The 72,089-nt window shown below is 38.4% G+C and overlaps 3 protein-coding genes across 4 annotated transcripts; 1 reads left to right on the plus strand and 2 right to left on the minus strand.

Moving 5' to 3' along the window:
* Window positions 1–17,665: 17,665 nt before the first annotated feature.
* LOC308691546 (uncharacterized protein) lies at window positions 17,666–27,093 on the minus strand. Of its 2 annotated transcripts, XM_081366896.1 has the most exons (10): window positions 26,531–26,858; window positions 26,153–26,204; window positions 25,874–26,058; window positions 25,602–25,699; window positions 24,924–25,257; window positions 24,656–24,766; window positions 24,382–24,491; window positions 21,114–21,324; window positions 18,591–18,716; window positions 17,666–17,741 (listed from the first exon to the last, which is right to left on the minus strand). In XM_081366896.1, exons 3-10 carry the CDS (start codon window positions 26,055–26,057, stop codon window positions 17,722–17,724), a joined length of 1,194 nt encoding a protein of 397 aa, XP_081223022.1. In that variant the 5' UTR covers window position 26,058; window positions 26,153–26,204; window positions 26,531–26,858; the 3' UTR covers window positions 17,666–17,721. The 2 variants fall into 2 exon arrangements, with proteins under 2 accessions (XP_081223022.1, XP_081223021.1); XM_081366895.1 differs by having other exon boundaries at window positions 26,153–27,093.
* A 984-nt stretch (window positions 27,094–28,077) lies between these two features.
* On the plus strand, window positions 28,078–31,766 carry LOC308699756 (uncharacterized protein). The gene is made up of 3 exons (XM_081380708.1): window positions 28,078–28,274; window positions 28,591–28,683; window positions 28,887–31,766. Exons 1-3 carry the CDS (start codon window positions 28,209–28,211, stop codon window positions 31,191–31,193), a joined length of 2,466 nt encoding a protein of 821 aa, XP_081236834.1. The 5' UTR covers window positions 28,078–28,208; the 3' UTR covers window positions 31,194–31,766.
* Window positions 31,767–39,113: 7,347 nt separating this feature from the next.
* LOC308694755 (uncharacterized protein) lies at window positions 39,114–42,525 on the minus strand. Its single transcript, XM_081372456.1, has 5 exons — window positions 42,351–42,525; window positions 42,031–42,179; window positions 41,622–41,666; window positions 41,146–41,178; window positions 39,114–40,631 (listed from the first exon to the last, which is right to left on the minus strand). The coding sequence occupies exons 1-5, from the start codon at window positions 42,492–42,494 to the stop codon at window positions 40,073–40,075; spliced, it is 930 nt and encodes a 309-aa protein (XP_081228582.1). The 5' UTR covers window positions 42,495–42,525; the 3' UTR covers window positions 39,114–40,072.
* Window positions 42,526–72,089: the final 29,564 nt, after the last annotated feature.

Consider the following 72,089-nt stretch of genomic DNA (forward strand, 5'->3'; position numbering starts at 1 on the left):
AGTGCAGCTCAACCAGGAGAGCTAAATTAAGTGAAAGTAGACTGAACAATCTGGGCAGAACATACACACGACTTAGACTGACAAAAGTCTAGCCTGCAAGGCAGGAACTTCCAGGTTATAAAACCTAACAAATGTAAAGGGGGAGGCCCAACCTGCGGCCATACAAATGTCATGAATAGAAATCCCGCTGGACCAAGCCCACGACTAGGCCATGTCTCTGGTGGAATGAGCCCTGATGCCCAAAGGGCACTGCAGGTCTTTAGACTCCTAAGCTGCCGCAACAGCGTCCACTATCCATCTGGATAGACTGTGTTTCGAGGCGGCGAGACCCTTGGTGCGTCCACCAAAGGAAACAAAGAGCTGCTCCGAGCGCCTGAAGGCGGCGGAGCGCGTGATATAAATTCTCAGCGCTCTGACAAGCCGAGAGAGAAATGACCTGCGCTGTGAAAGGAGAGTCGATCACCTTGGGGACATAACCATGTCTCGGTTTGAGAATGACTTTAGAGTCATTGGGTCAGAACTCAAGACATGCTGCGTTAACGGACAACATGTGTAAGTCACCCACGGGTTTGACTGATGCTAGGGCTATCAGAAAAACGGTTTTGAGCGGGAGGTATTTCAGATCCACAGTCTCTAAAGGTTCAAAGGGTTGAGCTTTCAGGGCCTCCAAGACCAAATAAAGATCCCAAATAGGAACCGATGGGGGCAGAAGGGTATTCATCCTCCTGGCTCCTTTGAGGAAGCGGATGATGAGGTTCCTTCCCATTGCCTGGCCGTGCATCGGCTCAGCAAACGCTGCAATAGCCGCAACATACAATTTGAGCGTGGAGGGGGACCTGCCCATGTCCAGCAGCTCTTGAAGGAAACAAAGCACCCACGAAACCCCACAAGTTTGTGGGTCTTAATTTTTGTCGGTGGACCATTTATTAAACACAGACCATTTAGACGCATAGAGCCGTCTCGTAGAGGGAGCTCTAGACTGTGTGATCGTGTCCTTCTGGCCAGGCAACGGGTATCCATTGATTGTCCATGCATGCAATGACTAGCACTCTGGATGAAGATGCCAAATCGAACCGCCGGCTTAAGAGAAGAGATCTCTTCTCACAGGGATCGGCCATGGGGCTGAGTCTGTCAGCCGCATCAGTTCTGGGAACCACGTTTGGTTCTCCCATCGTGGGAGGAGCACCGAGTGGCTCGCTTCCCTGATTCTCCCGATGACCTGTGGTAACAGTGATATCGGAGGGAAAGCGGACAGCTGGGCCAAGCTTGGGCCAGCGCGTCCTCGTTCTTTGAAAAGAACCTTGGGCAATGAGAGTATTCCTTTGATTCAAAGAGGTCGACTTTTGCTTTGCCGAAAAGGCGCCACAGTAATGTCCGAGGATGCAGGGACCATTCCACCGCGGGAACGTTGTCCCTGGACAGTCTGCCTGGGTCATCGTTCAGGTGGCCCGGCATGTGCAAGGCTCTGAGCGAGCGCAGTGAGTGCTGAGCCCAAACGAGGAGGCGTTCCGCCAGAACACAGAGATTTTCGGATCTGACATTGCCATGGCGGTTCACGTAGAACACCACAGACATGTTGTCCGTGCGGACTAGTACGTGGTGGCCTCGCAGGTAAGAGAGGAAGTGTCTCAGCGCAGTCTCAACCGCTATCATCTCTAGAAAGTTTATGTGAAGGCGTTTCTCCCGGTCTGACCAGAGGCCATAGACCGGTCTGCCCTCGAAAACAGCACCCCAACTTAGGTTGGAGGCATCTGTCGAGATCATCTTCCGGTACGAGACGATTCCCATTGTCCGTAAACTGTAAACTTAAGTTCAGTGCCGTAAAGATGAAAATATTTCTACCATATTTTTTACAGTAAAGTACTGGCAACCACAGCTGCCAGTTTTTTACCGTAATATTTAGATCCCTACCGTAAAACCTAAAATATTACTACCATGTTTTTTACGTAAATCGCTTTCAACCAGCTGCCAGTTTTTTACCATAAACTTAAGTTCAATGCCGTAAAACATGCATATTTTTACGGGGTTTTTTTTACGGTAAACGACTGTCAACCACAGCTAGCAGTTTTTTACCATAAATTTTAGTTCAATGATATAAAACATAAAAATTGCTACCGTTTTTTTACGGTAAGTTATGGTAAATGCAACGGTAAGGTTTTTTTTTAACAGTGTATTTCCAAAATCCATACATTTAACAGTATTTTACTGTAAAACTACATGAAATGTCCCGTGAGAATTATTACAGTTTTTCACGGTATATAATAAGGGTACATACTGTTAAGCAATTAACATTTCATTTCTGTTGCTTTTTTTACAGTATTTTACCGTTCAAATTATGATTTTTTTTACAGTGTACACTTTCACAAATCTTACCCTGCTCATGCGATTCTCTATGGCATCAAATTGCCTTCATACTCTCAGTTCAGTACTTTGAAAATCAACAATTATTAAACATATTTAAAGGTGAATACAGTCATAAGTGAAAGGGAAGCTGATGTGCATTCTAAAAAAGCAAAATAATTGGTTAATAATGTTTCTATAACAGTGCCAGCTCTCCCTATTAGCGAACTAAGCGGCTGCTTGGGGCCCCCGGGGGCCACCCGTGGCTTTCCTGTAGCTCAAACAGTGGAGCATTGGCGCTTGCAATGCCAAGGCCATGGGTTTGATTCCCAGGGAAAGCAAGAACTGATAATAATGTAAATGTGTACCTTGAAATGTAATGTAAGTCGCTTTGGATAAAAGCGTCTGCCAAAGTATTACTGTGAACTTATTTCATTTGAGACCACTAAAAAAAGTATCGTACATAAAAAGATTTCCACTGGACCAGCAACTACACAGTCACCGCCTGTTAGTAATAAAGCAACATGCAGCATTTCATCAATGTTTTTAAATCTTCTCCGGGACTGAAGCACAGGCTCTACTCTTCAGCACAATGGTGACCAAAAAAACTAACTTTTACAGTAAACTACTGGCAACAGTGTTGCCAGTATATACCTGTTTTATAACTTACAGTTTATTACTGTTAAAATACATTTCATGGGTGTGTCTTTTTATTTTACACTGTTAACCCTTTCATCCCCACAGGAAAATCCACACTACAGAGAGTAAAAAGTAACATTGACGCAGTTGTGCAGTGAGATAATTAAGAGAATATGTAAGTGATTGTTGAGCAGGAGTATAAAATGTTTTAATGCACTATAAGATTTCAATATCCTTTCATATTACTGATTACAGAAACATTGTTTTTCATGTTGTTAACTAACAGATATATGATAAATTGTAAAATTCCCATAAATTCAATGTTTATATACAGGATATGATCGGAGAGTCAGGTATGGCCAGGATGATAATGGCATCACCACAACAGCCAAATTCACCTGATCAAATTTTTCCTGACTTTTTCATGCCATAGCAAATGTGTTTTAAAAACACACAGCTAAAGTCCCTGTAAAGTCAAAATTAAGTATGTGTTCTGGGTTTGTCACACCACAGAAAAATGTGTTATTAGCCACCCAGCCAAATTTGAATGATAAAAAAAGCCGGCAAGTACATAAAATAAGCGATCAAAATCTTGAAAAAATGAGCAGTAGTCTCTGCTCTCAAACGCTGGGGGCGTGTCCGCTGGCTGCGCTGAAACCACGCCCACTCGCGGGAACGCTCGCAAGGATGCTCCTAGCAGCTTATTTGTTTTGCAAAGCCATACATGTTCGAGCCTGGACTACCTACTTTAATTATAACATAAGCACACAAGGCAACTTACACTCATTGGTGGGCACGCACTGCCGACGATGGCACCAGTTGTCGGCGCGACGGGAGGATGAAGGCCGAGGCGGGAGATAGTCGGTTCGGCCACATTCACCAGAAACAGCTGATTATCAGTGAATGAATCCCAGTTGTCTCCGACGAAAGTTTATAAAACTATCCCGTGTAAAATGATCACTACAGAGGCGGGTTTTGGCGGTGATCCTTAGCTCTCCATCAAGGTGGCTCTTCACAAAATTAATCCACCTCTTGTTGATATGATAGTTTTTCGGAAATTTAAATAAGGACACCGATCTGTTTTGTACATGATCGCATCCAGGTAATACGCATTTCCGTGACGAAGGCATAGCTAGCTAGCAAACTGTAGGATGTAGTAGTAACTAACTAATAGTACTGACAGTAACTCGCGATTGAGTTGCAAACTGATGCGAATGGGCTCCAGTGCGTCATCAAGTAGGGGCGTGTCCAAGAGATCAGGGGCTCCAGTGCGTCATCAAGTAGGGGCGTGTCCAGGAGCTCAGGGGCTCCAGTGCGTCATCGAGCCCCCGTTTTAGCCCTGCCCAAAAAATCCGGAACACAGCAACGGTGAAAAACTGTTTAACGGCCTAACTCCACAATTCAGTACTTCACAGTTCACAGTCTTTGTAATATGATTTAGCAATACATTTCTAACATTTATAATGTGTTTAGAATTTTTTTTTAGAATTGCCTTTACAGGGACTTTAAAGCAGCCAGAAAAAAACAAACATTATAAAGTCCAGGGTCAAGAGCCCAACTAAAGCAACAGGGATCTCCATCATGGTGACTACAAACTTTATTATTTTCAATAAAACATCAACAACTAAATATCTCTTAATTCTCAACAATAACTTTTGTACGAAAGAAATAATGTTAAACTGGTTTGTAAACTGGTTTCACACTCAGTGTGGCTGGAAGTCAGTTGTAGTTCTTGTGTTTGTCTTTTTTCAGGTCTTGTTTCTCTGTCCTTCAATGATTCTGCTTATCATGTGTTCATCAGTGTCTCAATTCACTCAATTATTTTTATTCACTCTGCCAATTGGACTATATTAGTGAACTAATGTAGGGAATAGTGAATGAGTGTATAGGTGTGATTGGGAAAACAGCCGCTGAGTGTCGATTTTGAGCACTGTTAATTTACAGTATATTCCTGTAGGCTAGTTTTGTTTTCTACAGTATATTACAGTTTTAATGGAAAATGTTATGATATTGTCAGAATTTGGCCTTTTTCTACAGCAAGGGTTAACAGTGCATGTCATGCGGGAGATGCTGTAAAAGAAGCGAACGCAACAGTTATACACGTCCTTCTAGCGCATTTACATAGAAAAACAATGGAAATGTAGGCACTTTATTTCCACTTTTCAAATATTGTAATTTTACAGTTAAATACAGTAATTCTACAGCAGCTTACTGCTAAATCACAGTATAAAAATTGTGAAGTCACAGTAAACAGCTGTCATTTCACAATTATTTACTGTAAAAATGATACGGTAACTTACTGTGAAAGTCATGCAACTGGTAACCTACAATTTATTGTAAATTTACAGTGAAATAATTAACAGTGTACTATTTCTGTTCTGAGTGTTCTTGAGTTTTGAACAATAAATCTTGTTCTTGTTCAAAGTGATCTTGTATTTTTTCTTTATTTCTAGAGCAATATAAGATATATTCTATCAAAAAGTAAAAACTTTGGAGGATAATACGAGTAATAAATCAATGCTTTGACTTGGACATTTTTGTCCTTTATGGACCTGAGTGGTAGTTTTTTTTTTTAAATCTGATACTGCATAAAAATATGAAAGCATAAAAATGAATGTTGTTGTTAACCATTGACATATCCAAGGATGTAAGGGACTGTTCGTTTTTTATTTAAGGGGCCACCGGAGGAGTTTTGAGATCTGTAGTCAAAAAGTACATGACCCTCCCTTCGCCAGCAATACATTTTTCTATGACCCTCCAAAATGATTGTGAAAAAAGGCATGACCCTCCCCGATAATTTATTGATTAGCCTACTTCTGTACTGGTTTGCGCTTGGCAAAGATGTTAGCCATTGTTTGTTTTTTTTCAACCATAAACTCTTGCTTTCTCGTCTTACTAGGGCTGTAATGATAGACCAAACCTACGATTCGGTTCGTATCACGATTTTTGACTTGATTTGAAAAAATCATGTTGTCGGTGCTGATGCGGTGTGACTCGTTCAACATGTGGGTGGCGCTGCCAATAAAGCATCTAAAAGCTGTCAAAAAGAACTGGCAAAAGTAATTATTATGAATATGTCAAATACAGCAAGGAGACATTTTAATTGTTTATTACAGTTTTTCTCGATTGGTTTGGCTCATTTCTTGAAACCGAGATGACATTCTCAAAATAACATGGACAAATCTCCAAACCAACTTGCAATTGTTCACAACAGAATGTCATTTTTCATTGGTTTTATCAAATTGCAAATGCTTTAGTACATGTCTCAAGTGAGTCTGTGCTTTTTTTCAAATGATTATGTACAAGTAGCTACAGTTAGCACAATGAGCCCACATTTAGCACATTTTCCAAATAAATAGATCTTGCTGATCTAAACTGATTAGTTGATTTTTCAGTGAAATGGTTACTCTCTCCAAAACATATCAGCATGGTTTCATTGTGTAAGTCATCATATGCACAATTGTCTGTTCAACTGTCAAAATTAGTCAAAGATATAATACCATGAAAGAATTTCTTGGAACATTTGATAAATTTATGACAGTACTTGACAATCAATCAGGTGAAATTAGAACTAACGAAGGAGCAGTTTCCCACATCTCAGATGACCAATCAAACAGTTTGTTTAGTTACCTGACAGGTGTTGTCTATGACAAGGACTGCTGCCAAAAGTATATAGACAGAGCTTGGCCCGGGGCCAGTTTCATTTGCAGTGTGAACATGGAAGCACCTCGCCAAGTACAACAGCAACTTCCTGCTCGAGGAAGAGGAGGAAGAAGAAGAGGAAGAGGAGGAGTGAGAATGCGTGGAGGAATAGGGGGAAGAGGCCGAGGAGCACGGAGGCACCATGATGTCCCAGATGAAATCCGGGCCACCCTTATTGACCACGTTATAAACCATCGCCTCACAATGGCAGAGGCAGGTCGCCGAGTGCAGCCTAATGTGCCTCGGTCTACAGTCTCCTCCATCATCAAAACCTTTCGCAGGGAAAACAGGTACAGAACTATTCTATTGAACTATTCAGTGTTGGTGTGTGTGTAGGCCTAGAGTACTGTAATATCTTCATGTGATGTTATATGATACTATAAAAATGACAAAGAAAAAAAATGGAGAAAATACTGTGAATAGTATTCCAGTCACTGTGCAGTGCATCACACTTTTAGTACCATAAAACAGCAGTACAATTACATTGGTAACTCATTTTGTAACAAATTTACAGTGTTGACCTTTGACTTGTATGTCTAGGATTGGACGACAGCCTCAAGTGGGTGGCAGAAGAAAACTTCTAAATGAACAACAAGAACGAGAAATATGCAACATGGTCATTGCAAATAATGCCATCACACTGAGACAGATTCGTAATGCAATCCTAGACAATGTAATGTTCCAAAATATAAACTCTATCAGCATCTCCACAATAGACCGGGTATTGAAGAAACATCAGATGACCATGAAACAGATTTACAGGGTACCATTTGAGAGTAACTCTGACAGAGTGAAAGAGCTGCGGTACCAGTATGTGCATGTAAGTCAACTATGGGTTGTCTATCATTGTAACACTTTTACAGTAAGACATGGTTACCACTTTTTTTTGTTTTGCTTTATCCTTTTTACCTTCAGAATCAACAATAAAAATATAACAATGTGTGCCACTATATCAGAAAGAGGTGTGGCCACACACATTCCCAGTTTAGGGCCCTACAATACACAAAAGCTCCTCAATTTTTTGGACCACCTTTATACTGATCTGATCCCGGAAAATGAGAGAGGTGAAGAAGGACCTCAGCTACCACATTATGTCATTGTGTGGGATAATGTGAACTTCCACCATGGCCCACGCATCAGAACCTGGTTCACCACCCATCCCCGGATGCTAATGGAGTTTCTTCCACCTTACTCTCCTTTCCTAAATCCAATTGAGGAGTTTTTTTCAGCTTGGAGGTGGAGGGTGTATGAGCATCAGGCTCAAGACCAGAGGGCCCTGCTGCATGCAATGGATGCTGCATGTGAGGACATCACAGGGGATCAATGTAGGGGATGGTTGAGACATTCACGCCGTTTCTTCCCTCGCTGCATCGCAAGAGAAAATATCCGTTGCGATGTGGATGAGAATTTATGGCCTAACAGAGCAGCGCGTCGATGGCCAGGAGGATGAGGATGGTGGCCAGGAAAGAGAGGGTGACAATGGTGACCACTGAAAATATTACTGTACTATAGTTCTGAAACTTTATTTACAGTATGGTAGGCTGGAGTTTTTTTTGTTTTTTGTTTGTGTTTATAACTGTTCACATTTACAGAATCCTGTATATGTTTTCTTTTCACAGTATGTTCTCTAATGTTAACATTTCTTTGTACGAATAAAAATGTTTACAGTTTCCTTGAGTATGAGTGGTTTATTGGAGGCTGATTTTACTGTAAAATCTTTTAGTTTTATTCATAGTGGTATTCTGTTGCTAGACCTGTTCCTCAGTGACAAAACGTCTAAGCATTTTGACTTGCAGTGCTTAAACAATGCCAAAGGTATAATGCATTTTGGGGGCATTGACTATTTATATGAGAAGGATATCTAGTTTTGACACATGGATAAACTGTTTTGGGAGAGATATAAGCTTTTGCAGGGGATCCATGGTGTTGTGCTAAACCATCCAGGTTATTTTGACAAAAGCACTAAATGAATGCACATGTGCCAAGGCAATTGAGAAGGATCTGTGCTATTTTGACTGTACTGACCTTTTATATGGGAAAGGAATCTGCTTTTGAAGCATGGACGAAGAGTTTGGGGAAAGATATTTGATTTTGCTAGTGAGCTATAATGTTGAGCAGAACTGTAAGACTGTTTGGCCAAATGACCTTATGGTTTTGAGAATGTCATCTCGGTTTCAAGAAATGAGCCAAACCAATCGAGAAAAACTGTAATAAACAAGTGTTTTCTGTGTCGACTGCAAAGATGAAGTTGACGATGCGTCGCGATCTTCGCAGAACGCGCCAGAGATAAATGCACATTTCATATGGATTACATAAGCAGAGAGCAGTCTGTTTTCCTTCGTTTTGAATTGTTCTGTTTAAAAGTAGACATTTCAAGCTTTCTATATATTTCTCAGGTCTAAGGCAAGTAGCCTACCTTGCGCTGATTTTCAGTTCATTTATGAGACGAGAGTCCAGTTCACTCGCCGGCACCTCCCTGAATATCTATTTTCTACTATATTCTTACTCATTAAATACAGGCAATTAGTTGATGAAATGTGGATTAAAATTAAGATACAATTAATAAAAAACGAAATTCACTTTAAAGAAAGGCTTTGTGCTTTCTGTTTGAGGTCTCTGTTAAATTTAAAGTCGCTTTCAGAGCAGTCATGTCTGTAATGGAGAACTGTCATGCCCATAACATTGTTTTTTTTTTTTTTTTTTCACATAAATGCGAACACGAAAAATAAAATAAAAAGAATATTTTATGTTCTGTGGAGGCGGATCCTTCTTCATCCAGTGGGTATATCTTTTGGTTTTGCGCAGTGTAATTCATAGAATTACTAAAAAATCTTTTGCCTTAATTTTTTGTTTTGTAAAAAATCTTTTGTTAAAGATTTTTTGTGTCACGTCACATGTGTATTTCCCTCATAGTAAATATAAAACGCGTGTTGACTGATATTTTTCTAATGTCTTGACTCCTTTGTAAAGGGAGTATGGATAGTATGGAACTAGTTTTTTGGTGTAGGTCTACATATTTTATGTTAACTTAAATAATACTAATTGTAATTTAAAGATGTGGTAGCCCTACATCTTACACATCACACTCCACTGTTATGGCGGCAATTTCAGTAGATTTACTCACTAACATTATTGTGGAAACAAAATAAGAATGGAAACTAAAATATGGTCGTATCGCGCTACAGCACACATTCTATCAGCTGCAGTTCTGGCGACATACATTCTGTCTGGCGACAAAACTCGACATACATTCACATCACATGTTAATACAGTTACACTCACAGGACACTGTGCACTTATTCGCAATCACAAAAGTTCATTATTTGCTCGTGCTTTAAAGCTTTGCCGGGTAAACATTTCATTGGCATTCTGTTCTGACATGATGATGCACCTTTTCTGAGCGCGTACTGAAGTGTGCGCGTGCACTGTCAAACAGCGCCAAACTGGATTTTTGTTGGGTCAGACCCATCTGATTTCGATAGGGGGCCGATACCGCAAGAGCAACATAGAGCTACATGGAAAAAATATGCACCCAACAAGCCACTTTGAAATTTTGCTGTTTTTATGAATATAAAAGTTGGGTGACACTCCCCCTAGACTAAAAAAAGTTGGATGACCCTCCCCTCAACAAAGAATAAAAAGACATGACCCTCCCCTATTTCCTCCGCTGGTCCTTTCCATAAATACCGAACGGTCCCTAATATTTAAAGAAAGAAAAATCTGCTTAGCATTTAGTGTATGGAAATGTTTTATTATTATTATAATTTTTATCAAAATCAACAGTGACATTATGTAAAGAAACTGGTGTTTAAGGTGTTAAAACTCTGAAAATTAATTAATGTTTGGTAATTATGATTAGAACTGATGCTGGAAAAAAAATTAAGTCAGTGAAAGTGGAAAAAAATATTAATCTATAATATTTTTATAACACTTTTTTGACAAGGACATTTTTGTCCTTTATGGACCTGAGTGGTAGCTTTTTTTTTATCTGATACTGCATTAAATATATTAATGCATCAAAATTAATGTTGTTGTTAATCATTGACATATCCAAGGCTGTAATAATCAAAGAAAAAATTATTACATAATCTTGTAATTATGTACAAATTACATATATTTAGTTATATTTAGTTTGATCTGATGTTGACAATCAATATGAACATTTCGTAAACCTCCCTCCACTGACCATTTGTTGAAAGCCAAAAATGAAACTTTTGCAGCCATTTCATAGTTGAACTGTTTATCTAAATATGATGAAGTGCTTGAATGTTTCTAACATGAATGTTCTTCAGCATCATGAATGAATGAAGAATAAACACCAACCTCTTTGTTCTTCAGGATCTTCAGTGTGTTTCATTCTGCAGGGTTCTGGATCACTCATGTTCTCACTGTCCTCTTTAATAAACTCAGTCTTTGCAGATTTCAGCTCTTCCTGAAGCTCTGATGCTCGTCTTCACTTGCAGCATTTATTGGGGAATGTTTGTGGGAGGGGCTTCAATGACCATGTGACTGATGTGGGAGGAGCTTCACTGATTATGTGATTGACATGCCCAAAGCTGATCTGCCCAAAATAAAAAAAATATATATATCAGTTGCTGAGTTTGTTTCCAATCCACTGAATGAGTGACATTTGCTTGTTGTAACTCTTCCAAATTAAACTTTATTTTTTTATCTTTTTTTCAACATTGAATCTAATACTACACATACTTAACTATTAAAAATGTGTATTGGTCAATCTCAGGCAACTTTATTTTTTTTTTTTACAAGGTTTCTAAGCAGAAGATGGACGCATGTTTTCTCAGTCCTATAACCAAAACTCATGTGCCATTTAAAAAAGCATTTCAATTAATTCCTTTGTTTTTCCCACAAGAGTTAATTTTAAATAAATTGCTGGTTACATGTTTAAATAATTGATATTTGTGAAAAAAATCACTATATATAAAGGGAAGTTAAGACAAAAAAGGGAGAAAAGAGAGGTTTGCAAATGCGTTTCGCTTCTTCCCCTGCAGGATGCCATGGATGGGTGTTTCTGGCACCGGCATAGTATATGAGTTCTCTCCATCTTATACAAAACAGAAGAAAGACAAAAGATTTAAGTCACTTTGTGGTGGACTGGCTCCCTGGAAGTATGGTGTTCACATTGTAAACTAATGCTAATGTCTACAAAATAAGTAACTGCAACCTTAAATGTTAAAGGTACAATATGATACTATGAGTACTAATATTTACAGTATTAAATCAACAAAACAAAGGACTCTACTCCTGTTACTTTAACTCACCCCTGTTCTTTTTCATATAATTCACAGGAGTTTTTAATCAAAAAGTTATCAAATACATGGCATATGGCCACATAGCATGCATGCTAATTGCATATGGACACGGAGGAAATTCTAGTGACTTACTAAAAGTTAAGAAATAGTTAAAGGGGGGGTAAAATGCTCATTTTCACTAAATCTCCTGTTAATCTTGAGTACCTATAGAGTAATATTGCATCCTTCATATCTCCAAAAAGTCTTTTGTTTTATTATATTTTTAATTGAAAGATTGGCTGTACCGAGTCTTTCCGGAAAAAAACGAGCGGCTGGGGGCGGGCCGTGTGGGCGAAGCTTAGCTGTGCTAACGCGCCGAGCTAACAACACACAGAGACATTTGTTCAACAGTTTTACTCACCGTTCCAACGCACGACCGCGAACCTTTATCATTGTGACTGCTCGATCCTTAAGCATTAGACGATCTGCAAATCCGTAGATCTGGGCTTTGTTTATAAAACAATCATCGTCGAAATGCAGGGAACAACAGTCTTACACAACTCCATTTATGCTCAGGAAAACAAACTCCATCCACTGGTGCCTTAACGCTGGGTTCTTTGGGAATCTGTGCAGGGTTGTCTTGCCCTGGCAACCAAAAACACACTTCTTTGGTGACATTGACTTCCCTAAAGCCGAGCATAGCGCTTTGATGGGCGTACTGCAGACAGTTTCTGGTCTCATTGACTTCCATAGTAGGAAAAAAATATATACTATGGAAGTCAATGAGACCAGAAACTGTGGTTACTGATATTCTTCTAAATATCTTCCTTTCTGTTCAGCAGAAGAAAGAAATTCATACAGGTTTGAAACTACATGAGGGTGAGTATATGATGACAGAATTTTCAATTTAAAAGTGAACTATTCCTTTAACCATTACCCACACCCCACCACACACACTTATTATTTTTATTTATATAAATGCATGTACTTGTATACATTTAAACAAACACATCCAGTATAATTTAATGTATTTATAAACCATTTCCAGGGATGTAAACAATAGCAACAGGCTGACATTTCCTGTTTTACTATTTTAATTTCTCCATTAAAATTATAAAAAGTTCCACATTTGGATAATAGCATTATGACAGTCGTGTTAATGTTGGTTAGAACTGAAGTGTCTTCAACTTTGTTTGAAAAAAAAAAAACAGGAAATGTTCATGGGTTAGTAGTGAAGTCAGAATTGTATTACTAGCCTACGTTATTACTCTGAAAAACACTGGTATTTGGCAAGTCCTGAAATGTTTCAAGAATCCACCCCTTCAGTGCTAATACTGACTTTTACTAACAATGTTTTTTGCTGTTTTTTTGCAGGTGGATCTGTCTTCAGAAAGCCCATATATCCAAGACACCCACTGCACTTGCAAAGCAGGATTGGGGCACTGCAACCACTTACTGGGGCTACTGTACACACTGGCTCACTACCTAAAAATGGGGCACAAATCTGTACCGCCCAGAGCAAGTAAAACCTCTTTGCCTCAAACATGGCATGTGCCATCAAGAACATTAGGACTGAAGCCAAAGTCAATCAGCAGAGTATCAATTTCTAAAATAAAACCACCAAATGCAAATCCCAAAAGAGTTAACCGAACGAGTGCTGGAATTCTCCCAAATGTTTATTGCCCAGTTCCACTTCCATTGCCCTGTGGTGAATTTGAAGATAAATTGAGGGTAAACCTAAAAACATTAGGAAGCAGAAGCCACATGTTAAAATTATTAACAGCTGGAAAGCAACAGAAAGAACTGGTCTCCACAGAGTTTGGTGAGCTACCTTTCGGGTCTGTTTTAACCTACCAGTTACCCCAGCAGACAGTGTCCTTTGAAGAGCACCCTACACTGCCTCTGCCTCCACAACCATGCTCCTACACAACTGTTTTAAACCAGAGAGAACATGATTTCTATGGAGGTTTGATCATTACACCAGAGGAATCACTACACCTGGAAAGTGGAACGAGGGACCAAAGCAGCACCACTTGGCATCGACTACGTGCAGAGAGGATTACATCAACATCTTTCAAGCAAGTCTGTTGTAGAGTTAAAGACTTTGAAAAGCTAGCTGCTAACATGCTTGCTAAAAAAACAGTTCAAACAAATGCAATGAAAAGAGGCATACAACTTGAACCTGTTGCTGCTGCAGATTATGAAGCACACACTGGAAACAAAGTGTTCCCTTGTGGCTTAATAATTAATTATCATGCCCCACATCTAGGAGCCTCTCCTGACAGGAAAGTAGTTGACGTGGCAGCGGATCCAGTCCACGGACTTCTTGAAATAAAATGCCCAAACAAAGACAGTTTCAAAGACTGCTCATATTTGAGAAGTGCAGCAGGGAACTACACTTTAAAAAAGACCCACGAGTACTACTATCAAGTTGTTGGACAAATGGGGATAAGTGGGTTTACATGGTGTGATTTTTTTGTAAAATGTAAAAATGATAACCACATTGAACGCATCTATTTCAACAGAGATGAATGGGAGGAGATGAAGGGTAAGCTTGATTTTTTCTTTTTCAGCTGTTTCTTACCTGCTTTGTGCAACAAGAGAGTGTAAACAGAATCAAAACCAAAACGACCTTGTGCTATGAACTGTAATGCAGGAATATTCTTAAAGAGATAATCCTCTTTTTTAAAATAAAAATCCTATCATCATTTACTCACCCTCATGTTGTTTCAAACCTGTATGAGTTTCTGTCTTCTGCATAACACAAAAGAAGGTATTTTGAAGAATATGGGTAAACAAACAGTTGATGGCCATTGACTTACATTGTACCCATATTCTTCAAAATATCTTCTTTTGTGTTATGCAGAAGACAGAAACTCATACAGGTTTGGAACAACATGAGGGTGAGTAAATGACTGGATTTTCATTTTTGGGTGAACTATCCCTTTAAATGTAAATATATATACATATATTTTTTTTTTTTATGTACATAATTTTTAATCTTTTACTTATCCGCTTTACAGTGTAAATGTGATCAAACAGTCAAGTAAAATGCAGAAATGTTCTTTGTTTTAAAATATATATTGTTGTACTTGTCAAATACTCACCTTGTCATTAACTTCTGTCTGAAACAATATTTTTAAATGTTCACGATTTTTAATTTTACTTATCCACTTTACAGTGTAAATGTGATCAAACAAATCAAACAGTCAAGTTTAATGCAGAAATGTTCTTTGTTTTAAAATATATATTGTTGTATTCTTTGTCAAATACTCACCTTATGTCATTAACTTCTGTCTGTGAAACTATTTTTAAATGTACATGATTTTTCATCTTTTACTTATCCACTTTACAGTGTAAATGTGATCAAACAAATCAAACAGTCAAGTTTAATGCAGAAATGTTCTTTATTGTTTTTAAATATTTATATTTTCAATTGTAATATTCTCTCATATGTTTTTATATAATTATTTTAAATGCAAAATGTAAAAATGTTAATAGACAAATGTCTTTACAAAGAAAGATAAATTAAAAGGTAAACATACTCAGTAAAAATGTGTATTCTTATGTCCACTTATAGGGATAGTTACAGGAAATTCACCTAAATCCATGTGTACTATGTCTGTGTGACCTTTAAATGTTCACTCAAAAAACTTTGTTCACTCAAAACAGTGGACCATGGAAATTTGTGAGTATAGCACACACTGTCCAGAGCTGATTTACAGAACCAGCCAATGACAGAGGAATCACACGATCGAAAATGTGAAATTCCTTAATTAGTCGAATGGCCCGTTCAATGTGGATTCTCAAACGAGCTATGTTTTGTGTGCGTGCAATTTCCTCATTGTTGAACTGCCCACTTGGGCCAAGAAACGGTGGGACAACTAGTGTGGCATGAATTTCATCCAGTAGGTCTTTAATTAAAAACCCTTTGTCCACCATCACTGCATCGCCCTCTTGAAGAAGATCTAGAATGCCAGATGATTTGGTTATCTCTTTATCAGAAATGCATCCTGTGTAAAGACTGCTTACAAAAGTCATGCTTCCATCAGGTGAAATTCCAACCAGAGACTTGAGTGTTGTTGTATGGGGCGCCGTTTGTAAAGAGGCTCACGCTGAAAATAACAGCAACATTTTGTCACATTTAGCTTCAAACAATGTTTAAAAAACTGGTATGAATTTTTGACGGTCACTTTTTACCACATTTACAATAATATTTGTCAACTTAGAGATATTTTAAATAGTTAAATCTAAATATTAAATGTTACACCTAAATGTTAAATGTTAAATCTAAATGCTAAATCTAAATCTAAATGTTAAATCTAAATCTAAATGTTAAATATAAATCTAAATCTAAATGTTAAATCTAAATGTTAAATGTTAAATCTAAATCTAAATGTTAAATCTAAATATTAAATCTAAATCTAAATGTTAAATCTAAATGTTAAATCTAAATCTAAATGTTAAATCTAAATGTTAAATCTAAATGTTAAATCTAAATCTAAATGTTGAATCTAAATATAAATGTTAAATCTAAATGTTAAATCTAAATCTAAATGTTGAATCTAAATCTAAATGTTAAATCTAAATCTAAATGTTGAATCTAAATGTTTGGGTTGAAACTAAATATTTAACTAATATGCAAATTCAAAATGTCGGTAACAGGAAGTGCCAAAATAAAAGCTCGAGGTGGTCAGTGTGTGTTTATAGCATGGTTTATAGTGTCAAATAACGAATAAAAACCATCTCATCCGAGGAAATGGACTCTTGGACATAGATTATCGTGATAATAACTACCTAAAATAATAAACACGTTTGGAGAAACTGTATTTGAAGAGTTGGCTAGTGTCACTTTTATGAAAAGTGCGGGACTTATGACCTGTAGCCATAATAGCCAGCCACTAGGGGGCTCACTTTGACTGAATGTCATGTCATTACCCTGCTGAAAAAAACAATAGAAACCATTACAGAATTGCTAATGGTTTCCACTACAAAACCATTACAAACCATCAGCCGTTAACCATTAAAACCATTACCAAGTGGAGTCCATTACGTAGTGTGTTTTGGGCCATATTCCATTAGGATTTATTGGTTTTAAGGGTTTCCATTACAAATTTGTATTGGTCATGATTTGTATTTTAATGGTTTCCATTACAGTTTTTGTATTGGTTCTGATGGTTTCATTACAAATTTGTATTGGTCTTGAATTGCACATATTTAATGGTTTCCATTACAGTTTTTGTATTGGTTCTGATGGTTTCATTACAAATTTGTATTGGTCTTGAATTGCACATATTTAATGGTTTCCATTACAGTTTTTGTATTGGTTCTGATGGTTTCATTAAAAATTTGTATTGGTCTTGAATTGCACATATTTAATGGTTTCCATTACAGTTTTTGTATTGGTTCTGATGGTTTCATTACAAATTTGTATTGGTCTTGAATTGCACATATTTAATGGTTTCCATTACAGTTGTGTATTGGTTAAGATTTGTAGGTTTGATGCTTTTAGCTGTTAATAATTAGGACATTAACTATAGTTTTTAATAAATTAATTTGAATTATAACTACTATTATACACAATTGATATAAACTTCACACCAACTTTTCAATAGCTTACAGCTCAGGTTTTGTTTTGCAAAAAGAACATGCACCCGAAATACAAACTATATACAGTATTAAGACCTGCTTTTTTACTCAACCCAGCTGGAAATAAACATCTGACACAAAATATTAATATTACATTTTTATTACTTAATTCAGTTTTTTTACATTAACACATTGTGTGTCTTCACTTGGGCTGACTGAGACCTGCAACAAGAAGGAGAATTCATTAGGACAATGTACCTCTTAAACCACATTACCAGTACATAAGATTATTCATACATTATATATTTATATATATTCATCCAACATCTTTGGGCGTACTTTGAGCAGATTCAAGATCTTTGTAAACTTTACAGCATTACAGTCATCTTTTATTTAATCTTCTCCAGGTGTAGGTTTTAAATTATAAAACAGATAGTTCAACTAGGATGCACCGAAATCATTTAAGTGATAAATAAATAAATACATAGGTAAATTGGCTATTTGGCTAAACTGATTTACCAGTATTTTTTAAAAAGTCCTGTTCACACACGATCTCTTAACAGTAATTCACCAGTGAGGACTATGTGTGAAAGGGGCTAATGATGTAATGAGGTCCCAGGTGTTTGTTATGTTTTAGAGTTTTACAGTGGCTTATAAAGCAATTCAGCCAATCATGAGGACCGGAACCATCCATTTTACAACACTACTCGAGCACTCAAGAAGTGTAGGAACTGATGTGTCAAAGAAAGTGGTCAAGCTTTCAACAAAAAAAGCTGCTCAACAGTTACCCAATGAAATGATGAACATATAAATCTACAAAGATATTATTTCAACCCTTTATTCAAAAACAGAACTGACAGTGTTTTTTTTTTCAAAGATGTTATAATCTTTAACAAAATGTTTGACATTGTTTGACAAGCACATGCACACAAAAGTCTCGCGCAGTTGGATAATAGGTAATAATTGCAATACAACCCCTTCAGGCTGATTCAAGACGGGGTTGTATTTGCTATAACAATCGCCTCGCTATACATTATCCCTTACTTAAGAAATGGGTATTTAAATACTTACCAGTGATAGTTTTTGTCCTGTTTATATCACTGATCTTCTCAGCCAGGTATTTCCGTACACTTAGGAGGCGCTTATTTATTTCCTCTGAGGTGTGACCCCTTTCCTCCAGCCTCTGAGACAGACACTCTGTTTAGAACACACACACACACACACACACACACACACACACACACACACAAATAAATAAATACATTTTTTACTTCAAGTACTGATCATGACTAATGATTTACCAAATAATTTGTAAATACAAAGTGTTTTGTGTACAATGTGATAATGGAATGACAATAATTCGAGGATGTACTGGAAAAAAAGTAGCACCAGGATGCTTTTCAGAGTAATTAAAACATTTTAAATCTGACCACACAGGAAATTAAGTAGAATATGATGCTTGACAACTGAAATCTGAAGTTATACAGTGACAATTTAAGGAGGTAGAGCACACAGAACCACAAAGCTCCAGGTGCTGGTTGCTCCAGCTGGACATACACCCGGTTGTGTTTTTTAATTCAAGTACTGATCATGACTAATGATTTACCGATTATTTTTTCAGGAGCAGCTTCTTAGCAAAACCAGCTATATACTGACCCTCGTTTATAAAGCAGTCTGGTGAGAAATGATTCGCGAAACATGAAAGCATTGACGTTGATCGTGGGGAATATTCCCTTTGAAAACAAAACTCTGCCACTGCGTCTTCAGCGGTTTGGATTTAGGAACATCAAAATGACTGCTGTGTTCCTTATTTAGTTTATTAGTTTATAATAACGTGGACAGTGTCTTTTGATAAAAGAGCAGCTTTAGCCTCTACGGCTAATTTCCAGCTGTAGTCCCCGGCCAGTTGTTAATAGGCATACATTTACATTTAGTCTTTTTTTAGCGTTCTGGGGTAGCGTTCTGAATCATCTGTAGTGGTTTAATTGCACATGATGGAAGTCCAGCCAGAAGAGCATTGCAGTAAGCCTAGATATGACCAGAGTCTGGACGAGAAGTTGTGTTGCATGCTCAGTTAGGTAAGGCCTGATCTTCCTGATGTTGTGCAGTGCAAACCGGCATGATCAAGCTGTCTTTAACTAAAAATCGACTAAAAATGACGTTAGAAAAATCAAGAGCCTACCAATTAATCGACTAGTCAACTGGGAGATTACAGCCTAGGGTTGTAACGGTATACCGGTATGACGATTTATCACGATATTGGCATGTACGATTATCATATCGTAAATATTTGCCAATCCACGGTTTTGAAAAAAAAAAAATTAAACCAGATCTCATCTGCGCATATGCAACTTCTTTTCACTTGACTGCTTAGACTCCACCCATACATGTGCGCTCGTTTTCCCCTATGGTTTTCCCCCGCCGAAAACAAGTAACGTTATACTTTTGTTATCTGAAAAACGAACGCGGGATTTTCCTCGAAGATGGGTTTAGAGTGCGGATCGGGCCGAATTTTTCTGTCCGAGCCCGGCACGCGTCCGAAAGAGCAGTAACCGAACCCGACCCGAGTCCGACAGGCATAAAGATATGTCCGAGCCCTCACATATACTAATGTGCCACAAACAGGACTTTAATATCACCAACCATTCCCATGTTATTACGGTGTATCCATATACATGGCCCACCCTGTATATTCTGCTTGTTCTGTGTGAATGAGCAGCGCCATTTCGCCTAGTACATACTCAAATATGTGTGACGACGCTCATGGTGTTTAAAGCGTCTGCCGTCTCACTCATATGAGGACGTGAACACATGAACATATCCAGAGCTGCTCTGCTTTTATTTAAAAGAATCATCATCAAATACACTCTGACTGAAACTCATAGGTGTTTAGTACAACCTGTCAAAATAAAAGTTCGATTTAGCTTAAAGAAATGTTACTATTGTACAATAGAATATAGCTTAGTTATAACAACAACAATAATAAAGTTTATTTAAACATTAAGAAATATAGTTTTGTGTCTGTTTTAATTTAGTAACCCTATCCAGACAAACAAAAGTTGTTACATTTCATCTGATTGCATTTTCAATAATATATTTGTATTAAATCATAGAATCCAGACAAATTATATCAGACAAGTTACCCAGAATTTCTGAGGAAATAAAATACATTTCATAAGACTCTACTATCTTATAATTAACTTAAATAATAATTAATAAATTAAGAATAAAAATAATTTAAGGTTTTATGAATTCAATTGATTAGACATGTTTGTTCAAATGGGAATTTATTTTTTCTTTCTTATTTTTTCCAAAAGATAGACTCACACAAAAAAGTTTTTTTTTTTCATTAAAAAAGTTTGTTTTAATAAACCATATGTTCAACCAAAAAACCCTATCTGTTTTCATTAATTTAAGGGGCATTGTAGCAGATGATTAAAATAATAATAAGGATTGTTTAATACCGTATATCATGAAACCGTGATATTTTCTGAGACGATTATCATACCGTGAAAATCTCATACCGTTACAACCCTATTACAGCCCTAGTGTCTTGTGTTGAGATTTAATTATAGCTAAATTTGACAGTTTTACCTTTGATAGCGGAGATCTTTTCTGGACTCAGAGGTGGTTTTGCCTCAGCCTCAGGTTTTGCGTTACATTTCATCCCCGTAACACTCCTCTGTTTGAGGACTGTGGTACCCCATATGACTACAGCTAAGCTCTTGCAGAATTTTGAGTCCCCCTCTAATCTCCTCACGATGTCCCACTTTCCTGTGGGTATCAGGACTCCATGTCCTAGATCCTGAAAGAAAAAAAAAAAAAAAAAAACATTAATATGCATAAGACCATTTTACCTCATTTAAAAGTAGAGGTCGACCATTATATTGGTTTTACTGATTACTTGGCACCAATAGGTAGCAGGTAACTAAGGGGGCCATGGCGATGCAGGTAGTTTGAGGAGTCATGTAGGACTGGCCTCCGTGGCTCTTGACTTGACTCTTGGCCACGATGGCTGGAGAAGTATGTACTTTTTTGCGTATTTTGTGGTTGGGTATTATTTAAATGAGGAACATTATGACTTCATGAGATCCAGAAAAATTGTATTATGAATTTATAATGCATGACTACCGTGCTGTTTCAGGGCTCGCAAAATTTCAAAATCGCTGGTAGCCCTTCGGGCAGGCTCTCTTCGTATTTTGGTAGCCCCGAAATGAATTTTACTAGCCCAGATAAAAAGACAATTTTTAATGTAGAAAATTTGTTAGGAGTCAAAACAATGAATCAAAAACCTTTTCAAAACACAAAATATCAACAAATATGCATCTGGTTCTAACTGAACTGAAATGTGTGTGACCAGTATGGAACATGAATCAGTGTGTCTGTGGCTCAGCCCCCAATGAGGGTATGAAAAAACAAACAAAAAAAACACGTAACACTTTAGTTTAGGGTCTAATGCTCACTATTAAGTTTCATTAACATGCAGATGGCAGGGTTTTATCATCACTGAGGTCCCGAATGTGAGGCAGGCTAGTCAGGGGGGTTCGGGGGCACCCCGAGAAAATGTTGATTTCTCTGATCTACATATGTGCATTTTAAGATGTTTTAAAGGCCAAAAAAATGGATAACAATAGCTTTAAAACCATGTAAGTGGGCAGCTGATTATTTTTCTCTCCTCATCAGCACACTCCTATTGATACTTTGCAGTCACGTGACTACCATGGATACCTGGCGGGCAACAAACGGGTATTTCCAACGTAGAGTCCTGTAGTTCCAGGTCTTTCTAGTAGCTATCAAGTCTGTTAGCGAGCTAGCTGCATATGGACTAGGATTAACTCCAAGATAATAACTCCTAAATTGTGTAAAGCAGACAAGTTTTTTAAAGATAATAGAGCAGTAATAATTCCTCCGTAAATAATCTAACGTTAGCTCTACTGTTGGGTCATCTCTGGTTCTCATTGAAAATCATAGATATCGCAAACCTCAAAACAACCTATCACACACTTCTGTTATTGTTAGCAAAAGACGACAGCTGTTACTGTACGTTCACACCGCCACCGGCGAGAGCGTCAAAGTGCCCGGAAATCATTCATTTTCAATGAATTTTGCTGCTCTCGCCAGCGGCGGTGTGAACATAACGTTACAGTTAGTCTAGCTTAGATTCATAACACAAACAGCTGACTCGCCGAACCAGCTGGTAAATATTGGTGGTGTTGATTGACAAAACTACAGTAACTTAAAGACACGATTAATTACATGATCATACACCCATTGTGTTCAAACAAATGTTGAAATTACCTTTGATGGTAATAGGCACAGACGTGTGTATACTGTGAAGGTTGCTTATCTCATCAACTATCTGGCATGTCGTTTACACCTCAAAACACCAACTTTTGTATAGTAAAACTGGCGACCCTTGATTAGTTTACTGGGTTTCGTTGCTGGAGAACGACGTTCTTGCCCGCCAGACAGTACTTGTGACGTCAAGTGCAAAGTATCAATTCTCTTTCTTTTTCTCTTGCTCTGTCTCTTCCCCTCCTAAAGCTGAGCTTTGACTGATATAGGCTTTTCATTTTTGTCTGTCAGTGAAGTAAACATAGGGTCAACTGATAGGTTGATTTATGAATCATTTTCTCAGACACATTCCTTTACTGAAAGCTACTAAGAAAGCTAGGTAGCCTAACTAAGTTTATTAAATTCATTCACAATATGTACACATTCATTATTGATCTTCTTCCTAATATAGGGCCGTAGACAGGGCTTTATAAATCAAAGAGGTCCTACATTTAAGGTTATTAGGGAGTTCAAATTTTTTATTTCTCTGATATGTCCATTTCAAGACGTTTGAAGGCCAAAAAAGGATAAGAAATAGCTTTAAAACAATGTCAGCGGGCAGTAGATTATGTGTCAATACTTGCTCTCACTTCTTATACATTACTCTTTCTTCTTCTCTCAGTCTCCTCATCTTGCCCTGTCTCTTCCCCTCCTAAAGCTGAACTTTTTTTAATTTACTGAAGGCTACAAATTGTATATTAATTCTCAATATGTACACATTCATTATTAATCTTGTGCCTAACATGAAAACGGATTTGTTAATGCTCTGTTAAATGTCCCCTCACAATGACAGTAAACTAATTATTAGTCACGTTACATAGGCCTATTTTCAGTTCAAAATGGCGAAATTCGACAAAAGTATATTCGTTTGTCTGATTATTTTTGTCATTCGTTTCACATTTATGACCTAAAAAAACTGTCAAATATGAAATGTTTAGTTTAGCTACTAACATCTTATCTCGCACTTGACCGTAAACTGAGTCGCTCTGCTCAAATTCGCTCTCAGCAGCTTCTGTGAATATAAACCCTGCCTACTTTGATTTGATTGGTCATCTCAAATATTCTGACATTGACAGACCAATGAGACTCAGGTGAACACACACACACACACACACACACACACACACACACACACACACACACACACACACACCCTGTTTCTGATATGTGCTCTGCTCTGCGCTGCTGCGGATTGAAGATGAAGACGCGTTGAATCTGATTATAACAAGACTGAAGCGAACACTATTTCAGATAGCCCGTCGGGCAGGCCGGTTATGCATTTTGGTAGCCCGACTTGAAAACACAATAGCCCCGGGACGTCGGGCAGCCGATTTTGCGAGCACTGTGTTTCATTGTGATTAATCGTGCAGCCCTAGTTTAAAATAAGAATACTAATACCACAGCTGAATAAAAAAATTTGTAAGGGTATACAGGGATAAACTAGATAACCTGGCTTCTCAAGACTCCCCTGCTTTGCATTAAAATGATAGGAATATGTAGAGTTTGTGTTTTACAGTCTACGAAATACCTTGTCATCCCTGTGTCTTATGCTCTGCTCCTCTGCTTCTGGACCTTGAACTGGCTGCTGTGGGAGTGGAGTCTGGCCTGCAGAAGAGGACTGTGGCTCCTTTTGTGTTACTGTAATATCAGAGTAAAGGCCCATTCACACCAAGAATGATAACTATATTCGTTTTTTTTATCAATCACTGCCTATAACTTACATTTGAATGTGTCCAATTCTTTCTAAGAACTTTAAAAACATGCATGTAAAATTAATAGTCAAACAGTTTGAAAATGCTCACGTTTGAGTATTATAGCCGTTTGCTCCTCTGCTGGTTCTTCTGGACCGTGAACTGGCTGCTGTGGGAGTGAAGTGTGGCCTGCAGAAGAGGTCTGTGGCTCCTTTTGTGTTACTGTAATATCAGATTAAGCAACACTTTTAATAGTTTTGTTGCAATAAAAAATAAAAAATCACAGGCTATAACTTACATTTGAATATGTCCAATTCTTTCTAAGAACTTTAAAAACATGCATGTAAAATGAATAGCCAACCAGTTTGAAAATGCTCACTTTTTTTGTTTTGGAAGAGCTCCTCTTGGAGATGAAGGTTTAACCGCCTTAGCTGCTGCAGTTCAGCTTTCGTGTCCCTATTCTCTTCTTTTAAACATTTAATTTTCTTCTCTTTTTCTTCATTACTCATCTCCTCCTCTCGCATCCTTTTTTTGATGTTGTAGTACTTGTCTTGCAGTTCCTTGTGCACATCCAAGGGGACATACTCATTGTGTGTTTCGTAACTGCTCTGGACAACTTTTTTCTTTTCTTTTAGGATTTCCATTAAAGTTTTCCGTTTCTGTATGCTTTGGACTGCTGGCTTTTTTTTTTTCTGGTCATTTGTCTTGTCACACTATAAAATAAACCAAAAATATTTTTTTAACAGCAGAATTTACAGACATATGTCATAGTGACCGACTGATAGGGAACTACATTTCCCATGATGCTATTTAGATAATTTCACTGAAATTACAGATTCAGAGAACTGAAACAAGCAAAATGCAAAGTGTGTAATGTTGTGATTAACCTCATAGCTTTGATTGGTTTGGTTCATGACTTACAACACTTTAATGGAGACTATTTTTTAAATCCCTATGGTATAAATTTATGAAAAAACTACCTCCAATGCTGAAAAATGTGCAGCAATAATGCACTCAATTGTATTACTTAAGAGATGCATTAGCCTACATAGCTTACAGATGGATTCTTGGAGCTTTTGGTAGATGACCAGTCTTCCTCATCACTGTTGAGTGGGGGTATTGAGATTCGCTCGCGCTTTAATTCCTCTTCAGATTCTGAAGAATAGAAGAAAAAATAACTACAGTTCTTTGTCACCACCAGTAAATATGTTAAGTGGTTGTTTGAGAATCTTTTGTAACAGTAACTGTAATACCCACATCTATGATTCCAGCAGTGCAACAAATAGTTTGACTGATATACTTATATATAGTGTAGCTTTAAATACCTACCAGCCAGTTTTAATATCTGTGCTTTGTAGTATTGCCCCTGGTCCTCTGGCGATTTCTTCCACAAAATGTTATATTTTTTCTTTGTTTCAAAATCTTTCACATCTTTTGGACAGAAGCCTTTTATGTGGTCCAAGGGCACTATCTGTCGGATGTTGTCGTCGATATAACGGACGTAGGCAAACATGCTAACATACAAGACAAACGACAGTTAATAAAAACACATTTTATATAAATTACTTTGTATTGGCAATACAAAATGTTTTATTTGTGAATAATTACCTTGCAGCCACTCTCTGTTGCAAGCCAACGTTAAGTTACTTGCTCTGTTTCACTAGAATGCAAATAACCAAATTACAAGAAACATGACATAAAGGTCAAATAAAACGAATGAAATGGCATGTTTATTAGGCTGCTGTCGACCTAAAGCACGAATAACGTAACATATCGGATTGTTTAACTGTTTACGTTCACTTAAGACATATTCTCAACCAACTGTATACTACTGGGCAAGACATTGACTGTGAAATTAATTCGGTAACGTTAGCTGCTTATTTGCTACTTGCACTCTGTCTGTGTCAGCCTTTAATTACTTTTTTTTATACTATCAACAGACTTAACCTTACGTGGCAACGTATGTTAATAAGCAGTCTTACTTACTGTAGCAATGTTGATTTTACATTTAAGTATAAATACATACACAGCCCGTTATCAGCTAACAATGGCTGGCGGTCCACCAGCATTGGGCGGCAAAAGTCAGCGGCTTGACACGGTCGGACAAAATATTATAATATAACAAAATATAACACCATCGGCAACACGACCAATCTGGACCAACAGTCTAAACCGTGGTATGCCAGAAAACACTTATTATGAACCAGCGGCTCGGTAGCGGACCGGGAAGGTGGTCCGCTGGAATAACGATGAGCAAAACGCCAGTGGGCCGCCAACTTTGCCACTGGTGGGCCGCCATCGGCCCGCTGGGCCTATGTTATAGTCTACCTCAATAGCGGACAGGGCAGAAAAGTAAATATTGCATCGAAAATAACAGGAATGAAAAGTATTAATGACACTTACCTGACAGAAAAAGTAAAAAAGGGTGGTTCGTGAACGAGCAGATCAGTTTAAATTATTATACCGTTATTTCAGTTGGAACTGTCACGCGCAAGCTAAGCTCCGCCCCCTTTTTGCGTGATCAACATCTCGTCTCAAGCACTTTTTTCATCATTATTTATTTTTCGGGACAAATATGCGTAGAAATAGGCAAAAATATAAGCTATACCTGGAACCTCAAAGTAAGACAAAGATACCTCGCCAGACAGTGTGTAGATATGACAGGCCAGGTGTTGATGTTGACGAGGAAGAGAGCCAAACAGCCAATGAAACAGGTACCGTAGACGTAGACTATCACGCTTATTATCCAGTAGGATTGTCCCGATTATTTGAATACATTTTATTGTTAAAAAATGTAAATAAAAACGTTAGTACATAGGACGGAGGTGATCCAGCAAAGTCTGACATACTTACTGAAGAATAACTTTTGATTTTTAATTGACAAATAAATAGGCTAAATAAAAACCCAGAGAAATATCCGATTCTCATCGGATATCAAAATAAAAGTCCTCACACATATACCTGTTAAATAAAAGTAACAGTGAAACAGAGATAATGGTCATAAGTTTCATACATCTTTGTCAATTACATTTTTTTGTAGAACCTATTTTTAAAAGGTTATTTAAATATTATAAAATACATTATTTGTGATATATTAACATGTTTTAATGTTTTAATTATTATTTATTTTTATTATTTTAATTTCTTCTATGTAAAGCACTTTGAATTGTCATTGTGTATGAAATGTGCTATATAAATAAACTTGCCTTGCCTTGCCTTTATATATATTTGTATGAGATTTCTTCAGCTTGTTTTTTTCTTGTTGCTTATGGTATTTTAATAGATATGCTCTCAGAGGCAGGGAGTAAGACAAACAGCATACAGAACAGAGAGAGTGAGAGAGACAGCATACAGAACAGTGAGACAGAGAGCATACAGAACAGCCATTCAATGTTGAGTACACCATTTGTGGTATGTGAAAGTTTTGTGAACTGTTTTCCTGATGTATTGAAAGCTATAAAAGACCATAACGTTACACATTCAAAAAATAAGCATGGAAACAGGCAGCTACAGAGTCAGATGAAGTACAATTATTCGCAGTTACTCTTGCTGTTAGTGCAATGTCATGATTGTAACATAACTGTAACATTATTATCAGAATGGTCCAGAAAGTGAAGCAGCCACGATAACAACACTCAACTCCATATGCAAATTATCTGAACTGATGACAGATGAGTACAGTAGTGAGGTAGACGTTGTACCAGGCTCAAGTAGATCTTCAGAAACACATGTGAGTACTAGTTTAGCTTGTTCTAATAAACATTTATCATGTACACTACTAGTCACAAGTTTTAAAACCAATTTGACTGAAATGTTTCTCTCGACATTAAAAACTTTTTGATCTAATTTGTTACAGTATTTATTAATCTTTGTTAACATAAGTTTATAAAAATACAACCGTTTCATGATTGTTACATAGATGTCATGATTGTAACAATTGTAACATAGATGTCATGACTGTTACATAGATGTCATGATTGTTACATAGATTTCATGATTGTAACACGGATGTCATGATTGTAACATAACTATAACATTATTGTCAGAATGGTCAATGGAAAACAGCTGAACTGATGACAGATGAGTACAGTAGTGAGGTAGACATTGCACCAGGCTCAAGTAGACCTTCAGAAACACATGTGAGTACTAGTTTAGCTTTTTCTGATAATTGTTTTTTCCTCTCTCTCAGGTACACATGTACTTCTTTAAGTTTTCAATTATAAATGTATAGTTTTGGAGGGTCTGTACGTTTAAAAAAATATAACTATGAACCTGCGTGAATATGTGTATGAGCAGACCTACACACAACAATACCTTTAACAAAGATGTTGCTTTTTTAAAGGCATGCAGTGGAACAGAGTCAGAGTCTGAGATAGACCATAGGACAGGCAGCACGAAGCAGAACACTGATCCCCTGTCAATGATTGACCTACAGCCTGACATGGACACTGCTTTGTCTGCCACAGGAACTACCACAAAAGCTGAGGCAATGCTCATGATTATGAGCCATGCAGCAAAGCATAAAATAACTGGTTGCCAGTTACATGATTTACTGCAGTTGATTAATAAATTGTTTGGGCAAGAAGTTGTACCTCGATCCAAGTATCTTTTTAACAGAGTGTTTAAAAACAGTTGTGAGGGAGTAGAATTTCAGTTCTACTGCGAAAAATGTTACTTCAACATAGGAACAGTCCAGGAGATCAGTGACAAACAAATTGATGAATGTGGATCATGTGGCAGCACTTTTGATTCTGGTTCTATGAATGGAGGTAACTTCTTTATCAATGTTCCTCTTGCCCCACAAATTCAGACTCTGCTTGAAAGCACAGAAGCGAGTGCCCATTTGAATTATAGGTTTGATAGGCAAAAGAGTCATAATGAGGTGTTGTCAGACATCTATGATGGGGAGAAGTACAGACATTTGTCTGGCCCAAATCAGATCCTCTCAGATTCTCACAACCTATCATACATATTCAACTCAGATGGAAGCCCTGTGTTTAATTCTTCAAAGTTCTCTATATGGCCCATCCACATAATGATCAATGAGCTTCCCCCTGAACTTAGGTTTAAGAATGTATTGCTTGCTGGCCTTTGGTTTGGGCCAAAAGAGCCTGTGATGGAAATCTTTCTCAAGTCATTTGTGGACCAGGCCAAGACCCTAGCTGACACTGGTGTCACATGGCATAAAGAAGGGTCTGTTATTAACAGCAAAATAGTTGGCCTCTGTTGTAGTGTCGATTCCAAAGCGAGACCGCTGATGCAAAACACTACCCAGTTTAATGGATATCATGGCTGCGGATTCTGTCTGCATCCTGGGAAGCTGGTTGATAGGGTAGTGAAGTATCCAGTTTCAGAAGAAGACTATTGTGACAGAACAAATGAGGAAATGGTTAGGGATATGGAGTTGGCTGTAGAAGGTGGGACAAATATTAGGGGCATAAAAGGTCCTTCTCCACTAATCAACTTGCCATTCTTTGATGTTGTCTGGGGGTTTGTCCCAGACTACATGCATGCAGTCTTACTGGGGGTTTCAAGACAGATTACTAGACTCCTGGTTGATACTTCTTCATCCACCCAGCCATATTATGTAGGCAGCCCTGCCACTTTGAGAGAGATCGATGCTAGAATTGTTGGTATCCAACCTCCACACCTGATTACTCGACTGCCTAGAGGGTTGTCAGATAGGGTGCACTGGAAAGCCTCTGAGTGGCGATCCTGGCTCCTGTTCTACAGCCTACCATGTCTTGAAGGACTTCTTCCCCAAAAGTACTTGCAACATCTTGGCCTACTTGTATCAGCCATTTATCTGTTACTGAAGGCTGAACTAAAACCTTGTGAAATCAACAGAGCTGAGATCTTGTTGCTTGACTTCATGTTCAGGTTTCAGATTTTATATGGTGAGTCACAGATGACATTTAACATTCACCTTCTCAGTCATCTTGCCAAGTCAGTCAAGTTGTGGGGCCCATTGTGGACACATTCTGCATTTCCTTTCGAGAACGCAAATGGCAAACTCCTGACTTTGGTAAAAGGAACAAAAGGAGTGGCTAGTCAGATAGTTACCAAGTTTCTTCTATTTAGATCAATTCCTTACTTCTCATCCAAGTACACGGTGAAAGAAGAGGTGTTACGGTTCTGTTCTGATTTGAACAAGTACCCAAGGGTCCAAAATACTGTCAAATGTGACAATACTACGCTACTTGACAATGGGAGCGTGCATGTTGTTACACAGGAAGAACGGGCTGCCTTCTGTGCCCCTCGCGTGTGCATACCTGATGAAGTTGTAGTGCATAAGCGCATGATCAAAGGTGGTCTGGTGTATACTAGCGGAGACTACACCCTATCTCAGAGACGAGATGAAAGCTATGTGAAACTAACAGATGGAACATGTGGGGTAATCAATAAAATTATTTCTTTCTCTGACACGGATGATCACATAGCATTATTATTAACAACATTTAAGGTAGCTCCAGTATTTCCACTACCACAACGTTGTGGTTTTGTTCCACACATTTCCATTGTGCAATGCTGGGAATCATCCAAGACAGAATTAGTTCCTGTTAGTTGCCTTCAGGGTAAATGCATGTGTATCAAAGTGGAAGACAAACTATACATTTGCAGTTTTCCAAACATTTTTGAGAGGGACTAGAACAAACCCTTGCCAGACACGCAAGTGTGAGTGTGTGTGTGTGTGTGTGTGTGTGTGTGTGTCTGTGTGTGTGTGTGGCTGATGTTAAGTCAAGTTATGTTATCTAAAGATGTTTTGTATGTACAAGTGCTTGTAAGTAAAATGCAGTATGTATGGCAACAAACATAAATGGCAGGTAAATGTTCTTGAGCCATTCTTTTTTTGTACTATTTGGCTTTCATAAAATATTATATTTGATTCACTCCTTTTTATCTTTATCTTTAAAGCAACCTGATGTAAGTGTTTTAAATAACTATAGTGGTATTATACCACGAAGCCTAAATAGGAATCTTAATAAAGTAATGTCCAAAGTAATATCATGCATTATGTGTATTATTTAAAAAACCTCCTTCTGTTTACCTGTCCGATTGCATTTTTTTTCTACAAGCCTGCTAAATTGAAGTTTGAACAGAGAGTTTCTCTATTAGTTTAAGTGTAACCGGTGGGCAAAGTCTGACCGATGTGCAGCCATGCAGAGATGTAGCTGGCCTCATAGGCGCCGATTTTCTTCCGTGGGTGCTCATGGGCGCACGCTCTTTAAAAAAAAAAGAAAAAAAAAAAAAAAGAAATCAAGTAGGCTAGTCAAAAAATGTTTGCATTTCAGAACCTTAGGAAATGGACAGCGGCCGACACGAACACACACACACACACACACACACACACACACACACACACACATTTAGGCCTACTTGATAATAAAGCCGTAAAGTAGGCTATCTTTCAACTCAGGCCAGCGCCACTTCGCACAAATACAGACAGGATTGGAGATGAAAAGTTTAACTGACACGTAACCGAGATCAGCTTCGTGGGAAATTAAGAATCAATGTCACACAACAGAGTCCTGCACGGGTCCGATTTTGTAAAACCGCACCGCCCGTTCCCGCAGTGCTTAAAACCGCCCCCGACCCGTTTTCTAGACAGCAGCACTAATTTAAATCCGCACCGACCCGACCCGCTTGAAATAGAACCGACACCCGACCCGCAACCGTAATAAAATCAGTTTAGACTATAATAGACACACTTACAAAAAATGTTATTGTTTATTGCCAGATCATACAGAAGTTATCACACGACCATTAACACAAGGACAACTTCAGCCGAAGCTGTCAAAAGGCCGATACATGAAGAACATGGCTGTACGTTACCACAAAACTGAGTAGCCTTATAACATTTTACCAGTGGAACAGACGCGGCTACAACACTATATCTGCCACGCAATTTCGTCTAGCCTATCTGACAATTTTGGGTTCAAACACGCCCTGCACACCACACATAGCCTACTTAACATTTACATTTACATTTATTCATTTAGCACTTAACAGTGTTAAAAAATACTGTTCGATAGAACTGCTTGGTTTACCAGTTATCTGCGTGCTTCCTCGGCGATGAAGTTCCACATTTGCGGCTATCCAACACGAAAATGCATGCAGCAAAGCCTTTCACAACATTGTTTTCTTCAGTTTTGTTCGACAACTTTACCATCTCCACTAGCTATTCTTTTCATCAAGCATCCATCTCGACGAGTCCAAGCAGATCGCGCGCGCGGTAATGATGACTTTTTAAAAGTGAAAGTAGGCTACTGGGAGGGCGTGGGCACAAATAAACTGACGTGGATTTTAAATTATTGTATTAACTTGAAATACAGGCATATTTTTGCAGATGTGTTCCTAAAAATGTGCATATATTTTTACGTTTGCACGTGATTGTTTTAAACCCGTGTTTAGACCTTTCCCCTGTGTCCGATCCGACCCGCACCAGTTTGAGCAAAATTTGCGGGTCACCCGCGGGAACACGAACCCGTGCAGGACTCTGTCACACAAGTCCACACAGTAAAAATTAGATTTGTTGACTCACCATTGCGGTTAATTCTTCAGGAGGAACGTGTCTCTGCGTACAGAGCGGGTCAAATAGGCGTTTTCATCCGAGAAACGCTGTGGTGGATAGGATATGGAGCAGGCCACTGACAGCGACTCACAGTGTGACAGACGCTTCACATAGCACCAACTGCAATATTTAATTTTAAATGAATGTAGCCTACTGGCAGTCTGGCACACGTGGGTGCTCGGCATTTTCCGTGGGTGCGAGGCGCCTATGGCTGGCGACACCATCAGTTAGAAGACAATAACCTCTGCGTTAGGCATTTTGCAGTAACAATATGAAGCAAAAAAGAAAAACTTGTCAAAATGATGTACACTTTTGCTCAACTGGAAAGATCTTTCCAAATTCGATTCTATCCTTCTTAACTAAAGTTGGTTCTGAGAGCTCGAAAATTCAATCCGTTCGCACCTCCATCTTGGTCGGCCCCCCATACTTTTACTCGTGTGTTGGTGCTCTATCGTTTCCGCATTAAGTCGTAACTAGAGTAAGTTATTCTTTTGACGGAAAAACAAACTTGCTGAACCGATTTCATTTAATAACGTTTAATATAGTTACAAACACTTATAGTTTGTACATTGTGTGAATGTGCTCCTTTACGTATATTGGCGGGCAATAGCCAAGTATTTTAGGCTATTTTATTTTTTTCATTCCAAAACATAAACAAAAATAATAATACAAAAGTCATTTTTAAATATATTTTTGTTGTAATAATTGCAAAAAAAAAAAAAAAAAAATCTGCATTAGCATTAACTATGTGTATAGCCTACATTAAATCATTATCATCAAACCAAAGAAAACACTAAATTTATTGGAGTCTTAATGGTTCATACTGGTGTCCAGTAGAACATGTAACCTTGCCAAAGGTATTTTATTGGACCTTAATGGTATCCAATAGAAAAAAAAAGCCACCAATAGAAGAAAGCAAATTACCAATAGAGACCTACTAGGACCATTACAGTTTCCATTAAAACCAATACAGACAAATAGACAAAACATGCCACCAATAGAAGAAAACAAATTACCAATAGAGACCCACTAGAACCATTACGGTTTCCATCAAACCCAATACAGTTTCCAATACAACCATTAAAACCATTAGCAATTCTGTAATGGTTTCTATTGTTTTTTTCAGCAGGGTACTCTCATCACGATACTCTAGTTTCTCCAAACGTGTTTATTATTTTAGGAAGTTATTATCGTTATATTATAGTTATTATTATGAGATGGTTTTTATTCATTATTTGACACTATAAACCATGCTATAAACACACACTGACCACCTCGAGCTTTTATTTTGCCACTTCCGGCATTTTGAATTTGCATATTAGTTAAATATTTAGTTTCACCCAAAACATTTAGATTCAACATTTAGATTTAGATTCAACATTTAGATTTAACATTTATATTTAACATTTAGATTTAGATTTAACATTTATATTTAACATTTAGATTTAGATTTAATATTTATATTTAACATTTAGATTTAGATTTAACATTTAGATTTAGATTTAATATTTATATTTAACATTTAGATTTAGATTTAACATTTAGATTTAACATTTAGATTTAGATTTAATATTTAGATTTAACATTTAGATTTAGATTTAACATTTAGATTTAACATTTAGATTTAGATTTAACATTTAGATTTAGATTTAACATTTAGATTTAGATTTAACATTTAGATTTAGATTTAGCATTTAGATTTAATATTTAACATTTAGGTGTAACATTTAATATTTAGATTTAACTATTTAAAATATCTCTAAGTTGACAAATATTGTTGTAAATGTGGTAAAAAGTGACCATCAAAAATTCATACCAGTTTTTTTAACATTGTTTGAAGCTAAATGTGACAAAATGTTGCTGTTATTTTCAGCGTGAGCCGCTTTACAAACGGCGCCCCATATTGTTGTGCCTTTGTAGTGTGAATACGTTTCGGAGTTCAGTACCTTTGAGCTGGCTGTTTGGACTCGAATTTCAGTACAGTCTAAGATGACTCTGGTTTTGGGGTAGAGCAGTGTTTCCTCTATGTTGATTAGTTAATGGCGGCCCGCCACGGCAACATTTTTGCCGCCACGGTAACGTTAGGGCTCTACATTGCGACCATTTCACTCGCATTTGCGGCTAAATATGTCTGTGTGCGACCATGAAAAGATATTTAGGCGCACTTGTGCGACAGACCCGATCGAAGATTTTTTTTTTTGCGGCCGCCAAAGCAAATTTTTGTCCCGCCAAAGTCTTATTTGACCGGTGTGTAATGTAGATAAACTGCTGCGCTTGTGACAGCTGGGCGCATGTTTAAAAGAACGAGAGAGAGAGAGCGAGAGCGCGCGCCCTTTGGTCGCGTGCGCGCGAGCACTCTCTTTGCGAAGCACTTCTACAGAATGTATTAATCTTTGCTAATGTTCATTTCAACATTTAATAGCCTACATTATTGAAATCAAAAGTTGTATTTGTTAACATTTAGTTAATGCACTGTGAACTAATATGAACAAACAATAAACAGCTGTATTTTTATTAAGATTAATAAAAATGAATAGGCCTACATTCAGTAACATGTATTGCTCATGGTTCATGTTAGTAATAAACTAATGTTAAATCAAACCATATTGTAAAGTGTTTCAAAAAAATAATTTACAGAACACCTTAAAATAAGAACGTATAGGTGTGCTTACCCCCTTTAGTACAGCCTATATGGTTAGCAGGATTTAGCCTTAATAAACTAACGTTACAGCATTTACAACTGAATGGTAGCCTATTCAATTGTAGATGGTAGAAAATAAGACTATTAGTTAAAATAAACTTTTTAATGCTATATTTTCTCCCTGCTTTTTTATATTATGGCCACCGAAGACCATTTTTGACCCAGGTAAAACCCTGCAGGGCCAACAATGTTTGTGTGCGGACATTCACACATCAAGCAAGAATCGCTAGTGAGGCAGGAAATGTATGAATTTGTTTTTGTTTTTTTTTATGCAATTTTTTTTTATGACAGCCAGTGTAATTGTTTTTAATGTAAACTTTTGTTACACAATGTGACACAGTAATATTGTGTCGTTAAAGGGAAAAAAACCCTTTCAATTGTATGTGCTCCTAAATTTTGGACTGTGCTCCTAAATTTTTTTAATTAGGAGCACAAGTGCTCCTAATAAAACAAGTTACCGTAAAAAGCCCGGGCTGTACGAAAGCCCTCTATCAGCAGTGATTGTTAAAGTGCATGTCGGAGAATCGCGCGGATACGCGCTTCACACCGCGAGCGGGCTGCAGGCACCCACACCACTCGACGGGAGAGAAAGAGAGAAAAAAAGAGACTGCAGCGTTCTGGAGAATAAATAACTTGAGATCGGTGTACACGTCCTTGAGAACGGTAAGTCGTATACCTTATGTTGTTCATTTAAGCCTGTTATTGTATTAGTCATTTCTCATGCACAGAAAAATCACGAAGCAAAGTGAAGACCGACAGACAATGAAGACCGACAGACAATACAGAGCAGGTTACTTATGATAAAAAGTCTCAACTCTCAGATTCGGTCAATTTTATTACAAAATTCAAACAATACAGTTTTGGTGTATAAATGTGACGTGACAGATCCCTAGCCTCAGTGAACCGATCATCTCGCTAGTAAATAAACACAAATGAACAATTTTGAAAGATACAGTACAACTTACCGAAATGTATATTATACATACTATCGATCAATCAGTGTTTTTCAACCGCGGAAAGAAGTCAATAAAACAGATGGAGAACAATTATGTCACATATAGGCCTAACATTTACCTCAGGAAAGCCATTTAAGGCAAGACACGGCGGGCAAAAACATTGATTTTTCATAAAGTGGTCAGATTTTAGATTTTGGTCTAGTTTACTCATTCAATATGTGTTCTTTCAAGCTGCTATAAAAAAAATTGAAAATATACATTAAGATGCTTATTTTATTACATTTTGTTTACTTGCGGCAGTAAGTTTCTCCCGAATTTACCAAGAGGTTATAGCATTCGAACGCGACGTCTGTTTAATGAAGTCTGTCATGATGACCGCTATTGTTGTAAAGCTACGAGTGGCTCTCCTGCACAACGCTATGTAACCCAAATATGGGCATTTCCTTTCTATCAGTGACCAATCGTGAAGGGGATTTATAGCTAATGACGAAATCTCATTGGCTACTGCTGGTTTCTGCTAAAGTGATTCGCTCAGATGCATCACGTGGTGTACTCTGACACAACGCAAGATTAAGCTTGTGAGCACAGACAAGAAAGTGAAAATAGCTATACAGAGTATTTAGCTAAATATGTGTACTATATTACATATTTATTATATGTTTACTTATATCATTAAATAAAGTTGTTATAATAAAAAAGCATTATATTTAATTTGAGTTATTTTTAACCTTAAATAATACCAACTGATAAGCTAGGGCTCTCTGTGTTTACAGTATTAGGTGAGGGTTTTTTTCTTGAGAAAAATTAACACCTATCTTGTGTAGCCTCCCTAATATTTATCCAAATGAGTCAATATTATTAAATCAAAAGAATCAAATTGAAATTAAATCATGAAATTTGTGTCATGCAATAATACAAAACCGTAGCTTACCAGAAATTGTACCATGTAAACATTGTAACATTTTGTTATTACACCTAATGAAATTCTGTGTAGTTACTAAAATGTTTTGACAATCACAATACACTTATTGTATTGTGAAAGATACAAGATTTTTGTTTTGCATCAAAACAACCCCCCCCCCCATATATATATAGTGAACTTCATTTCTGAATTATAATGCTATTATTCATTTTCTGAATTATAACGCTATTATTCATTACTTATTTTTCAGATGAGTTTGTTAAAATATTTCTCCAAGAAAAGGAAGACGCCTGATGAGGAAGATAACCAGGTATGCTAATTTCACATTACCTACTACACAGTGTTTAAGGGAAAGACAGAGCTTAGGCTATCTAACCCATTTAGACACCTAGGCCTATAGCCTACGTGTGCACTGGAGGGTAGTGCACTGTTCAAAGCGCTAGTTGGGAAAGTGAAAAAAAAAATATAAAAAAAAAACTAGATAGGTCTAAATTTTTCGGGGTTTTTTTCTGCTAAGATGTCCACAATGCTTTAAAAAAAAAAACATTCTGGAGGAAACACTAGTGGTGGCTCCTACAACATTTTACAATTATTACTGGTTGCCTGATGAAATATTAGACAGGTGACAGAAGGCCTTGAGCACTTAAAAGTAAAGGTGAGAGGTGAATACTTTCCACTTTTAACAACAATTCAGGTCATTATTGTGTACTCCAGATGCATTGTGTGCTATTATTAATCTTTTACACCACTACTAAAATATTTTTCAGCAAGTAAAGGATACACGCTGGCTATCACAGCACCTGGCAATTCTTACATTGCAAAAGAATCTCAGTGCTGTCATGACTGCCTTGGCTGAGGAGACTGAGGTCCATAAGTGCCCAGTAGCCAAGGGCCTCTATGGTTTTTGCTGCACATACCGCTTTGTGGCTTCAGTATACCTACAGGCAGATGTACTACCACACTTAGCCCGCCTTTCTAGGATTTTCCAGAAAGAGACGGTCAACTTCCTGGCCATCAAAGAGCAGGTACTTTTAACATCTCATAATTGTAAAGCAGTACAATTAAATTCTAGGCTGTTCAATCAGTGCTGTCCAATCAGTGCAAAAAACTGCTGAGGATTGTGCAACTGCCTTTATCAGGTTCCAGTGACTATGGCATGCCTGAAGAACATCAAAGATGCAGGTGATGCACAGCCCCCTGGCTCATTCTTGGCCCAACTGCATATTGACCTTGACAACCCTGCAGGATTGGGTGCATTTAACATCGTCGATGAGGAGGAAAGGGAGAGGAGAGGTAGAGGCCAGGTGAAACCCACAAGAGAGGTCCTTTGGTCCCGGTACAGGACACAGGTACATTTGTTTTGATTGGCTGCTAAGTTGTATCAGTCTAAGAAAAATAAAATGACAGAGCCCAGTCTTAGTTTGATTGAAATGTTATTTCCACAGGGAGTCAATCATTACAATTTAATAATTTCCTTTGTGCCATGTTTAGGTAATGGAACCTTATCTTGATGGCCTCCAGGACAGCCTTGACAGAAGGTTCCAAAACCTCAATATCATGGGAGCCTTTCACGTGTTGGGGCCCCAAGCAGTCAAGGAGAATGATTTCATCAACTTTGAAAACATCAAGACCCTGTCCACCAAATTCCTGCAGCAACCGGACAGTCATGCACTGCTAGAATGGTCATCTTTTAAGCAGCATATGCTGACTGGGGCATTCAAGGTAAATTAAACACAATTTAAGTTCTTCAGAAACATGACTGAGACCCAGCATAATCGCCTACTGTCTGTGTTGTAATGTTTCAGGATATGGACCAGCTCACCATAATGAGCAAACTGGTTTCTCAGCATGATGAGTGGTGTCAAATCTACCCCTCCCTCAGTAAGCTGGCAGCCATTGCCCTCACAGTGCCAATCTCGAGTGTTAACTGTGAGAGAGATTTCTCCACTATGAATAGGGTAAGACATTTCAGTGTTATGTGAAATGAAAGATTGTTTGGCTATCAATATACCTCACATCACTTATTTTTTTAAAAATTATTTTATAGGTGAAAACAGACTTGAGGAACAGGCTACAGGGGGACCATTTAGCAGCATGTATGCTACTCAGCATCAATGGGCCACCTCTTTCTGAATTCCCCTATAACCGAGCCTTGGAGTTATTTTTCCAAAAACCACGAAAAATTAAATGCAAGCTGCCAACTTGCACTTAAGGTTTTGTTTTTTTGAGGTTACAGTTCAATCGCAACTGAAAATCTGCCTCATTATGTGTGAATAAATATACTTGTTTGTGTTGCAGCGAAGTGTCAGTTCATTTGTATTTGGGGGGGGGGGGGGGTATTGTTCGGACAGACCTGCCCCCACTGCTAAAAAAAATCCTAAAGGAAACACTGATAGAGAGTCTTAAAATGATCTGGCATTAGCTCATCAACTGCACCTCTACTTGGCCATATTGGCAGACTCCCCAACATAAAATACAAATAATTTGCCCATGTAACACAGGTTCGACTAACTGTACTTTGTGAAACATTGAAACGCACAGCTAGATCTTGTTCAAGAAGGCCCTGTCTAATGCGGCAAAGAAACATGAAAAACTGATTAAACAGTGAGAGATGTTGTGCTTGGAATCCAAGTCTCAGTGTATGTTGGTTGGTTGCACTAATTCTTTGCACTTGAGCCCATGAGGCCATGCTCTCTGCTGTGGGCTGTAGAGCCAAAAAAACAGCTTCTAAAGTGTCATAGTCGGGGAATCCTGTGTAAAACTGGACGAGTTTTTGATTACGTTTGAAATGTTGTATACCAAACTGTTGGTTTTTGAGGATTTCATTCTCAGCAGATAGACGAGAAATTTCCTCCCGTGCCGCCACAAGTTGCTCCTCAGAAGTCATGGGCTCCACAGAGTAGTCATGATCAGGGTGAGGCATCTCTGTAGCATGACTGTAGATTCAGAGAGATGAAAGTTAAATCTAATCATCTAGACCAGTGGTTCTCAATCCTGGTCCTGGGGACCCACAGCTCTGCACAGTTTGTCTCCCTTATTTAATACACCTGATTCAGATCATTTCATTAGGAAAGAGCTCTATGAACTGAACTGGGAGTGTCAGATAAAGGAGATATAAAATGTGCAGAGCTGTGGGTCCCCAGGACCAGGATTGAGAACCACTGATCTAGACCAGTGGTTCCCAAACCTGCCCTGGAGTACCCTCCAACACAGCACGTTTTCTTTGTCTCCCACCTAATCAAACACACCTGATTCAACTCATCAGCTCATTATGAGCTGATGAGTTAAATCAGGTGTGTTTGATTAGGGAGACAAAAAAAAAAAAGTGTAGTGGTGGGGGGTACTCCAGGGCAGGTTTGGGAACCACTGGTCTAGACTATATATGTCCAGTTTATTGTTCACTTGATGCATTTATTACACATTAATTTTCTTGGATAAATTTGTACTCACCATTCTTCATTGCTTGGTCCATCATTAGAAGAACTGCAGAGAATAGAAGAGAACATTAAGACCCATACATATAATGGCCTGGTTTCACAGACAGGGTTTAGATTAGCCTATACCAGGATTAGGCCTTAGTTCATTTAGGACATATCTTTTTATAAAAAAAAAGTATATTTTATAAACATGTCTTAAAAAAAACAGCAGTAATTGCTGTCCATGTTGAGACAAAACAATGGCACTGACATATTTTAAGAGATACTTTCATTTAAAAGAGTTAAAAACACATTTTAGTTTGAGACTAGGTTTAAGCATTGTCTGTGAAACCGGGGGGGGAAAACAATACTACATATGAATTAATTGTTTGTCTTTATTTGAAATATACTGTTTACATATCACATTTACTGACAGAAATGCATTTACATGTTCATTTAAAACCACTTAGTTTAAACAGTATTCAACTCATTTTCCCCATTTCTGCTCACCTTTCATCTTCCTCACGTTCTTCCTCTAAATTACATCTTCCTTGTCTAGAGCCGAACAGAAACAGAAGCAGGATTAATTCCTAAAAAAATAATAACATCATCCTGTACATGATTATGAGATGTCAAACAGGGTTTTACCTCTGACAATGTGTGCACAATAAGCTATCACATTAATTATAAATTATGAACCAGCAATACGACCTTAACCCTGCTTGAAACTGTTGTAAATATTGGATTACAGACCTAAACTTGGTCCTATGTTTATGGTAAAATGTGTATCTTAATTCAATAAAAGGTATGAACGTTGAACGGCATTGACGATTGTAGCTTGTTTGTAGCTCTTGTCACAAATTATTAAACAACTTTTTCTATATAATATCTTTTGTAAAACATATTTAACGTTACTTACGATCGCATGGAAGTCCTTTCACATGACTGTCGAGCCCAGGTAAACACTGACGGGACTGAACCTTCTTTTAGCTTCCTGATCCCAGTCAATGTTCTTGAAAAACTTTCCGGAGAAAAGTGTTTGGAACACACTCTTGTGTTCTTTGTAATCTATGAATAGGACATATTAGCACTTAGTTGTTGTTGTAAAATATCATGATGTAACAACTAGCAATTTATTAGTTTAAAGGAAAGTAAACTTGCTTAAAACATAGAAATTAGCGCTTAGCCAACAGGCTAATATCTAGAACTGATATTATATAAACAATGCAGTACTCTTACCTGAAAATTAGGTCCAATGTCGCGTCTAATTTTAACAATCCATGTTTTGCGAAGTTCTTTGTCCTGTGGAAATTTGTGAAATGATGTATTTTCTTTATTTTGACGGCTGAATGACCGGCATCCCGGTACACAACAGTACGCCATATGAACGCTCTATCCCTCACAGCCTCGTTCTGGAATCAAAATGGCGGCAGGCTGAATAAGGCGTATGAGGGAAGAGAGACGGCGCGAGCGAGCGGTGACGTCATCGGCCGCCAACGCACGCGCGTACGGGACACCCCCGCAGCCAATCAGGGCCACGCAGATTCAGCTTTACTAGTAGCCTTCCATTATTATTATTTTACAACTGAAGTGACTCCAGTTACTAAAGGTGAAAGGAACTTTTTCAAGTGAAGCACAAAATAGTCAGAATAAGCAGAGGAGGATCAAATCCATCCAGTCTGAAAAGGGTTTTGGCCTGTAAAGTCTGGCTCAGTATTCTGTAGCGTCCTAAAACAAATAGTAAAGGCATGTTGGTAGATTAGCACCTGTAGAATTTCCTTTTGTTGAAACCCCAGATAAAAGTAGAAAGCTACTATTATGTTTAGGTCCATGAGGCAGTTCGACATTTCCTTACTAAAGAAAAAACACTGAAATAAAAACACTTCTACAGAGTATTCTCATAACTTCTGCTTTATTCTACTAAAAGCTACTAATTACATCTTCAACAGTGTAATAATATTACTGTACTATTTTTAAAGAGTAATTCCTTATTTTACTTTTAGAATAAAAAGTAATTCAATTACAGTAATTAATTAATTAGTTAGTACTGCATTGCACCACACACTGATTACGCAATTATGCTGATAAAGCACATCCTGTATTGTATTTAAATGACTATTTAATATTACCTCTAAACTTTGACTAGGCTTGGCATGTTGCATATTAATTGTTCTAGGAACCTCAAATAGGCTATATTTTAATTGTTGTGTATGTTGTGCTACTCTATAATGATGTTCTAGTTAAAGCTGCAGTAGGGAGTTTTTAGAAAACATTGACTTAAGGCCTGTTCACACCGGGACAAATTCCGCGCGCGATATTCGCCGACGTTTAACGCCTCGTGACTAAACAAAGGGCGCCAATGTGAGTGTGCACACCGACGCGAAAAACGCCACGCGTAAAAGCGTCATTTTTAAAAAAAAAATGGGTTCGTTTTTTTGTTTGTTTTTTATCCGACCAATGAGATTGGAGCTTTTGCTCACGTGTCTGGAGCTTCTGAAGTTACAGTAAAACACAACTTGGGGGCGCTCAAACACAAAACTGTCTTGCCGAGCACACATACGTAACGGCGAAGAAGATATACGCCAAATAGCGTCTACACTGCCAGGAAGAGAGGAAGATGCAAGGAAAGATGAATGTGGACCTGCTGGTTTCCTTAGTTTCGGAACATAAAGCACTTTATGACAAATGCGACAGGGACTACAAAAATATATTGACAAAAGAGAACTGCTATGGAGTGTAATTGCAGAGCAAATGGGCCTTGATGGTGAGTTTCATTTCACTTAATTGTCTTTTAATTGTGTACATAGGCTTGCCAATTTTTTCCCACAAACGTTTGACAATCGCCATCGTTTGTGTGCTGTAGTAAAACAGAAATGGAAAAGCCTGCGAGATACATATACAAGAAAAAAGCACGAAGATGATTGCTGAAGTAGACAGGCTGCTAAAAACAAGAAGCCGTGGAAATTTATGAAGGTCATGGAGGAACTGAACATCAACTGAATTTCGAAGGTATTATCATTAGAACATTACAATATAGCTGTGTGCTTTACTATAATGCACTGACATTAAACATTGATTAACACAATATAATTGCATGTTCCCTGTTCACCATGCGATCACACCTCAAGTTCAATATATTAGTTTGTGTTCTGTGTATAGGTAACCTCTGCTGAAATTTGATGTAAAAAACTCTGATGTAAACTGAATTTGTCTTTACAGTGTTCACAGCAATATTTCTCCTGAAAATATGGATGAAGGGGCTGACCAAGTGGTAGTCCAAAAAGAAGTGAGCGACAGTGAAGAAGCACCAGCAAGCACGTCTCCAGGATCATCCTTCTCTAGCCCAACTGTGACAAGGTCTACTGTAAACAAAAGAAAACGGCCAGACACACCAGACTTCTTGGACCGGTACCTCTTATCCAAAGAAGCCAGGGAAAGTGAGAAAGAGGAACGCAGAAGAGAGAAAGAGGAGCGCAGAGAGCAACGAAGAGAGCAACAAAATGATGACAATTACTTGTTTGCTCTTGGCTTGATACCAGCACTAAGGAGATTGTCCCCAGCCGTACAGTCTTCAGTCAAAATAAAAATACATCAGCTGTTGCATGATGCTGAGTTTGGCCAGGCCTCTTCTGCTTTTTTCCTCAGCAGTCGACGGTGTCCTACCATCAGGTCACTCCGCAGACCCCAACAAACTATGGCTGCTCTACAACTTCTTGGCTACCCTGATAGAATTTTTTTTTTTTTTTTTTTTTTTTACATTCAAGAAATATAGTTGAAAATGGCTATTTCATAAATGTTTATTTGCACTATCGTTTGCTCGAACTATTGTTATTGTGACTTATTTGCACTGCTGTTATATATATATATATATATATATATATATATATATATATATATATATATATATATATGCCATTTTATTTGTATTTTTATTTACATTCAAGTAATAGTTGAATGTGTACGTGCACTACTGTTTACTTGCACTACAGTCATTGTCACTTATTTGCGCTACCTTTTTTATGTTTGTGATTGTTATTGCAACTTGTAGTTCAGTTAAAAAAAGTGTCATTTTTTGAACTGAAAAAGAAATTGTGCATAAGTAACTTTTACTTGAAAATAAAAAAACATATTTTGGAATTTGGCATATATTTGTACACAAGTATTCTTGACCTATTATTGAAACAGCTATGTGCCTAATTACGGAGTCACTGCATTTATAGACAACAGTTATCAATCTACAGGAACATAACCATTTTGGGCACAGCATTGTGCAGGGAATGAGAACATTTTAAAGAAAATGCTTGTAAAAATGTTTATTAAAAATACACATTTTCAAAATCACAACTTAAATTTAGCTGTAAATAAGTATATTTTGAAGTGACAAAATACTTTACATTTTGCAAAAAACTATGCTTTAACTTTGATAGAACATGTTATATCAAAACATATTTAATTTGCTGTGGTGAGTGCTGGCATATTAATTAATGGAGAATCAGATGCAATAGATTTGATAGTGTATTCAAGTTCACAGAAATTGTATACACATACACTAGTGGTTTTCACAATTGGAAATGTAATGAACATGGCACAAATTTACAGTTTGATTTTATCTGTTCCCCAGACCATGGTTCACATGGTCATGCTGCCAAGCAACTTCTCCTGCTGGTGAGTTGAAGTACTCTTTGTACAGTTCTCGGACATTTTGTGCCTCCACAGATGCCCGCTGCCCCCTGCAATGTTCAAAGCCTTGTAGTGTTTTCTCACAATCATGGTCATCCTCTGTGGCATGATTCTGGTCATTTCCGTTCGGGCGCAAATAATTGCACAATGCACAAGCAGCTTTGACAACTTTGTCAACAACACTTGGTTGAACCTGAAAAGTTCTTTGGAAAACCCGGAAGCGTTGACTGAGGATGCCAAATACATTTTCAGAGATGACCGTGCCCGAGACAAACGAAAATTGAAAATTCTCTTCTCTGTGGGGAGGCGGCGTCCAGGGTATGGCCGGAGGAGATATGGTTTCAGCGGAAAAGCTTCATCCGCCACAATGACATGGTTAACTTTTCCCAGCTCAGGAGCACCTGGAAGTTAACTTGGTGGGGAAACATTCAGAGTTCCATCTCTGAGTGCCTTTCCCAGCTCAGAATTGGCTAAGATGTCTCCATCACTGTTGCTGCCATAGCTCCCCACATCAACCACCAGGAAGCGGTAATCTGCATCAACTAAGGCCAGCAATACAACGGAGAACGTACCTTTATAATTAAAGTAGAGAGAACCTGAGTTTGCAGGGGCCTGGATGTATATGTGTTTCCCATCCATGGCTCCCAAGCAGTTAGGGAAATTCCATCTTTCATGGAACCTCCTGGCTGTACTCCTCCACATCTCTTCAGTAGGCACTGGCAAATGTTCATATCTGAGGCAATGCCACAATGCATCACAGGTTTCACTCACTATCGAAGCCACAGTTGACACACCAAGTCGAAAGCATTCAACAGAACAATAATTTCTTCATCGCTGGAGCTGGAGCTACTGGTACTTGAAATATCCATGTTTTCTTTGTATGATTTTGACAAGCGTGTAAATACTTGCTCTCTTCTTCTGAGTGACAAGCGACTGTCAGAAGCGTAAAGTTGTGCAGCGCCACCTTGTGTACCGGGGAATTTCTGTTTTACATTAAAGGAAAACTTGGTAACTTTTTTAACTTAATAAAACTGTCTAGAAATCATTTGGATGGTTAAACAACCTGTTCTGGTGATATTGGTGACTTTCCCCGCTCCCCCCAGCGTTCCCAGGCGGAAAACCAACCTTGCAACTTGGGGACTACCGTCCCGGCAAGATAGAAATTGTAAGTCTCGTGAGAAGCGAGAACGAGCGCGAAACACGAATTGCTTTACGGCAAATCGACAAACACACGCATAAATGTATTAACAGATTACCCACCTTGGTAGACATAGCTCCACACGATACAGTTGGCTTTCTCCGATCAAAACAAACGCACATGAGCAGCGGTAGAGAGGGGGAGGAAGCCGCCGCAAGTGAGTTTTTTACGACCGTGTTGTGAAATATAGCCCCCTCACAGCTGTAGGGGGAGCTCGTGGGGAAAACATGCGACAACAAAAGGGAAAATCAGCGAAGAAGTGACTAGAGTTCACTAGAGTTGCCAAGTTCTCCTTTAAGCGCCATCTAATGTCAGGGATTGAATTTGCATGTCCACTCGGCTCATCGTCAGCGAAAATCGCTTGGGTGTGAACACAAAAAACGCGTTAAAAAACGCTGGCGAATAACGCGCGCCGATATTCGTCCCGGTGTGTACGGGCCTTTAGCCTGAAAATTTTAACAAGCACAGCTTACAGGTCACTCCACCTCGCTCTCTGCTGCGCTACAGCCCTCCCTCTACAGCTCCTCCCCCACAGCGGAGCCAGCCGTGAACGCACAGGCTAGTAAGCAGGGCCACCGATGACGGTGGATAAACAGTTATGGCACATTCACTTGTAGGGACAAAACATCAACAATATGCTTTACATTGACTATGGCCTGCCCATACTTTGACAACAAACTACAAACTAAACTTTGTCCTCAAATCATTACGAATTTTGCAATACATGTAATGTAACTATATGACTTTGCACTCTTTCTATAAGTTATAAATAGTTAGTAATATAATATAACGGTAACTAACGTTACAGTATGTAAGTAATTATTCTAACGATATGTAATGCTAAATAAGGTTTGCTAGTACATTATATCAGCAACATGACAAGCCAGTGAATTAGCAGGTTTCAATTGCTAAGCAAGCACAGTGCGTGACATTTTATCTGTATGTTATGCGGCTAGAGTTTTGACACTGAGACAATGGGCTCCGACGAGGAATTCACACCCACAGCGACTTCGACGAGTCAACAGGCGGGGAGAAGAGGAAGCCGTGGTGTGCGCGGAGCATCAGGCAGGGCACGTGGGAGACAGTAGTTATAAATACCTCAGTTATAAATGTTTTCCCTTTGCACATCAGGTATAATATTGTTCAATTAAATTTTGTTTATATAATATAGGCCCATGTAGTGTAATGCTAGCTGTTTATCTGTGGATAATGACATTTTTTTCTGTTATCACTAGGAGCAAATTCAACAATTGAATTTACAACAGACACAACAAGTGTTGAAGCAATGTTTGGCACGGGATCCAAGCCTAATCTTTGAAGTCCTCAGCCATTTGGGACCTGCTGCTCCTCCAACATTACCTCCTGCCCCCGGACAACTATCATGGTGCATCTGCCAGAGATGCAGAGAGATGCCCACTGTGGTGGAGAGGAAGTGCTGCCTCCAACAGCCACCTCTTTGCATCTCAACTCTACCACACATGGAGGCATACATTCTGCAGGCGGGAGTATTGCGTCTGGCCCGGAGGATCTGGAATGACCCGCGTGCTGGAGTTGACCTTCCAGATGAAGGTGAAGACAACAGGCAATTTAGACATGCTGCATATAGACAGTTTGTGGCTTGGCAGTGTGGTACTCTGGGTCCTGGTCACAGAGTGGTCATCCCAAGCTGCTGTGTCTGGGAAATCCGGGACCGCTCTCCAGATCCTCATGGACAATACAGGGGATTTATTCTGAAGAGGGTATAGCTGCTGTGCGGTGTGCTTTTAAACATTTGAATGCTTTCTTGATGTGTTTAAAATAGGGCTGGGGGAATCAACGCGTTAATCTGTGCGATTAATTTGAAATGTTTAACGCGTAAAAAAAAAAATAACGCATTTAACGCAGCACTTTTTTTTTTTGCCTCGTTTTAATGATTTCCTGTTGCGGCTGCTATTGAAAAGCCGAAAATATGTGCATCGGGTTTCATTCTCGCGCAGCTTTCATGAGCGGGTCTTTTCCGCTCCGTGTGCGCCGCCGCACTCTCCGTTCCGTGTGTCTGTGTGTGTGTGTGTGTGTGTGTGTGTGTCGGCCATAGGTGTAGGCGGCTGCGCTCTCTGCTCAATGTTCGACTCCGTGTTTGCGCTGCGCGTTCTGCTCTGTCGTTCACGGCCCAAACGCTTCAATCATGTACCGAGCACTGGAAAAGCAAAGTCCGCTCAAATAAGGTGAAATTTCTCTTTAGACTTCTGTTTGCTGAGCTGGTATAGTAGGATATTGCTGGGCAACAATGTTAAAGGGATAGTTCACCCAAAAATGAAAATTCTGTCATTTACTCTCCCTCAAGTTGTTCCAAACCTGTATGATTTCCTTTCTTCTGCTGAACACAAAACAAGATATTTTAAAGAAGGTTGGTAATTAAACAGTTGCTGGTCCCCATTGACTTCCATAGTATTTTTTTTCCTACTATGGAATCAATGGGGTCCATCAGTCGTTTGGTTACCGACTTTCTTCAAAATATCTTTTGTGTTCAACAGAAGAAAGAAAGATATAAAGGTTTGGAACAACTTGAGGGAGAGTAAATGATAATCATACATGCTCTGGTAATAATAGCTTTTTTAGGACTATAGTTTATTTTTATAATTAGTTAAAAAAATTGGAACAAAAAATCTTAAATTGATTGTTGATTGATTATTGAAAAAGAATAATACATTGATATATTGATGTTTAATATTATTTTAATATAGGGCTATTTTCTGTTACTTTTTTTCCGGTGATTCTAAGTTTAATTATTGATGATTACAAGCTTGGAGGAAATGCAATTAATTGCAATTAATTACAGCAAATTGTGCAATTAATTAGTTAATTTTATTTAATCGATTCCCAGCCCTAGTTTAAAAATTTAGCTTCTTTAAAATAATATTTGTATTAAAAGTTTTGTTAATATTTTTCAATAAAGGGTTTAAAATTGAATTGTGTAATTGCTCATTTGTGATAACAAAAGCACCACTTTGCCATAGTACATTACTGAATTGTCTTTTGGATAAATTTAAAACACTAACTTTCAATAGGAATAATGAGAATCACTGGGTCAATAATACTAGTCATGCAATGTCGAGTAAGCTCACTAAGCCAAGGAATAACAACATCTTAGAAATATTGATAAAAAAAAAAATATTGGCCAAATACTGTTCACAACGACAACACATCTATAAACATCAACATAATCACATACAAAAACAACAACAACATGGATTACACACCACTTCTTTTTATTCCAGCTGCTTTCTTTTTTTGCTGGTTGTGTAAAACTGTGCTGAGACAGCAATCTCAATCAATGTCAGTCATGTGTGCAGTGAAATATAATGCATTAGTGAACTCCCTGTATGCATTTCCTGTTGTCGAATGCGCATGCGTCGCGTCTGAACGCGTTGTTGTCTTTGGAGCTCCATCGATTTGATTTATAATTCTTGATTTTAGTCTTCAAACTTACTTACAACAAACATTTTCTACTTTTCCTTACTGAGAAACACTACTGCTCAAACCTCATAGTTACAACGCGGACTGTTGAGCAGACGCGTCTCAAGCCTATTAGTGATCCAACGCTGGATACTCTTATAGGTTACTCCCGGGGATCACGGCTGAACGCGTCTTCTCAACACTCACTTACAAACATTTTACGCCTATCGTGCATCTACTCTACACCCGTACCACTAAAAAGACAGATTATATCTAAGACGTTAGTCAGAAATTAGTATTAATATTGATAGCATCACTGGTAACGTTAGTGTCGTTGCTAACTTACTGTCCATCAGTTAAAATGGCGAATATATCAGGGGCCGTATTCACAAAGAATTTTAAGGCTAAAAGTAGCTCCTAACTGGCGAATTTAGGAGCAACTCCTAAAAATAATGGGCGTCACTCGTAACTTTAGGACTCCTCATTTTTTTGACTAAGAGTAATTCACGAAGCATTTTAGCCCTAAAAGTAGCACCTAAGCCTGGGACAGCTTAAAAGAAGTCGAGAGGACTCCTAACTCACTAAGACCTATTCACAAACCGCTTTTTGTGGCATTTCACGTTGCGATGTTTTGAAATGCGTATGCGGCGCTACAGGAGCTTCCAATCGCGAGGGAACAATTTTGCATTGTAGGCATAACTAGGGATGCAATAACGCCACCAACAACAACCAAAACTAGGCTACTCATTGCATGTAAACTAATTGTAACGTTTCATTGTGAATCAAATTAAAATGTTCTTCTCTTTGCAAACGTAGGCAGAGGCATATAGTGACAGATTAATTCAATAATGTTGCAAAGATATTGCATCAATCCATAATTCATTAGGCTATTTGTTTTGCCTTACTCTTTATTCATTTAGGCTATTTATTCAGTTATTCATCATCTTCCTTCCTTCGCACTACTTGTGTAGCGCACGCATTCTCAGACCTGTCACCTGTCACTCATCATCGTAGGGGAGGTGTTTGGAATCATTCCCGCGTTACAATCATCAGCCAATCAAGGTGGTCACTTCATTCAAGCTTGTGCATGAGTAATGACGTCATCCATAGCAACAAAGACTCACTCTTAGTTTAGGAGTTGTCATTTTTCTTTACTAAAAGTAGGTCTGAAAGGCGTTGTGAATAACTTTTAAGAGAAAACTCCTAGCTAAAATCTTTTAGTGCGATTTAGGAGTACTCCTAGTGGTCAGATAAAATGCTTTGTGAATACGGCCCCAGATGTAAGTAGTCTACCTTTTGGTGCAGGTGAGGACATATTTGAGCTGCACGCGGTGCAGTCTGAGCTGTAAGCTGTTGAGAAACAGATCCACGACCTTTTAGTGAGACAAGCCGTTCTAATAGACCGGCGGTTAGCTCTTGAAACATCACGCGGCGATGCTCATAAATCAGAGATTAACGTTACTAACCCGCTGACTCCGACCTCGTCTACTCCGTGCGTTACTCAACATTGGTCCCGAGCGCCAAGGTCGCGATGAGCCATGGTCTCGTTCACTCCGGCTCCAACACGCCGCCACGAAGCCTGGATATTTCCGCAGCGGAAGACGCGAGTCAGGTCTAGACCAAGACCCTCTCCGACCCTCCCGGTTTTCGAGTTATCCACACAAAACCGCTTCTCCCCTCTTCGCGAAACAGAACGCGATGCTGTGATCATCGGCGATTCCATCGTTCGGCACGTCCACGCTACATTAGGTAAAAATAAGGTGTACAGTCACTGTTTTCCTGGTGCTCGTGTTTCTGAAATCGCTGCTCACGTTCCCGAGATTCTGAACGATAACGAGCGCGTCGGAACTGTGGTCTTGCACGCCGGAGTGAACGACATCAGGCTGCGCCAGCCGGAGGTTCTGAAGAAAGACTTCAGGACTCTGATCGATACGGTACGCAGCACATCGCCTGATATAACGATCATTGTGTCAGGACCGCTTCCCACGTACCGTCTAGGACATGACAAATTTAGTAGATTATTTGCGCTAAATGAATGGTTAACGTCATGGTGCAATGAGCAGAAAATGCTCTTTGTAAATAATTGGAATCTGTTTTGGGAGCGTTCTAGGCTTTTCCGTGCTGATGGCTTACACCCAAGCAGATTCGGAGCGGATCTTCTGTCGGATAACATCTCCAAAATGTTAAATACCTTGTGACTAGTAACCAAAAGTCCAAATCATAGTCTCTGCTGCACCAAATTAACTGATATAAATACTAGTGTAGAACATTGCATAGAAATTGTGTCTATTCCTCGTTTAGTGCGATCAAATAATAAATCTACTGCAGGATCTAGGAAAAATTGAGTTGTTATTAAAACAGAAAATGTTGCTATTAGTAAACAAAAACAATTTCTAAAGCTAGGTCTTTTAAACATTAGATCACTCACATCTAAGGCAGTTATTGTAAATGAAATAGTCACAGATAATAGCATCGATGTACTTTGCCTTACTGAAACCTGGCTTAAACCAAATGATTATTTCGGTCTAAATGAGTCTACTCCATCAGGATACTCCTATAAGCACGAGCCCCGTCTGATTGGTCGTGGCGGCGGTATTGCAACAATCTATAAAGATTTTCTTAGTGTTACTCAGAAAATGGGTTATAAGTTTATTTCATTTGAAGTACTTGTACTAAATGTTACGCTCTTAGATGATAGAAAAACATCCCTATTATCTCTAGCCTTGGCTACCGTATATAGACCGCCTGGGCCTTACGCTGATTTCCTAAAAGAATTTGCAGATTTTCTCTCAGATCTATTGGTCAATGTCGATAAAGTATTAATTGTTGGAGATTTTAACATACACGTAGATAATCAAAATGATACGTTAGGGGCTGCGTTTATGGATTTATTAAACTCCTTTGGGGTTAAGCAAAACGTTACCGGACCAACTCATCGTTTTAATCATACACTCGATTTAATTATATCACATGGAATCGATCCAACCGATATAGATATCATTCCACAAAGTGATGATGTAACTGACCATTACATGGTAACTTGCATATTATGTACCCCGGTAATATATCATGCTGCGCCGCGTTATCGATTAGGCAGAACAATCCTTCCATCCACCATAGATCATTTTTCAAATTGCTTATCGGATCTGTCTCAGCTGCTGCCTGAACCTAAACAAACAGATGAACTAGAGGAACTAACCAGCACTATGAGCACCATTCTCTCTGGAAAATTGGATATTGTTGCACCTATGAGACTAAAAAAGGTCGGAGAGAAAATTAAAGCACCATGGTACAACAATACTACGCGTGTTCTAAAGAGAGAAACCCGTAATTTAGAGCGTAAATGGAAACAAACTAATTTAGAGAATCGCTTGGAAAGACAGTACGTCACGTTATAAAAAGGCCCTAAAAGTAGCCAGGGCTGAGCACCTCCGCAAACTAATAGAAAATAACCAAAACAATCCAAGATTTTTATTTAACACCGTGGCTAGACTAACAAATAAACAAGCGTCACCTGAACAAAATATTCCGTTACAGTTTAGTAGTAATGATTTCATGATTTTTTTCACTGAGAAAATAGAAAACATCAGATCCACAATTGTAAACGTTAAATCCTCAATCGCGCCTTATAATTCAGCCTCGATTATCACCCCGCAAGAACAATTACAGTGCTTTACAACTATAGAACAAATAGAGTTAAATAAACGTATTACTTCCTCTAAAACAACAACATGTTTATTAGATCCCATACCAACCAAACTACTGAAAGAAGTGTTACCTATAGTGGAAGAGCCTCTCCTCAATATTATTAACTCATCTTTAACTTTAGGTCATGTTCCAAGAACATTTAAAATGGCAGTTATAAAACCACTCATTAAGAAACCACAATTAGACCCAAATAACCTAGCAAATTATAGACCCATTTCAAATCTTCCTTTTATGTCCAAAATATTAGAAAAAGTTGTGTCTGCCCAACTAGGCTCTTTCTTACAAGAAAATGACATCTATGAAAAGTTTCAGTCTGGATTCAGGCCGCACCATAGCACTGAAACTGCGCTCGTTAAAATCACAAATGATTTACTCTTAGCTTCTGACCAAGGCTGTATCTCAATATTAGTTTTACTTGATCTTAGTGCTGCGTTCGATACTATAGATCACACAATACTCTTAGATCGACTACAAAATTATACCAGTGTTCAAGGACAAGCATTAAGCTGGTTCAGATCATATCTATCTGACCGATACCATTTTGTCTATTTAAATGGAGAAAAATCGATCATAACTTCAGTAAACTATGGAGTGCCGCAAGGATCTGTGTTAGGCCCTCTATTATTCTCAATATATATGCTGCCACTTGGAAATATTATAAGGAAACATGGAATTAGTTTCCATTGTTATGCTGATGACACTCAAATCTATATTTCATCACGGCCAGATGAAAACGCTAAATTATCCAAATTGACAGAGTGTGTTAAAGATATAAAAGATTGGATGACGCGTAATTTTCTTTTATTAAATCCAGACAAGACAGAGGTACTACTTATCGGTTCAAAAAACCGCCCACAAAACCTCTCACAATACAACTTTAACATAGTAGGATGTCCTGTTACTTTATCCTCTACAGTAAAAGACCTGGGTGTTATATTAGACTGCAACCTGTCTTTTGAAAATCATATTTCAAATGTTACAAGAACAGCCTTTTTCCACCTTAGAAACATTGCTAAGCTACGTAATATGCTATCTGTTTCTGATGCAGAAAAGTTAGTTCATGCGTTCATGACCTCGAGACTAGATTACTGTAATGCGTTATTAGCCGGTTGTCCTGCATCCTCAATAAACAAGCTACAGTTAGTCCAAAATGCCGCCGCTAGAGTTCTAACTAGATCAAGAAAATATGATCATATAACACCAATTTTATCATCACTACATTGGTTACCTATAAAGTCCCGTATTAATTACAAGGTATTGCTACTGACTTATAAAGCCCTAAACGGCTTAGCTCCAGTTTATTTAACGGATCTTCTATCGCCCTATAATCCATCGCGCTCTTTAAGATCACTAAATTCGAGGCTTTTGGTGATACCTAGGATATCCAGGTAAACCAAAGGAGGGAGATCATTTTCACATTTAGCTCCAAAACTCTGGAATAGCCTTCCTGATACTGTTCGTTGCTCAGACTCGCTCTCCCAGTTTAAAACTAGATTAAAGACGCATCTCTTCAGCCAGGCATTTATATAATATTTTTAATCTTACAGTTAAATCCGGTCTCTAGTTCATAAACGCCAGAGGAGAACTGGCCCCCGACTGAGCCTGGGTTCTCCCAAGGTTTTTTTTTCTCCATTAGGTCACCTGATGGAGTTTTTCGATTCCTTGCCACTGTTGCCTTTGGCTTGCTCAGTTGGGGATACTTAATTTAATTAATCAATCAACAATACTATTGATCAGCATTACCAAACGTGGATGTTTTACAATAGAAACAAACACTGGTGTACTATTTTATTTAATACTGTGAAGCTGCTTTGATACAATCTGTATTGTGAAAAGCGCTATATAAATAAAGTTGACTTGACTTGACTTGACTTGACTTGAAGTGGTTTATGGTCTTAAATATTAATATTGAGAGCTTTTGGTCACGTATCACCTAAGGAGAGTGTCAGATGATTCCTTCCTATATTACGGGGCACCAGCCAAGGAATCTCACCTGGACAATAAAAAACAATCATGGAAGATTGTTGAAAGGAATATAATTATATAAATTATAGGAAGTTCATCTGATCATTTAGTGAGATTCTGGTGAGCTTGTTGAGCCTCTGATTATCAACACAAGGATAACACAGTTTGCAATAAAGATGAATTTCTTGACAAAGAGATATACAAAATTACTAAACTACTAACGAAAAATTACTAAACTACTAAGAAAATTAAATCAATAATCAAACAGAAACTACAAACAACTACACAAATGGACGTTAATAATGAATGCCAAGTAGATGAGCAACGGATTGGACGAAGCAATGAATGGGTAATTATAAGTCTATGGAGGAGTCAGTTGTGGTCTTTCTAGATGCTGGTATGAGAAGCATTTGCTATGAATACAGATAATGTGTCTAATGTATCTATCTGCATATGATGACCCTAGATACAGTCTCTACACAAATAGCAATCTCATATAGCAACAACCTAATGCCCAGGCCTTTGGGAAGAGGTTTGGTTAGCCTATATTTACGTTCCACGTGGTCGGGTGATCAGTCCCTGTGATGGGCTACGTCTTCCACTGGCAGTGGGAGTAAACTGGATTGCTTTCCAACAGTTGCAGAGCTGCACTGAGTGCTGGAGTTTCGCTACTGGTCCTTGTGTAATCCGGAGAACTGTAGGTCAGGCGGTGGTCGATCAGTAGGATCCTTTGCAGGCTAGAGGTTACAAAGGCAAGAGTCGTGCAGCTCAGGTGTTGATTGCTGGAGCTGAAGTCCTCAACAGAAGCGGTTGAGCTGCTTGAAGGTCCATGCGGGTGAAGGTTTACTTGCAATAGTAAAACCTTGGTTGTGCTGTTATTCCTTCCCTCGTCAGGTCAGAAACTGGGAGCAAGGGTGTGTTCACTTGGGAAAGCTTTTATTCCATCCAGTTAGGGAGGCGATTACTAGGGAGGCGATTACGATTCCTCTCATCACTTCCCACCTTTCCACCCTGTGGAGCTTGTGTGAATTGTCTCAAAATACACAGTTAAATTAAACAGTGTCTTTAAAACCTTGGAAATGCTTTATTTCCTTTCCAAACCTTTCTCAAAGTACTTGTGGCAGTGAAAATCCATTTCTGTGTTAGTGGGTGAGATTACATTGGCTGTTATTCCCAGTGCGGTTTCCACTGTGTGTGAACGGTTCCCTGGGTGAATAAGGAGATATGTAGGACGTTCCTTACAGTTTTCTGAGAGTCAATAGCCACATTTCCACTGTCGGGCCAGGGCCGGGCCAGGGCTTTAAACGGGCCGTGCCGGGCTAATAGCCTCGGGCCAATAGCACCGGGCCTGCGTTTCCACTGTCGGGCCAGAAGCTCCACAGAGCTTCACTAAAACACACCCGTAACATATCATATTTCATTTTATCATATTTACATCACATTTAGAAAAAAATGATAATTTCTACAAATGTATTCCACGACCTGAGGAGCTTTAGCAATCTCTCGACTCCCATACAGATATTTTCAGTCAAAGAAACAGAGGAAGCTCCCGAAAAAAAAGTTACTTTATTTTATGATAGTCCGGTTTAAAGATAACGAGACGTAGGCTACTGACAGATAAAAAAAAAACATGACTGTCATAGCCTTTAAGATTGGTCTGATTTCTTCAAGCGTTCGCTATGTATTTTTTTTTTACTATGCATATCTTCAAGCGGTTACTATGTTTACTATGGTAACGGTTAGTGCGCATAGTCTTTTGCATCACAAACAGAAGGCATTCAAACATGAACGCGAGTTAAATTATTTTATTTTTAAGTCTTTAATGCTGACAGAATCATCCGGCGCTGCCGTCTCCCAATGGTAAACTCCTCCTCTGTTGGTAACCACTCCTCTAGCCCGAGCTGGTCCGCTTTGGCCCAAGGTATTCGACGGGCCAGAAATCCTGGCCGTTGGCCTCGAGTAAGCCCCGATCCAGCCCTGGAAGTGACAGTGGAAACGCGACTGGCCCTGGCATGCACTAGCACGGCCCGGCCCTGGCCCGACAGTGGAAACGCGGCTATTGTATATTATACATTGCAATTAATATTCTTCAATGTATTACTTCATTTCTGTTTCTTACGGTTCTTTGTTCCTACTGTGTTCTAGCCAGAACTGGTTTGGTGGCCCTGGGAAGTCTATGGTCGTTCACAGCTTGGTCTCATGAATGGAGGGTTGAGGTGGACAATGGGCAACCGTTGATTAGATTAGCCTGTGATCAACGGGTCGTTGATGTCGTCACCTCTGGCCATCCTGATTACCATAGTCCTTTAGTGTCTTTCACATCCTATCACATCCTCTTCTTAATCACATTGAGACAAAGAGAAGAGGTCAGACCCAAAATGATTCCTAAGAATGAGCATAAAATAAAAACGGACGGTAACAATGAGTTGCTGATAAAATGAGTAATGAGTTTAATCGATTATTACTTGAAGCAAATACAATGTTATATGATCATATTTTCTTAATCTAGTAAGAACTCTAGCAGCTGCATTTTGGACTAACTGTAGCTTGTTTATTGAGGATGCAGGACAACCAGCTAATAAAGCATTACAGTAATCTAGTCTCGAGGTCATGAATGCATGAACTAACTTTTCTGCATCAGAAACTGATAGGATATTACGTAGCTTAGCAATGTTTCTAAGGTGGAAAAAGGCTGTTTTTGTAACATATGAAATATGAATTTCAAAAGACAGGTTACAGTTGAGTTTAACACCCAGGTCTTTTACTGTAGAGGATAAAGTAACAGGACATCCTACGATGTTAAAGTTGTATTGTAAGAGGTTTTGTGGGCGGTTTTTTAAACCGATAAGTATTACCTCTGTCTTGTCTGGATTTAATAAAAGAAAATTACGCGTCATCCAATCTTTTATATCTTTAACACACTCACGGCCGCATGAAATATAGATTTGAGTGTCATCAGCATAACAATGGAAACTAATTCCATGTTTCCTTATAATATTTAAAGTGGCATCATATATATTGGGAATAATAGAGGGCCCAAAACAGATCCCTGCAGCACTCCATAGTTTACTGAAGTTATGATCGATTTTTCTCCATTTAAATAGACAAAATGGTAGCGGTCAGATAAATACGATCTAAACCAGCTTAATGCTTATCCTTGAACACCAGCATAATTTTGTAGTCGATCTAAGAGTATTGTGTGATCTATAGTATCGAACGCAGCACTTAGATCAAGTAAAACTAGTAATGAGATACAGCCTTGGTCAGAAGCTAAAAGTAAACCATTAGTGATTTTAACGAGCGCAGTTTCAGTGCTATGATGCGGCCTGAATCCAGACTGAAATATTTTCATAGATGTCATTTTCTTGCAAGAAATAGCCCAGTTGAGTGGACACAACTTTTTCTAATATTTTAGACATAAATGGAAGATTTGAAATGGGTCTATAATTTGCTAGGTTATTTGGGTCTAATTGTGGTTTCTTATAGCCTAGAAATCTAGACGCACCCTAGCGGCAGCAAAATGTATTTTGCAGCCAGGTGGGTCTAGGCACTCTCAATAGACCTTCTAGCTGCAAAAACCCAAATTGGGTCAGGCCAATCACAACGCATATAGAGTAGGCGGGGCGGGCTTAACATAATGACGACAGAGATGTGACGGTTGCCTGCTTGAAAACAAAGAATGGCTGCTGGCGAACAGTCTTTCGAATCGGCTTTGACCGCGACTCTGGAGGACTTGGAGTTAAGTTTTTCTTTGAGAAAAGAGCAAAGAACGGCACTTAAGTCATTCTTTAAAAAGGAAGATGTGTTCGTAGTTTTGCCGGTGTTATACCAGATTCTGTGACCGTCATGTGACCATAGTGGGCGCGGTTGTCACTGCGTGCTCCGTGATCTACGCAAACAGCGTAACTTCTGACTGTAAGCCAAAGGTGAAGTATTTACGACACGTTTGTTTAGAAATGCTTTTTTTGCCTGCCAGACATGGCAAAAGTTGAATCTGTCATCTAACGTTAGCTCAGCTGTTGGGAAAACGCTCTGGTTGGTTGAAGCGCTGTCCTATTGCGTGCAGAGGGAATTTGAAAGACAGCCGTTTATCCCGCCCCTCGGATTGAGCGTGTCTATGGTGAGTTTCCAGACCTAACATCTTGATGTAGGTCTGGCTTGCCAGGCTAGGTTTCTTAATGAGAGGTTTTATAACTGCCAGTTTAAATGTTCTTGGAACATGACCTAAAGATAAAGACAAGTTAATAATATTGAGGAGAGGCTCTTCCTCTACAGCTTCTTTCAATAGTTTAGTTGGTATAGGATCTAATAAACATGTTGTTGTTTTAGATGAAATGATAAGTTTATTTAACTCTTTTTGTTCTATAGCTGTAAAGCACTGTAATTGTTGTTGCGGGGTGATAATTGATACTGAATAATAAAGTGCGATTGAAGATTGAACGTTTACAATTGTGGTTCTGATGTTTTCTATTTTCTCAGTGAAGAAGTTCATGAAATCCTTACTACTAAACTGTAACGGGATATTTTGTTCGGGTGATGTCTGTTTATTTGTTAGTCTAGCCACGGTGTTAAATAAAAACCTTGGATTATTTTGGTTACTTTCTATTAGTTTGCGGAGGTGCTCGGCCGCTTTTAGGGCCTTTCAGACTGATGTCATGAAATGGCGTATGTATGACAAGCCAATTCGATTTCCATTTTTGGCGTGCTATCAACACGCATAATCGCTTTTCAGCGTGTTTATCAACGCCGTTGACTTAAAGGGGACATATCATGCTAAATGCACTTTTTTAGCCCTTAAATGCATTTTGTTGTATATTTGGAGTGTTTAGAAGTACAGAAAAGATTAAATTATTCTCTTCAGGTGCTTCGTTGATATCTGTAGATTCTGTTTTGGTCATATTTTTCAACCTGTTCAGATTTTTCTGTTATCTATGACGTTTTGTGAACTAATACGTCACAGTATTTGCAGCGGAACTGCCAAATAAGGACATTGACTTCCAGCCCAACACTTCGAGCAATCCGCCATTTTTATTTGTAGCCTACGTAGTTTTAAGAAATGGTTATGATTAGATGGTAGGATTAGCAAACGTCCGGTGATAATGGTACGTGTAAGATTCACGTCTGAGGCTGTTAAACTGTGACATCTACACGTTTTCCAAAGGGGACCAACATGATTATTTCACGTACATTTTGCTCCATTTCGCTCGGACATTTAACGGCGTAGACAAACACGCGGAAGATGACGGTTCGTTTCGGCGTGAACATACACGCGAATAGCTCAAAATGCGTATAAATAACATGCCACTTTTGACTTGAAAGTGGCGTGTATGTTTACGCAAAGTCATGATGTCATGTTGGGCCTTTTTATAACGTGACATACTGTCTTTCCACGCGATTCTAAAGACCTCTAAATTAGTTTGTTTCCATTTACACTCTAAATTACGGGTTTCTCTCTTTAGAACACGCGTAGTATTGTTGTACCATGGTGCTTTAATTTTCTCTCTGACCTTGAATCTAATTGGTGCAACAATATCCAGTGTTCCAGAGAGAATGGAGCTCATAGTGCTAGTTAGTTCTTCTAATTCATCTGTTTGTTTGGGTTCAGGCAGCAGCTGAGACAGATTAGATAAGCAATTTGAGAAATGATCTACGGTGGATGGAAGGATTGTTCTGCCTGGTCGATAACGTGGCGCAGCATGATATATTACAGGAGTACGTAATATGCAAGTTACCATGTAATGGTCAGTGACATCATCACTTTGTGGAATGATATCTATATCGGTTGGATCGGTTCCATATGATATAATTAAATCGAGTGTATGATTAAGGCGATGAGTTGGTCCGGTGACGTTTTGCTTGACCCCAAAGGAATTTAATAAATCTGTAAACGCATCTGTAAACCCCTAATGCATCATTTGGAATATCTACGTGTATGTTAAAATCTCCAACAATTAATACTTTATCGACATTGACCAATAGATCTGAGAGAAAATCTGCAAACTCTTTTAGGAAATCAGCGTAAGGCCCAGGCGGTCTATATACGGTAGCCAAGGCTAGAGATAATAGGGATGTTTTTCGAACATCTAAGAGCGTAACATTTAGTACAAGTACTTCAAACGAAATAAACTTATAACCCGTTTTCTGAGTAACATTGAGAATATCTCTATAGATTGTTGCAACACCGCCGCCATGACCAATCAGACGGGGCTCGTGCTTATAGGAGTATCCAGATGGAGTAGACTCATTTAGACCGAAATAATAATTTGGTTTAAGCCAGGTTTCAGTAAGGCAAAGTACATCAAAGCTATTATCTGTGACTATTTCATTTACAATAACTGCCTTAGGTTTAAGTGATCTAATGTTTAGAAGACCTAGCTTTAGAAATTGTTTTTGTTTACTAATAGCAACATTTTCTGTTTTAATAACAATTAGATTTTTCCTAGATCCTGCAGTAGATTTATTATTTGATCTCACTAAACGAGGAATAGACACAGTTTCTATGCAATGTTCTACACTAGTATTTATATAAGTTAAATTGGTGCAGCAGAGACTATGATTTGGACTTCTAGTCATCTAACGGTATTTAACATTTTGGAGATGTTATCCAACAGAAGATCCACTCCGAATCTGCTTGGGTGTAAGCCATCGGCACGGAAAAGCCTAGGACGCTCCCAAAACAGATTCCAATTATTTACAAAGAGCAGTTTTTGCTCATTGCACCATGACATTAACCATTCATTTAGCGCGAATAGTCTACTAAACTTTTCATGTCCTAGTCGGTACGTGGGGAAGCGGTCCTGACACAATAATCGTTGTTTCGGGCGATGTGCTGCGTACCGTATCGATCAGAGTCCTGAAGTCTTTCTTCAGAACCTCCGTCTGGCGCAGCCTGATGTCGTTCACTCCCGTGTGCAGGACCACACTTCCGATCCGCTCGTCACTGTTCAGAATCTCGGGAACACGAGTGGCGATTTCAGAAACACAAGCACCAGGAAAGCAGTGACTGTGCACCTTACTTTTACCTAATGTAGCGTGTACGTGTCGAACGATGGAATCGCCGATGATCATAGCATCGCGTTCTGTTTCACGAAGAGGGGAGAAGCGGTTTTGTGTGGAACTCGAAAACCGGGAGAGTCGGAGAGTCTTGAGTCATCCAGGCTTCGTGGTGGCGTGTTGGAGCCGGAGTGAACGTGACTATGGCTGATCGTGACCTCGGCGCTCGGGACTGATGCTGAGTAACGCACGGAGTAGACGAGGTCAGAATCAGCGGGTTAATAACGTTAATCACTGATTTGTGTGCATCGGCGCGTGATGTTTCAAGAGCTAACCTACGGTCTCTTAGCTCGGCTTGTCTCACTAAAAGGTCGTGGATCTGTTTCTCAACAGCTTCCAGCTCGGACTGCAATGCGTGCAGCTCAAATGTGTCCTCACCTGCACCAAAAGGTAGACTACTTACATCTGATATATTCGCCATTTTAACAGATGGACAGTAAGTTAGCAACGACGCTACCAGTGATGCTATCAGCATTAATACTAATTTATGACTAAACTCTTGGATATAATCCGTCTTTTTAGTGGTACGGGTGTAGAGTAGAAGCACGATAGGCAAAAAAAAAAAGTTTGTTTGTAAGTGAGTGTGGAGAAGATGCGTTCAGCCGTGATCCACGGATGTAACCTATAGGAGTATCCAGCGTTGGATCACTAAAAGGCTTCAGACGCGTCTGCTCAACAGTCCGCGTTGTAACTATGAGGTTTGAGCAGTAGTGCTTCTCAGTGAGGAAAAGTGGAAAATGTTCGTTGTAAGTGAGTTTAAAGAGAAAATCAAGAATTATAAATCAAATCGATAGAGCCACAAAGACAACAACTTGTTCAGACGCGATGCATGCGCAATAGAAAGGACTGAGTAATATTAAGTACTGAGTAATATTAAGAAACTACATGTACTTACTACAGGGTTAGGGTAGGATTAGGGTTTGGTTGAGGGTTAGTTGCATGTAATTATGCATAATTTACTGTTATTACTATGGTAAGTACATGTGTTAGGGGTAAACAGTTTAGGACCCAAGGACCAGATGTTTGAAAGAAGACCCGGAGTCAGAATTATAAAAAATTGAAGAAAAGTTTACTGAAGATAGTTTGCAGTTTCATCAGCAGAAGTCAGCTTCAAGACTCACAGCAGTTATACCATTTCCAAGGTCTAAGCTACGTCATTGCTTACAGGCAGAATGATTCTCATTGGCTAAGAAATTGATAAACATAGTAATTTTCCACACATATACAGATAGACAGAAGCATATCTCCATAGATTATGCCGCTGACACTCGGACCCTGAAGTTAGGCATGTCGTGACCTTCCAGTTCTCAGATTTGGGTTGCTGGGTGCCAGCATGTTCCGAACAACAACTGAGTCAAATCTCCAACAATGCCAGTGGTTCCTTAACCTGTAAGAAAGAAGACTAACACACACAACCGACACACATCTTTTCCAAGGTTGGATTCGGCCAGGCTCTAACTATAAACAGGAGTCTCGTCTCAAAACATCAAGATAATGCGTTATTTCTCTCAGGATAGGACACTTTATTCTAAATGGAAAATATAGGCTTTAACTGACAAATGGTACCTTAAACTATAGACTTCAATGAACCCTATGTGTTTTAACATGTTGAAGACCTTTCTCAAACATAAAACAGTCCCTATTTCATTTCTGGAAGCAATGGACAAGCAATGTAAATAGTAAATAGGCAAGCAATGTTACTACATATAAATATCAAATACTGACATTAAAGAATACATGAAAATAACATTTCAGTTATCACACTGGTAACTTCAATAACAAAGTGAAATCTCCAGAGAAGTCATTCAAATCATTTGATAGTTAGAAGGAAAAAATATGGATTAATACCTTGATTATAATCACTCATTACATATACATTGAAGCAGCAGTGGATTCCAATCCACCCCCTTCACATGTAACATATGTAACAAAGACACTGTAAAATAAAGTGTTACCGAACGTTTTCACTCAACATTATGAGCACATCAGTCAAGACCAAATAACATCACAAGGACGTTCAATGACCGTTGTTATAAGAACGTTTTTCTCTCAACGTTACGAGAATGTATTTTAACTCTAAGAACATTATAAGAACGTTCCAGAAACATTATTTCAGGAAAGTTTTTTACTAACATTTACATAACTTTTACATAACGTTAGTGAAAGTTATGAGAACGTTTCCTGTTAGCTCCAGTGTGGGTCCTCTCATGTGTTTTCAGATGTTCTGATCGACTGAATCTCTTGTCACAGCGTGAACACTTGTAAGGTTTTTCTCCAGTGTGGATCCTCTCATGTGTTTTCAGATGTTCTGACTGACTGAATCTCTTGTCACAGTGTGAACACATATAAGGTTTTTCTCCAGTGTGGATCCTCTCATGTGTTTTCAGATGTTCTGACTGACTGAATCTCTTGTCACAGTGTGAACACATGTAAGGTTTTTCTCCAGTGTGAATCCTCATGTGTTGCTTCAGGTGACTAGTACTAGTGAAACTCTTTTTGCACTGATCACACGTGTGCGGCTTCTCTCCAGTGTGGATCCTCTCATGTGATCTCAGATGTGATGACACACTGAATCTCTTGTCACAGTGTGAACACTTGTAAGGTTTTTCTCCACTGTGGATCCTCTCATGTTTTTTCAGAGATGATGACTGACTGAATCTCTTGTCACAGTGTGAACACTTGTAAGGTTTTTCTCCAGTGTGAATCCTCATGTGTAGCTTCAGGGTACTAGTCATAGTGAAACTCATCCCGCACTGATCACACGTGTGCGGCTTCTCTCCAGTGTGGATCCTCTCATGTGTTTTCAGAGATGATGACACACTGAATCTCTTGTCACAGTGTGAACACTTGTAAGGTTTTTCTCCAGTGTGAATTCTCTGGTGCTGTTTTAAACAGCCCGCTGTAGTAAAAGTCTTCTCACACTCAAAGCACATGTACTCTCTCACACCAGTGTGTCTTTTCTGATGTATTTGTAAATGTTGCAGCTGTGAAAAACTCTTTCCACACTCAGAACATGAATGCGGCTTCTCCTTTGTATGAACTCTCAGGTGTATCTTCAGGTCTGATGCCTTAGGAAATGGTTTTCCACAATGATCACATGTGTACGGCTTCTCTCCAGTGTGGATCCTCATGTGAACATTAAGGTGTGATGATTGACCGAAACTCTTCCCACATTGATGGCATACATGTGGCTTCTCTCCTGTATGAATTCTCATGTGAATCTTAAGAGATTGTTTGGTTGTAAAACTCTTTCCACACTGAGAGCAGGTGAAAGATTTCTTGGCTCTTCTTTTCTTTAAAAATGTCTTTTTAGTCTTTGAACGACTCAAGGGTTTTCCTCCAGGTTTGACATGATGTTCCTCCTTCACTTCACTCAGTTTTTCACTCTCCTCGCTCTCTTCCATCAGGTCTGAAATGAAAGAAAAACTCTCATTTTAAAATTTTCTAAAGTTTACTGGTGGGATTCTCTCTGAAATTTGTCTGAGATCCTCCGGCCGTGATTAAAGCTTCTTCTTGGGGGAGATTCTCTGAGAACTGGTCGAGTACTCTCCCGGCCGAGATTAAAGCATTTAAAAGACATTGTCTGAAGTGTGTCGGTTATTATTGCTGCACAGAGAGTTAGTTATGGGAACAAGTTAGAGATAGGGGACGTCAACTGTAGTCGAGACCCACAGAAACTAACGTCGACTGTAGACATTAGGGGACGTTGATTGTAGACGAGACCCAGGTAGACTTAGGTCAGGTGCGAAATAGGGAATAAATCTACTACAGTATACAAGTTTTGTAAAAATACGCACAAAATTCAGGTAAAAAATTCTAGTAACACTGTTAGAAATTGTAAACCATATATAAAATAAATGTAAAATAAAACTGTTAAAATATTTAAACTTAGTTTGACCTGATGTTGACAATCAAAATGAAACCTCTTTTTACTGAACATTTGTTAAAAAATTTCACAGTTGAACTGTTTATCTAAAAATGATGAAGTGCTTGAATGTTTCTAACATGAATGTTCTTCAGCATCATGAATGAATGAAGAATAAACACCAACCTCTTTGTTCTTCAGGATCTTCAGTGTGTTTCATTCTGCAGGGTTCTGGATCACTCATGTTCTCACTGTCCTCTTTAATAAACTCAGTCTTTGCAGATTTCAGCTCTTCCTGATGCTCTGATGCTCGTCTTCACTTGTAGCCGATTGGAATTCACAGCATTTATTGGAGAATTTCTGTGGGAGGAGCTTCACTGATGATGTGACCACTGTGGGAGGAGCTTCACTTATGATGAATTGTAGTGTGACAGGAAACTACACTGCGACCAAAATGGTCGCATATGCGACCTTTTGAAATGCCATTGCGACCCTAATTTTTAATGGGTCGCAAATATATCACTGATTATTTTTGTACCAATGTTTTAGGCAATATGCTATTATTTACTATGAGCATTTATTAAAACAGAAATGTGTATTTTAAGAATACGTTTTATAACGTGCTCTGAGCATTCTACATATCAAGTTGGCTTCAGTCCCGCGACCGTTACTTAGATTAAAACGTACCAATGTATCAGTGCTGCGCGAGCTCTCTCTCTCTCACAAACACGGACGCGCGCACACAGAGAGAGAAGATAATTGTAAAATGAAAATTGACGGGCTATTGTTTAAATGTTTTTCTTGCTTGTTTTTTTTCTGTCAAAATGTCAGAAAGCATTTTGTATTATCCATCCGTGTTTTTAAAATTCGTTAAATGACGGACGTTTTACTGTTAACATAGCCCTCATTATATGTCGGATTCGTCTAACTTATACTTGATATTATTTTTAGAATAAGTGATTCGTTATGCTATTATTGGGCTCCTATTCATTATCAACTGTTTTCTATATGTTTGTATTGGCTAACATTTGTGCAGCTAATGCGTGTCCTGTTTATAATGTGCAATGTTCAAACGCAAAGACAGCACAACACAAATAGAAGCCCTTTTCCCTGTGCTATTTAGTATCATATTTGGATATTGGAATAATAAATTAAGAAGCCTATCTTAATGTTCCGTTTTTTTTTTTTTTTTTTTTTTTTTTTTTTTTTTTTTTACTGTTTTCTAGGGGTTTCTTAATTTTTGACAAGTTGACCAGCACACATTATATGCAATACAATATAATGCATGTGTGTCCTATGTGTGACATATTTTGCACACAGGTAAAGGTGCCCAATATCAGTCATTTCTAAAGTAAAAAAAAAAAAAGTGTTTTGGAAAATATCTCTTTATTTGATTATCAGTAAATTTGTTTTCTATACAGAGATATTGTCATCGGTAAATATCGGTATCGGCCATAACAGCAATATTAATATCGGTTATTGGTATCGGCCACAATTTTCACATCGGTGCATCACTACTTAAGAGTTCAGTAGTCTGCCCATCTGTGCCAACCATAGCATGTTGAAATCCATTTTGCTCTTTATTGTGTACGGTATTTTCTATTGGAGTAAATCTGTCCCAACCAATGTTAAAGAAAACAAAAACAAGAAGGCATGTGGTTTAAAATATGGCAAGTAAAATAAAAAGCACATCTGTATGCAATACAGTTTCATTATTGTTCATTATTATCCAGAGCGGCTTACTATAAATAATTTGTGCGTCCAAATCATGTTTTGCGCCAGTAACTGAAAAAGTTAGTAGCGCAAGTGTCACCAGTGGAAAAGGTTAGTGTACTTCCCTGTGTGAGGAGTTGATCTGCCAAAATCAAAAGTTACTGAGTTTGTTTTATGTTCATGGACTACAGAATATAATAATGTAAATTTTCCCAAATGTAAATAATGGTAAGAAAAACAGTTGAAAGCATAAACAGTGTGGTGGCAAACAATTTTCTATCACTGAATGAGAGACAATCATGTATCAAATGACCGTGAGAGGGCATCCTTCCTTCATTATTGTCCTGACTCACCCAAGGTTATTTTTCTAGGATAAATGAAGATATGTCTCAGTTTCTAACGAACACATTGTTACATTATTTATCAAATATGCATAAGGGTTAATAACAGTTCACTGTTATATCCATGTAGCAGAGAATCATGGGACTTCACATGCAATCCCTGTGCATTTTATTACCATCATGTTTTCTAAGTTTCTATGAATATAAGAAAATGCAAACACACAGAACATCAGTCTGTTGACACCAATGAAATGAACTTTAAGTGTCAATTTACAGGAGATCTGAAGACATCAGCATAATAAATGAGGTGAAAACAGGAACTATTGTCATGAAATAAAGAGTGTTTTCAGCAGATCTGTTAATATTGATGAGCCTCAGACTATCAACACTCATTCAACAAGCCATTCAGGATCATCAGCAGATCATCTCACTTTATTCTGAGTGTTTGCTGTTAGAAACACATTATTTGAGTAAAGATACGAGAATAATGTAACAGATTTGTATGTACAGAAACTGACTGAATGATCATAATACTCTTATATAAAAGAAAATGTAACGTTTCCAGTTAGTGTCAAACTGTATTAATATTTATCTATATTCCCATGGATGTATTATAGATTTGAGATTTCCCTCGTTCGTTACTCATACAGTAATAATCTGCCAAAGATAATTGTCGACAAAGAAATAAACAAGGTAAACATGAAAATGGCAACAGCAACATTTGGGATCGATTCCTATCAATTCCCCTCACAGATCTCAAACTTTAACTCTTGACTTGACATTCAGTAACAGTTCTCACTCCAAACATCGAGACAGTCCCACAAACGAACACAAAATCGCTCAGGTCTGAATGAACTCAACATATTCTCCTCATGCTCGCTGCTGCTGCACTAAATGTTTATTTCAGAAGGAAGACGCCAGAAAAGACGCACAAGTATCGCTGTGATCGATGAAAACAATACAGAAATGAGTCTGTCACTTAATCAAACTGTATAAAGTGTGTGTAATGGTTGTATGAGAAATACCGTGAACTGCTCTCCTCTCCTCAGAAGACTCGACGCTGAAACTCTCAATGAGGGAAGAGACGGCGCGAGTGAGCAGTGACATCATAGGCCGCCAACGCACGCGCCGTACGCCCCAGCAACTTTGTAGATGCTAAAACACCTAAATGTTCTATCATTACATAACAGATATCATCTTTACCCGGAGATGTTAACCCAGATCTTTTTATTGCCCTTCTCATTTCTTCCATTGTAATTGGTGCATCCATTATACTGTTACTATCCTCCCTTCTTTCAAGTAAATCTCCATGCTAATCTTGTCATTGTCCTTCTTGTCATTGTCCTTCCTCTCTTGCCTTCCTCCGTTAAGTTATCGGAACTATGAATAAGAGTAAATACCTTCGCTATCATCTCTGCCTTCTCCTGGTCTGACACTGCTGCTTCCTCCCCATCTTCAATATTGGATACTTCCATTCCCTTCTTATTCCTCGCATACTCTTAATCATGTTCCACACATCACCAACATGTGTTGCTCTACCAAATTTGTTGCAGAAAGTCTGCCAGCTTTGCTTTTTTGCTTTTCGTATAATTTTCCTAACCTTTGCTTGTGTTTCTTTATATTTAATCAAATTACGAAAATTATGTGTTTTTCTTAATAATCTGAGTGCCTTATTTCTTTCTTTCACTATTTTCCCACACTCCTCTGTCCACCAGGGAACTGCCTTTCTTTTCATTTTCCCTTTGCTTTTAGAGATCGATTCTTTGGCAACTTGTAGTATTGTTGTTCTAATATTTTTATCAATCTCCTCTATTTCCTCATTTAGATCTATTTTGTCCATTTCTATCTCACATATATATTTAAATCTTTCCCATTTTGCACTACTAAATATCCATTTCCCCACTAATTCCATTTGATCCTTATTCATTTCCAACAAAACACTACACCATACTGGAAAATGATCACTACCTACCGATGATTCTTCAGATAGATCCCACTCACATATTCCCACTAAATTCCTAGAAACTAAAGTTAAATCCAATGCTGAGATGTTCCCTGTATGTACATCTATTCTAGTCCCTCTCCCATCATTTAAACAAACCATGTTTCTCTCTTCTAGCAATTCTTCTATAACCTCACCATTTACATCTGTTTTTACTCCTCCCCATAACGTACTATGTGCATTAAAGTCACCACATACCACCACCTTATTACCATCCATCCCTACAATTTGAGTTATCTGCCCCAACTCTAATTTCCTACATGGATTATGATAATTTATAATTACACACTCTCCCTCATTTGTCCATATCGCTACACTAACATATTCTTGATCTTTCCCCCTACACTCACTTCTCTGAATGAAATATAATTTCCAATAAATGTAGCACCCCCCCCCCCCCCCACTCCATCCCCCCTATTACACCTTACAGAGGCATATCCATCTAACCTGAATTCTAAATTTGGTCTCAACCAAGTTTCCTGTACACAAATAATGTCTGGTTTATTGGGAAGATCATCAATGTACTTTTTAAATTCCTGTCCATTGGCCATCAAGCTCCTAGAATTCCATTTTAGCAAGAGGACCATTATTAATACTATCCAGTCCCTACTTGCTCCTGGCTTGCTTGACTGTTTAGCTCACTCCTCACCTCCTCCCATGTCAGCTCCCTGATATCTAGGTGATGAACTGCTGCTTTTACGATTATTTGTATTCTCCCCTGCTATGAAAGTGACTAACTTCTTTAGATCCACCGTTACTATCCCCTCCTTAGCCTGGTCTGGTACTTTTGTAATTTGTCTTTCATCTCTGTTTCTTTCATCACTCTTACTAACCATTTTCACAGCTTCTGCATATGAGATCTTATTTTGAATTTAAGCTCGTTGTACTTCCATTTCCCTTCTCATCACCTCACATCCACCGTAAGCTACACTATGACTACCCCCACAATTACAACACTTTGGTTGTTCGTGATTACAATGACCATACTCATGATCTTCACCACATCTTGCACACCTTC

Source organism: Scardinius erythrophthalmus, assembly GCF_964197995.2.
Source record: "Scardinius erythrophthalmus genome assembly, chromosome: 1".
Classification (NCBI taxonomy): domain Eukaryota; kingdom Metazoa; phylum Chordata; class Actinopteri; order Cypriniformes; family Leuciscidae; genus Scardinius; species Scardinius erythrophthalmus.

Bases quoted from the DNA above. Each gene is read 5' to 3' on its own strand.
- LOC308691546 (XM_081366895.1), bottom strand. From the start codon at position 26,057: ATGTTTGCCTACGTCCGTTATATCGACGACAACATCCGACAGATAGTG. The intron at 25,700-25,873 runs GTAGGTATTTAA...TCTATTCTTCAG, and splicing joins ACAGATATTAAAACTGGCTG to AATCTGAAGAGGAATTAAAG. The intron at 25,258-25,601 runs GTAAGCTATGTA...TTTATTTTATAG, and splicing joins AAAGCTCCAAGAATCCATCT to TGTGACAAGACAAATGACCA.
- LOC308699756 (XM_081380708.1), top strand. From the start codon at position 28,209: ATGACAGATGAGTACAGTAGTGAGGTAGACGTTGTACCAGGCTCAAGT. The intron at 28,275-28,590 runs GTGAGTACTAGT...CATTATTGTCAG, and splicing joins GTAGATCTTCAGAAACACAT to AATGGTCAATGGAAAACAGC. The intron at 28,684-28,886 runs GTGAGTACTAGT...GCTTTTTTAAAG, and splicing joins GTAGACCTTCAGAAACACAT to GCATGCAGTGGAACAGAGTC.
- LOC308694755 (XM_081372456.1), bottom strand. From the start codon at position 42,494: ATGGCGTACTGTTGTGTACCGGGATGCCGGTCATTCAGCCGTCAAAAT. The intron at 42,180-42,350 runs GTAAGAGTACTG...TCCTATTCATAG, and splicing joins ACATTGGACCTAATTTTCAG to ATTACAAAGAACACAAGAGT. The intron at 41,179-41,621 runs GTGAGCAGAAAT...TATTCTCTGCAG, and splicing joins GAACGTGAGGAAGATGAAAG to TTCTTCTAATGATGGACCAA.